The sequence below is a fragment of the Phaseolus vulgaris genome, chromosome 3 (assembly GCF_051622355.1).
Source record: "Phaseolus vulgaris cultivar YP4 chromosome 3, ASM5162235v1, whole genome shotgun sequence".
Taxonomy (NCBI): domain Eukaryota; kingdom Viridiplantae; phylum Streptophyta; class Magnoliopsida; order Fabales; family Fabaceae; genus Phaseolus; species Phaseolus vulgaris.
In genome coordinates, this window is record NC_143500.1 from 39,452,477 (window position 1) to 39,524,565 (window position 72,089).

General features: G+C 28.9%; 4 protein-coding genes and 1 long non-coding RNA gene across 20 annotated transcripts in view; 2 read left to right on the forward strand and 3 right to left on the reverse strand.

The window, feature by feature from the left end:
* The window catches only part of LOC137807493 (SH3/FCH domain protein), a 2,720-nt gene extending 2,268 nt beyond the window's left edge, over positions 1–452 (reverse strand). Inside the window, exons 1-3 of the mRNA XM_068608157.1 lie at positions 277–452; positions 95–177; positions 1–3 (exon numbers count right to left, since the gene is read on the reverse strand). The exon at positions 1–3 is cut by the window's left edge and continues 88 nt beyond it. Of these exons, the coding sequence (XP_068464258.1) occupies positions 1–3; positions 95–177; positions 277–305 (115 nt within the window). The 5' untranslated portion in view covers positions 306–452. The remainder of the gene's footprint in view (positions 4–94; positions 178–276) is intronic.
* Positions 453–5,130: 4,678 nt separating this feature from the next.
* On the forward strand, positions 5,131–7,547 carry LOC137807494 (GTP-binding nuclear protein Ran-2). 2 transcript variants are annotated; one of them, XM_068608159.2, is made up of 8 exons: positions 5,131–5,327; positions 5,459–5,528; positions 5,656–5,712; positions 5,826–5,943; positions 6,601–6,690; positions 6,781–6,960; positions 7,042–7,119; positions 7,228–7,547. In XM_068608159.2, the coding sequence occupies exons 1-8, from the start codon at positions 5,325–5,327 to the stop codon at positions 7,295–7,297; spliced, it is 666 nt and encodes a 221-aa protein (XP_068464260.1). In that variant the 5' UTR covers positions 5,131–5,324; the 3' UTR covers positions 7,298–7,547. The 2 variants fall into 2 exon arrangements, with proteins under 2 accessions (XP_068464260.1, XP_068464259.1); XM_068608158.2 differs by having other exon boundaries at positions 5,247–5,335.
* A 22,903-nt stretch (positions 7,548–30,450) lies between these two features.
* Positions 30,451–34,023, forward strand: LOC137807495 (cytochrome P450 734A1). The gene is made up of 5 exons (XM_068608162.2): positions 30,451–31,010; positions 32,112–32,335; positions 32,462–32,703; positions 32,790–33,156; positions 33,255–34,023. The coding sequence occupies exons 1-5, from the start codon at positions 30,734–30,736 to the stop codon at positions 33,759–33,761; spliced, it is 1,617 nt and encodes a 538-aa protein (XP_068464263.1). The 5' UTR covers positions 30,451–30,733; the 3' UTR covers positions 33,762–34,023.
* A 7,789-nt stretch (positions 34,024–41,812) lies between these two features.
* Positions 41,813–47,568, reverse strand: LOC137807496 (Plant Tudor-like RNA-binding protein). 15 transcript variants are annotated; one of them, XR_016519823.1, is made up of 7 exons: positions 47,245–47,554; positions 45,899–46,338; positions 44,883–45,514; positions 43,839–44,065; positions 43,077–43,199; positions 42,688–42,893; positions 41,813–42,062 (listed from the first exon to the last, which is right to left on the reverse strand). XR_016519823.1 is itself a non-coding variant. In XM_068608164.2 (3 exons), the coding sequence occupies exons 2-3, from the start codon at positions 46,298–46,300 to the stop codon at positions 44,705–44,707; spliced, it is 1,212 nt and encodes a 403-aa protein (XP_068464265.2). In that variant the 5' UTR covers positions 46,301–46,335; positions 47,245–47,568; the 3' UTR covers positions 44,502–44,704. The 15 variants fall into 15 exon arrangements, 3 of the variants coding, with proteins under 3 accessions (XP_068464265.2, XP_068464264.2, XP_068464266.2); XR_016519831.1 differs by lacking the exon at positions 42,688–42,893 and having other exon boundaries at positions 45,899–46,335; positions 47,245–47,568; XR_016519827.1 differs by having other exon boundaries at positions 43,077–44,065; positions 45,899–46,335; positions 47,245–47,568.
* Positions 47,569–59,988: 12,420 nt separating this feature from the next.
* LOC137805909 (uncharacterized) lies at positions 59,989–60,854 on the reverse strand. Its single transcript, XR_011080275.2, has 3 exons — positions 60,790–60,854; positions 60,564–60,638; positions 59,989–60,110 (listed from the first exon to the last, which is right to left on the reverse strand). It is a non-coding gene; the product is annotated as an uncharacterized LOC137805909 (long non-coding RNA).
* Positions 60,855–72,089: the final 11,235 nt, after the last annotated feature.

Genomic DNA, 72,089 nt, shown 5'->3' on the forward strand with positions numbered 1-72,089 from the left:
GAACTGAAAATACAAAAAAGAAACCCGATAAGAAAAATCGAATAAAGAAAGTGTTTGAAGGAGAAGGGGTGAAGGGAATGTGAAAGTAACATACTTAGAGGGAGTGCAGGGGCATATATGAGAGGAATAAGGAACTTAATTGGGGGTCCGTTGTTCTTCCTTCTCATAACAGCTTCTCTGTGCAGGTTAAAGCAAAAGATGAAAAGAGAATTAAGGAGATGAAGTTGAAAGTACAATTAATGTGAGAATATGCGAGTGAAAGAGGCAGAGGCTTACTGGTTGGAAGGATCAGAGGGTGTGGCCATGGCGGAATCGAGGGATTGGAAATTGGGACGTGGGTCGTTTGATCAGAGGCCACTGCCAAAATAATTTTTCGAGTTCAAAGTAAAGTCGTATAACATAACCTAATCACAGTTTATTCTTTGGATTGGTAAGAATGGTAAAACTTAGATGCAATAAATTAGGTGATTTTAGTGATATATTTTAACTATAATTTAAAATTATAAGTATAATTTGATAATATATATAGTAAATACTTTTATATTAAAGATTAATATAAACTAGAAAATTATTAAAAGTTTTTAAAAATACATTGGTTAATTTTTATACAAAAAATAAAATAATTTTAATTCGTAAAGTAAAAATTACACTGAGCATATATTTAAGACTGGTGTATCATATATAACATGTTAAATGCAAGGCACAATTAAAATTTTATTACTCTGTTTTTACTGGTCGTTTAAATATTTTTTTTTTCATTTTTTTCTTCAAATTTCAAATATAGAAGAAATTAGTCTTTATCCTCTATCATATTCAAATTTATTTAATACATTGAAATAAAAATAATAATTTCATTATTTTGAGTGTAGTTTTTTATTTATTAAAACCTTAAAAAAAGTTAGTCTTCAAATCAAAATAAATAATAAAACAATTAATATATCTTCCAACAAGTTTCACTTCAATTACTAACTAGTAAAATTGAATAAGATATACAAATAGAAACACTCAAGAATTTCAATGATTTTTTTTTCTAAAACAACAGATATTTACCACGTTCAATTTAAAATAATCTCACATTGATCAAATTGATTTTAATATTTAAATAACTTCAAAAATATTAGCATTCCATTACCAAGATAAACATTTTTTAGACTAAACAACTATCCAACCAATTTCCAATTTTAGAAGCATGATTTCTATCCCTTAAATAATATAAAATGTATACAAAATTTCAATAATTACTTCACGGTAATTAATAATCTATTAGGCTATTACTTTAAATTTGTAAGAATGGTGTATTTCTAATACATTATTTAAATATTTTTCATCTTCATTTTAAATTTTTATCATGAATAATTATAATGTTATATAATTCTTTTGTATGTTTTGATTTATTACATTTTTATATCAATCATCGATGATAATTTATAAATAAAAAATAAAAAATTACCCAACATTGAATAATATATATTTATAATAAAAAAAATTAATTTTTAATTTTAATTAAATTTATATTTAATATCACATTTGGTCTTAATATATGAAATCAAAATCACTTTAATTTTTCAATTCTTATTTTGTTAATGATCCCAAATTTATAAAAATAACTCAATTTTATTTATTATAGAGTTTCACATATGGAATTACATTTGAAATAACTATATATAGACAAAATTGGTAGCATGATATTTGTCTCGTTTTATGTAAAACTTAAAATATGTTTTTCCCCTATTTTGATTTTGTTAGTCTTCTTGTTTGGAGTTTGAGTATATATTATTTTATAATTTTAAAAAATTTATTATATCTATCAAATCACTCACAAATTTTCATAAATTGTCTTCTTATTTTTTCATCTATTTACCCTAATCCAAAGAACCTCACTTTCCTCATAGTCTTTCTCTTTAAACCAACTTCTTCAAATTCACTCCATAATCCAAACAAAACATAAAGAGAAAATATCACCATAAAGTCCTAAATCAAACATTCACAACCACATTCAATGATTCAAAAAGTGTGATTCACATTAGAAAGTCAATTAAAAAATACAGTATCCTATCGCATGAACTAACAACAACAAAATCATGAGTTCAATCGTCATTGTTAACACCACTACAATGCCGAAAAATTACTCTTAAAGTTTCACAAACAGTTCAAACACACAAATCCCAAATTCCTTTTCTTATCAATATTCATATAATAATGTTTTTTCACATTAGAAAATGCCTGCAAATATCACATATAGCTTATTTCATCAAACTAAGCGCGTTAACAAAATGAACCAAATAAGTCATTTAAAAAAAACTAAAACCATGTTTAACAAAAGGTATAATTACCTTTTTCGTCCCTACATTTAAGGTCAATATTCAATTTACTACAGTGGTGTTTCAAAAATTCAAATTTGGTACCAAGGCTTTTAAAAAAGTATGTAATTTGGTCATTTATGTTAAATTTTTACGCGTTAACTGATGATTTTTTGACACACAATGTCATTAATATGCAAACGTGAACTATACACGTAGTCACCAACTTTTAGGGGTTTTTATTCTTCCCTCCATCCATTCTCCCTCGTCTGGACCTCCACTCCACCCTTCACCCTCATCGCTTTGATTTTGGACAGAAAGTAGTGGTGATCTAGCAGTCAAACCCCTAACTTGTTGGCTATGGGCAATGCTGGAGGAACATTCCTAGCACGAGAAATACTTTCAAAGAAAAAAGCATTCACTAATTCACATAATAATCACAATAACTTATAAACCTAAACCCGAAATTAGGGATCAAAAGTGTTTTCCCCTTCGCTGATATTAAGGTTTTCTCTCAATGATCGATCAAAGTGTTTTCCCCTTCTTCGATTTTAGAATTTTTTGATCTTCATAGCCTTCACAATGGTTTCTCCCTCACGATGGTTAGACAACTTCAATAGAGCGAAGATTACGTTCTCTTGAGTGTACTTATCGACAGATGCAGAGGCTAAAAGTTCTAGTAGAGGAGACACTATTCTCACTTCAATCAAACAAGCCCTATTGAAAATGTTGGTTCTAGTAAGCTCACGAATCTCAAATGCGACCTTCTGCTTCTGTTCCTGCATTCTGAACACCAACCTCCGTGTTAGGAACCATGCCAGGAATTGCATGACGTGCGTCGCTGTGAGACTACATGTAGCGATGTTGTGGTTACGATTAGAATGGATGGAGGAAAGAAGAAAAAATCCTAAAAGTTGGTGCCTACGTGTACCGTTCACGTTTGCATATTAATGACATTGTGTGCCAAATCATCATCAGTTAATGTCGTTTGTAAAAATTTAACAAAAAGGACCAAATTACATACTTTTTTAAAAACCATACCAAATTGATTTTTTCTAAATCACTATAGTAAATTGAATATTGATCTTAAATGTAGAGGCGAAAAAAAATAATTATACCTTAACAAAATAAAAATTAAGGATCAAATTGATTTTTTATTATTTTATACCAGACAAAAATTGTTATTAAACCTTAAATTTATTGTTTGCAAAACCAAAAGGTTAAATAATAGTAAATTTTTTATTAATTATTTTTATTTTTAGCAATCATTTAAAAATGGAATTCAAAATATAAAAAGTAAAAAATTCCAAAAAAATAGGGTCAGAAGAAACAATTTCCTAGAAGGAAGAATATAAGAAATAAACGCTATGTAGTTAAGAAATCGCTTTCCAGAAGCACGATCTCCTTTATTGAACATGTTCATTGCGTAAATAAAATAAGGGAGGTGTACCTTTTTTTGGTTTGTTCTAAAAAAAATCGACGGAAAAAGGATTAAAAAAAATTGAAGGATGGTTAAAGCTGAAAGATAGAAAAGTTTATGAATGGTCGAAATGATAATGAGTGAGATGGAAGTAATCAATTGCTGCTCTTCTTCTACGAAGACGAGGTTTAATTAATTGATTAAGAGGAACATTTGCTATAAACTTTGAATTAGAATATATATATTAATAATTTGAATCGAGCCATTATTTGTGTTATTAATTTTATAATAATTTTAATTACTATGCTTACTCTTTTATAAATAAAATAATATAAGACATATTTGGAGAGTGAAATATTTTTATATAATTTAGGTTATATTAAAGAATGATCAATATTTAGTATCATCTAACAGCTTAAATTTTAATTGGGATATTAATATTTAAAGATTATTATATTTGGAAAAAATCATGATTAATTTTGTTTGGCATAATTTAGTTATTTTAATTTGATTATTTATAATTAAACTAACAGACCAAAAGAACATATAACAAGTATGATATATTTTCTATACGAAAAAAGTGAGAAAAAAAAGTAAGAGGTAAGTTTATCACAGAAAATACATATATTTGATAAGTTTTTGCAGTAACATATTATTTTGACTAACTCATACCTAAAAGTTAAATTTTTATGTGAGAATAATGAAATTATTTAGTTTATTATATCATATGAGTATATTTGGATTATTCTATTCCCATAGAATGTGAATCTTTTCAAGATGATTGATTGTGTGAGGACATTGATTAAACCATCCCAGAGGAATTTTCGAATGGAGTATTTTTTAGAGAGAGCTTGCTCATCTGAGCAGGTTGTAAACACACATAGGTAAGCATTTTTTTAGCTTTGTATATTTCGGTAAAAATATTAAATATCATTAAGAAGCGATCAAATATTATAATGCACAAAATTTTCATATATAACCTATTAAAGATGGTTTAAATGTTAAATTTTTCTGTAATTTTAATTAAAACATAATTTTAGTAAGGAGAGATATGACTTTGAAAAGGAATAATAGGATTTCAAAATGAATTCAAACTCGTAAGTCAAACCTAAGTCATAATGACATATTTAGATTGAAAATATTGGAGGAGTCAAAAGCTTAAAATAAATTTAGGAGAGACAAAAACTTGAAATAGAATTTTGAGAGTCAAAATATAATTAATTTACATGTATTTACTTAAAAAAAATATAGAGAGAGAAAATAAAATGTTGCTCAATAGTGTTTTTTTTAATAAATATTTAATTAAAAATAGATAAATAGTTAAAAATTTAGGCTTAGAATCTAATGGAAAATATGTGAATAAAGTAAGAGAGAGTTTGAAAAAGCAAAGTAGCGCGTCAATCTTAAGCCGCGATGGAGTGGGTGCTTCCTCCACAACAATTGAATAATGCAATGGCAATGGCATGGTATGGCGTGAGATTGAAGCCAATTGTGCGTGATTTTCAAGTCCACACCCCTTCAGTAGCAAACTTTATAAGCATCAACCTTCCCCTCCTAACTCCATCCTCACACGCATCACCCTTTCCTCTCTAACATTATTCATCATGGTATGCACGTAAGCCTCTCTCTATCTCCCTCTCCATGGAGAGACTTTGCATGCTTCATTCTTATCTTCATTTTTCTTCCCATCTTCTATGTATCTTTAACCTTCTTACTTTTCTCTCCTATATATACACAGGCTTTGCCACAGCATCAGCCGGTTGACTATCCCAGTTTCAAGCTGGTCATTGTAGGCGATGGAGGAACTGGTTATATTTCCCTCTCAACCATCTCATCACTCACTCACTTTCATTTTTCTATATAACTTAGGCATTTTAAATGAAACTTATGATCATGGTTATATGCTATTACTAACTACATGGGTTGCTTCTGCAGGGAAAACCACTTTTGTGAAGAGACACATAACTGGGGAGTTTGAGAAGAAATATGAACGTAATAATAACTCCTTAACACCTTAACTTTTCATAACTATTTTTCTTTCCAGCGTCTTCTCTTACTTTTTACCATGCTTAACATTTCATTTATGGCTATTTCTTTTACAATAGCAACCATTGGTGTGGAGGTTCATCCACTAGACTTCCACACCAACTGTGGAAGAATTCGCTTTTACTGCTGGGACACTGCTGGCCAAGAAAAATTCGGTGGTCTGAGAGACGGTTACTAGTAAGTTTAAACAACGTTCCGTGGATGTGCTTCTTTTATCTTAATCTTTATTTAGTTATATTTCCAACTAATTTCAATTCGTAATTACTAATTGCTTGATTATATTTCTCATTGTTCCAACATGTTCTTGTATTTATTATAACGTTATCTTCTAACTTTAACCACCTAGTACTTTTAATATTGTCATAGGCATGTAGAAAGTAATAATAGGGATATGTGAAAATTTTGCCAGATCGCTAATAACATATATATTGTTAACTCCTGGACGGGAGGTGTGAAGATGAAATAGGCCTTTAATATTAGTCATGAATAGAGGAAAATGGAATAGCTGAAAATTGTATGACTGGTTTATGTAATTGTGTCAACTCTCTCGAGGGATTCTGTTTGTATTTATCTTGTGCGATTCGACACGACTTCTCCTTAAAAAAAAAATTTGTTCTTTCTGATATTATTAGTCGATTCCAAATTGTGTTCTTTTATTTTGTTCACCTTGTTTCCTGGCATGTAACCTTCAGCGTGTTCTAAATAGCTGCTAACCCTGTCCAATAGCTGCTAAGTTATTTGGCTTCATGGTTAACAGAAATTCCTACATTTTGTTTAAGAATTTATTGGAAGACTGTTCTGATGTCCTAATGAAAATCTCCGAATTATGTGTAGTATTCATGGCCAGTGTGCTATCATTATGTTCGATGTAACGGCTCGCTTGACATACAAGAATGTTCCGACATGGCACAGAGATCTCTGTCGGTGAGTTGAGTATATTTTTCATAAATAGCATTGGCGTTGCAATGTATTTCTATGTTGAGTATGTCATTCTTTCTTGTTAATCATACACAGGGTGTGTGAGAACATACCCATTGTTCTCTGCGGAAACAAGGTTGATGTGAAGAATAGACAGGTTAAAGCAAAGCAGGTTACATTTCACAGGAAGAAGAATCTGCAGTACTATGAGATATCTGCAAAGAGTAACTACAATTTCGAAAAACCCTTTTTATACCTCGCCAAGAAACTTGCAGGGTACGTAACAGAATGCTTCATTCTTGTTTATTTTATTGTTAATATGTCAATCTCACGAAATTATTGGGTTTGAGATTCCAGGGATTCTGGCCTTCATTTTGTGGAGATGCCTGCTCTTGCTCCCCCAGACGTGGTCATTGATCTAGTTACACAACAAATGTAAGAACAGTTAGTTATTTGTTATGTGTATGATTTATTCACATTAGGCAGTTCTGCCTCACTCTAGTTATTTTTTCTTTGGTTGATTCAATCTTGTGTACATTACAGGAATGAAGAAGAGCTAGCTAAGGCGGCTGCTCAGCCTCTTCCAGATGACGATGATGAAGCATTTGAATAAACTTTTTAGGCTTTCCAGAAAATAGCTGATGAAAAAGAATGCTATTTCCTCTGGTTTGATGCATTGTAACTTGGGGGGAGTTTCGTGAAATAGAAAGCAGGACTAAGGGTGGGGATCTGTTTAGCAGAGGCATAAATAAGCAGTATTTATTAGTTTTGTTCCCGCTTTTATGCTATGGGTAATAGTATCAATTGGCTTCTTCTGTCTTTAAAAACTTTGTAGTCATATAGATTCCCCTTCCAAATTTTTAGCTCAATGTTCCATGGATGAAAGGGATTAATGAACCACGTCAACCACCGGAACGCAACAATTGTTTACTATACAATTAAATGTTAAATTGACATGGAATATGAATCCACGAATTACCGTGCAATGATGTTTATATCTAATTTAAAGAAAATTTAATCGCCCGGTTTTAGTGCTAAACTTGGAAGTTCTACATATTCAAGGTCATAAGAACAAACGACATCAGATTTAATGATTTATCTGTGCCAATCTTTTTGTATGCATACTGTTGAGTTCCTAACATCTTCCATTTTTACTATGATTGATTCAGTATTTTCCATAATTACTGTAATTAGCCTACTTCTTATTATATCTGTAACAAATCTGTACAGTTATGTCTTAGTGTGGGTGGTATCCCAGTTCCAGAGATGCAATATATTGTAGTATAAAATTTAGAACAAAAGAAGGATAATTTAAAGATTTAACTAATCTCTTTTTCTATTATGTTTTCTTGGCTTGGATACATTCTTTATTACATTCAAGTTATCTTGTAAACTAAAAATACTCTTAAAATAGACCTTTAAATATGCATTCAATCTCTATTAAACACCTCACTCAACACATTAATTATTCAACTTTTAGAAATATTTAGTGGATGATTAGCATAAATTTAAGGCTACCAGTCTTGTAAATTTTGTGCAAATATATATTTGGTCTGTACAGCAACGAAAAGGCAAGATTTGCATTTCAAATTCTTCCGTACATATTTAACAGATATTGTGGTTCATGAAGTCATGGTTATATACTTGCAAAACATAATCACAATGAGTTTCAAAGAAACTCAATGACAAGGGAAAGAAGAAAGGAAATTTTAAAAATTTGTGTTCTTCAGATGGGTAAGACACGATGGTGATTCACTCCTTTTCAGTCCTGTTGCACACGACTTGCAGTTCTGATGTTAAGCGCACAGTTCATAGTTTTAAATGTTTTCGGGACATTTCTGATGACTTGATGCTTAGAGCATCTCCAACATGGAAATTTCAGTTTTAGCTTTCTTTTGTTGAGTCTCTAGTAGTCGCATAACCTGAATTCTAAACTTATTTTTAACACGTATATTATTTCATTTCTTCACCCACAAAAATTTAGAAAACATTTGAAGAAACCTTAGCAGTACGTAGTGACTTGTATAAGAACCTCTACGAAATTTATAAGAACTCATTTTCTCCACTGATATTCTCAAGTAGCTTAATTTTAACAACCTACCTGCGTAAGTAGCCACATTGGAGATACCCTTAGAGGGACGTGAACGTAGAGTACACAGTATTACTGTTGGTTACACGTAAAAAGAAAAAGAAAAATTTAAGAAAAATATCTCTTTAGTCTTAAGCAAACAGCGCAGAGAACAGTTTGTTATGTCTCACATAAAAGCAACAGGCGGCGCCTAACCGTTGCAGCATGTAATTTAAAACATTCCAGTTGTAGGATCTTTCACTTGGTTTGGTTGTTCAAGGAAAAAAAGGTGATGTGCTTATTTATTTTTTAATGATACGGCAGCACCTTGCATTGTGTGTTGGAAAGTGTCTTTCTGCAGACAGGTAAGTTGTAAAGAGTTGATACAAGGCAGTAAATGATGTGTTAGATTGTGGTGGCAGTGTATTGGTTGTTACTGGTAAGTGATCCTGAGTTGCTGTCCTGTCCTGAGTTGCATTGGAAAACATTTGATATTTAGGTGCGGGTTTAGGTGTTGGGCAGGTAGAGAATTGGGCTGGTCCATGTACATTGGGATGAAAAGCTACAAATCTCATAATACATTGAACCTTGAGTAGTAGCATAATGCGTGTTGATTGTGCTCCATTAGGCTAGAACTAGAACAAGAGTTCTCCTTGTTAGTTAACTAGCTACGACCGTTTAGGTTGTTTGGTGAAAAGCAGGGCTGAAGTGGCAAATCCCATTTATGAGTGTACCATATGCTATAGCACATGCTCAATAAATTTGTGGCTTATCATAGTCACGTGAATCTGAATAGCGTAACACCAATTACCACATGACCGATGACGCCACAGCACTCACACAACATAACACAGCACAGCACAGGTCACTATATGATTATTATGCAGTAGTAGTTTCATGAAGACACACACACACACACTAACTTCCCAATTGCCATGTCTCCATAACTTGTTACCTGCTGCAAGGTAGGCGTGCCCTAATGGGCCAAAGATGTTGATGGCTCCCTCCCGTCCGAAGCTGAGCCTGTTGAGCTCCATTTGCCACAGGACTTGTCCCTTTCGGTGTCGGTTCTAACCCACACCTACAGTCCCATTTTGCCATTACTACTCTACATACTGTACTCACAGTATGTGACCACTAAGCAGTGGTAGGAGCCCACCAAGGGGAAGAGTGGGGCATGTGAAAGCTGGTCTTGACCATTGCCAGCACCAGCAGCATGTCTATGAATGGGAGTGAGTGAATGGGGTCATAATAGAGAATTTTGACCATTGGCCACTAGAGCAGTACAGTGCCCAAATTTTCAGGAGCTGGTTAGTGGTTACCTCTTACAACTTATTAACTAGGCCCCATTTTTCTCATAGAGAGCACAATGTAAAATTCATCTTTAAAAGGCAGAGTCAGAAGGGTGGCTTTCAATGTTGGTTGAGTGGTCGATCTTGGGTGCTGCTTTGGGCTAGCTAGGGCCTATTTAGTTGTTATCTATCCCTCTTTCTATCTATCTCATATTCATATCACTGCCAGGCCCTTATTATTTCTCATTCCCTTTCCCTTTGGTTTGGGAAGTCATCTTCTCTTGCTGTTCCTGAACGGGGCTCACTTTGCCATGTGGCCCATCCTGTCTTGCATCCTTTTACTGAACTGCCTATTCTTTCCTTTTCTTTTTTTCCCCCTCTTTCCTCACCTGTTAATGCTGTCCATATGCACCTGTTTTCTGTGTCTCCTAGTTTTGTTCATTATCATGCATTTTCATTCCCATTAAATACTATCCCCATCACACACACATATATATACTTACAGCTAGCTACCTAGCTAGCTACTACCTTATACATACGTACATATACATATCTTAGTCTAATCCTCAAATCAATATATATATGTATGTATACACAGAATTGATTAGAAGTCATCAATGAGGATATGGATATGTTAACATGAATTAATGTAACCAACACCGAGAAAATGAGCGAGATGCAATGCTGGGCTCATGTATGTGTACCCTTTTTATAATAGCATGCATGCATATTAGACTATATATTAACATTCAACGTATCTAATATAAATGAGATCTGAATCAGTGTGCAAACTATAACAGTAGTAGGTGAGGGGTGAGGGTGAGGGATTATTTTAGGGAATAGGAACATGGTCTAAGTTTGAAAGGTAGGTGCCTAAATTGAAAGGAATGCAACATGAAAACATTTATGGGTAGTGAGAAAAGTTAAAAAAGAATTTTGTTCTCTGAATTGATTATGGATAGATAATATCCTGGTTAAGTTGGCATAAATTTGGGTGTTAATGATGTATATATAACAGCAGCAGTCCCAGGTTTACCCTAATCCCCAACATGAGAGGAAAGCTAAATGTGGGAAAACTGGAATGAGGAGCAATAGAATAGTAATAAGAATGAGACTTATGATCACATGGGCTATGAAGTGAGGATACATATTTACAACAAATATATATGGGGAGCCCCTCATGGTAGGGTAGGGTAGGGAGGATGGTAAAGGGAGAAATAAGACTGATTATAGCTTATTTTCATGTAAATTTGTAACAGGACATGTTCTGCAAAGGAAGCATGTGCTTACACATAAACGGTAGGGGCATCAATAGGAGGATAGGTAGCAAGTGTCACTGTCTATGCCATATGCACCTAGTGGTGATGGGATTTAGAGAGTAGGGGAAACCTGAATTTATTGCCAATAAGGACCGGTAGTTTCACACCTACACTTCCCATTTCATTTTTCCCTCTCACTCTCACTCTCTCTCAGCCTCGTTGTGATGATTTCGATTCTCTTGCTCTAGTACTTTTCACTTTCATATCACTTCAAAACTCATCTCTCATCTCAAATACACACTCACTGCTCTGCTTTATCATCTATCTCTATTATCCAAATATCATCAACTGCACTCTCACTTCAACGTTTCTACTAATTTAAAACTAAATTACAACTCATCTATTCTTTTCTATTTTCTATGTCCTTATCCAACCACACACTGTCATTTAAGGGAATAACAAAACCAAACCACCTATGGAGGATACTTTTCATGCCCCTTTATTAATTACATTATGCCACACAAGAATGGAAAAAAAGCTAGAAGATTCCACTGTCAAAAGTTGAGGGCTGAAAGTTAGTTGTTACAAGCTAGAATGCAATTCAAAAAGGTTAGCCCCCAAAAAATTTAATTGGAAATAAAAGTCAAATCTGCACCTCGTTTTTTTAGCATTAACATGCGTGACATTTTTTTAATATTTCAATATAAACATTTCAATTCGTCCCCATTAATATTGTTAAGACTACTTTACACTTTTAATCCTCCTACCTGATATGCTCAAATCTCATAAAGTACTTTTTGAAATTTAGTTGATAATGTTACGTCTAAAAAGGTTTAATACAACACAAAAATGAGAAACAAAACTCAATAATATTATTTTAAAATGAAAAAGGATAATGCAGAGCTCACATATATTAAGATTGCACAAGATTATACGTTCACTTTATGCATACAAATGCAGTATACACTGTTATAACTTATAAGTGTTAAGTATGGTGGTATATTTATAAATAACTGAGTATGAGTTCCATATATTTAAAACAGTAGTGTGTTTGTTTTTGCCGTTTAAAATATCTAAATATCCATTGAAGCTAATTTATCATTATAATTTCTTTTGTCTAAGTGCATTGAAAGTTTCTTTTTTTGTTTGTTAACAGTGTATTGAAAGTTATGAGACTTCAAACTAGACACGCTATCAAGAATTTAACCTTTACAATATCCAGCCATTAAACATTAATATTTTTAAAGAGTTAATATCAAATATGACTTTAATGAATTAACTCGAAGCAGTGGCAGAGTAACTTCTCAAGATTTTTTTTTCTCAAATAGTAAAGTTTACTTCGATTATTATCGAATGACATTTTTTTTTTGTTCATATATAGGTCAAATTCAAAGTCTAAATGATCAAGTCAATAAAAGAAAGAAAAAAAAATACTAATAAAAGGATCAAATTTAAGTACAGATTTTTTTTTTTTAAAAATTGCATATATTTCTAAACAATTTTTTTTTAGTTTTGTCTTGATATTTGACGGAAATTTTAATTTAACTTTCATTACGTTAGTTTTGTTGTTGTTTTTTTATTTTTTTTTACAATGTCCCCTTATTTTATTATGTATCACATGTTTTGACTTACTTCAATATAAGTAATCATATTGAAAAAACAAAAATCTGAGTTAGCAACAAGTTACTAAAAATATAAAAGCCAATTTTAAGATGAGTAGTTTGACAAGAAAATAATTTTTTTACTACTTGAAAGACTAGTGTAATGCATAAAACCAGAGAACATAATGAATATTAAATTAGTATACTTAGAAAAATCAGGAAGAGTGAGAGTTTACTCTCCAATGTATTTAGCTACTATTTAGCATGTATATTATATAGGATATAAGCTGATTTTATAAAACTAAAATTTATATTAAATAAATATTTTGAGTTTATAAATATGATGTAATTAAAATTGGGAATAATAAATATTTTTTTTACACAAAGTATATTTTAAGTTTATGATCTAAATTTATATTATGATAAAATATTACTTTTAATTATTGATAATTTTTAATATTGAAACTCATTCTAGAAATGAAAATGAAAATGACAGGTTGAAAGATATTAGAAGTTGAGAAAACTTACTAAAACGAATAATTTTTTCTTGAATAATAAATAGGACCTTAAAAGACTTTTATTTTGTATAACTATTCCAATTTATAGAGATGATTGATAGATTTTATATATCTTTCAAAAACTTAAAATAAAAAATAAATTCTTAAATTTATCTACTAATAATATTATAATCTATTAAGGAAAAATACTTCAACAAACTCTTGTTCACCTAAAAAAATATTGTTTTATTAAAATAAAAATTTATTGTATATTTTTATTTCTAATACGATTTATACCATCTACAAGAATAAAATAATTTTTTTACTAAAAAGTTTCATTTCTTCATTTTAAAATCTTCAATTTACAAAAAAAAAAAAATTCTCTATTCTCTCAAAGTAATTGAAGTTTTCTTTTTTTCACTTTGACTTTTCTACCAGATTGAAATAGGTGATAAGGAAGTGAAGAAAATTTAGTTTTGGTAAATTTATTCGATGATATCTATTTTATTCTTCTTTTCTTGATGGGTTGGTTAAAAGGAGATATTGACGGTTTAAAATATGAAAATATGAAACTTGTTTGTCATGAATTTTAGAAAAAAAAAATGAATTTTAGAGTTTTTTTGGATATCTCATAATAGTAATTTATGACTAAGTGTGAGTTATTTGCATCCATATCTATAAGACTGATGTTATATTATAATATTATGTTTTGTTTCGAATAGTTCACCCTTATTTATGTGTTGTGCTAATTGTAGTTAATATAAATGCATATATTAATACAAATGATTGAAGAAGTAAAGAAGTTTCGAGATGATTTATTTATTTTATTTTATTAGAGATCGGTGATGTAAAATGTTTTGAAAACAGGTGATTCCTTATAGTGTTGTACTTATAAACTTATAAGTGATACAATTATAATATACCTATATTATAGGTAGTGTTTATTTCACTAATATGATAGTTGTAGTAATTAATTCAGGCGTTACAGATTGTATACAATTTTAGGTCGTTGAATGATAGTGAAGTGGATCTTAAATTATAATCTTTTCATTAAATGTTGTGTTAATAATATGATAAAATTGAATAAAAAGTAATTAAGGTGGGTTTGAAGTGAAGAGAGTGTGCAGTTAATTTAAAAGGTTGAAGATTGTGGTGTTGGGGGGGCCTGATTGAGCATTGGAAATGGAGAAGTCCTGATGGATGATAGTAATTCATTGACATGGTGAGTTTTATATAAAGTGTACAATATTATTCATTCAATTCAATCATTTAATTTTTAGACTCCACTTTGTCCTTTTGCGGCATAAAGCCCTTCGTTGCATCAACTCAGGCCAGGCCTGCCCAGCCCCACACTTTGCTCATAACTTCTTTGTTTCTTTCCTCTGCATCTTTACCATTTTCACCTTTCATAAACCACAAATATCTTTCTTTCATTCTTTCTTCCACACACACACACATAGTGTTGATAAGAGCAAGAGGTTTTGTTGAAGATTTGATTTGAGATGATTGTGAGAGATATTAGGGAGTGGGTAAAAGAAAGGGTAAATATGGAAGTCACGTGGTCCCAAAATGTTATAGTATATAGTATGTTGATGGGATCCAGAGGGAGAGAGAGGATAGCAGAGGAGGGCAGAGTGAGGTTTGTTTTGGAGTGCACAAAGATAACAACCTCTGGCAGTAGAAGTGATATATGAGAATCACAGACAGAAGGCAAAAATCCGTACTATCAATGCTAGCATATTTGTGCAGATAATATAGACAGACCATTAATATAATAATAATGATATATAAAGTAGGAAAATATTGGTGTGATGTATTGTATATTTCGACTCATCTTAACCCTCGTGAATCGAGGGGCAGTGTTTGCACTTTTTCAGTTAAAAACAGTTATCTCTGGTCACCAACTTTACTTTTTCTCCACCATCCCCAAGATTTTATTTCTTCGCACCAAGCAATACACTAATTTATTCAACTTCTTCATATGCATGTCTGCTTTTATGCGCAAATGAAGAAGCTCAACACAAAGTACTACGTTTTATGCTGTGTCTTTTGTCCCATTAAAACCATCCTTGTCCAATTATGTCTCTTCCCAATGCCCACTCATTCTAAATACATCTTATGTTTAACACTTACTTTCTCACTTCTCTATTCTTTTATTTTCCTTATTCAATTAACCCCTTCATTATTTCCTTTAACTACGCTACCTAAATCTTACGGAATTCATCTCTTTGACCTATCATTTTAATACCTTTGCTTCATGATTTTGCGGATCAAGGCTTTTAACCTACATAACAAATTGTTATTAAAAATTCATTAATTCATTAACTATTAACTAATTACAAAAAATTATATTTTTTTCCCTCTCATATCCTATATATATACATGTTTAAACATGTGTTTCTATGTCGAGTTAATTCACGTTTATATATTTAAACATTTGTTTGGGTGCTCAAGCTAACAAGAGACTACATTAATTATCTAAGAATCTCTCTGAGAGTTGAAGTGAGAAAGGGGTCAAATTAATTTTCTCCTTTCCTCCAAAGATATATTGCTCAAACATTTAAATTAAGGCTCAAGTGACATATCTTATCTCTTAAGGTTAACAATTTAAGCAACGAATAACTTATGTTAATTTATCTTCTCCTGAAAAATTATATGCAAATGACACAAGCACTACATCTCCATCTAAAAAAGTTATATATGCTGAATTTAATATATATATATATATGAAACTTTATTAAGCATATGGAATTAACTAACTCAATACTTAATTGTATTGTGCCTTTGAAATGTGATATTAAATGTTTTTTTTAAGACTTCATCAATACATATATTATGGAAGGTAGTTGGAGTAAACAAAGAATGAGTGTTTGAATTTGAATGTAGTTGCCTTTTGAGTGTGCTAAAATGATATTAAAAGTTTGATACCAATTTATAATAAAGTTGGTAGTTAAAACCTTGATAGTTAATTAAATACCAATTTAGAAACTATTTATTAATAATATAAACTAATTTAGATACCAATAATTTTTTTAGTTTCTAAAATCGTATTTAATTTAATCAATATAGTAACTAATTATATTTTATCTCTAACATTAGTTTTTATTTAATTATTTTCTTGTAGTGTTAAGAGTACCGTCTAATAAATTTGAACATGTTAATATGGACATAAAAAATTAATTGTTTAGAAAAAAAAATTAAATAATGTTGACATAAGAATAGTTTAGAAAATCGTTTCTATAATATAAGAATTTGTTCTTATAAATTAAAATTAACTCATACAAGGTAAAAGTATTTTTTTTTAAAAAAAAAGATAAATTAGCTTATCTACAAACTAATTTAAATTTATATAAATTTATTATTATTTTTCTATCATCTTTTTATCTATATTTGTAAATAAATTGTTTTAATAATTTTAAAAAAGGAATTTATTAATAGTTTAAAATAATCTTAGTTCACAACTTGAAGTTTTCATTTTATATCCAAATATATTTTATATATTAAAAATATTTATTGAATATAATTTATTTATTTCTCCTACATATAATATATTTAGTTAGGGATTACCTATTATTGTAATTAAATGTACGAGAGTAATTTATATAATTCAAATTTAGTGAGGATTGCAGTTAAGATAAAATCAATATAGCACAATTCATAATTTAAATTAGTAAATTAAATATGTGTTTAGAAGGAATTATTAAAGAGGGTAAAATGTTTAAAACTTTTTATTTGTGGTGTCTATATGTGCATAATGACACACACACACACACACATATATATATATATATATATATATATATATATATATATATGATTTAATAGTTGGCATTTGCTCCATTTTTTAGTTGTTTAAAATAATGTTATGTTTAAATGATAATTTATTTATTTTATAGATTCTATTAAAAGTAAAAGTTATTTATTGTTTGGTTATAATATTTGATATATATAGTGTATAAGCAAAAACTGTTTGATTACAATTATATAAGACATTTATATTTTAAGAAATATAGGTTCTGTTTAGCAAAACTATTTCAAAGTCTAAAAAGAATATTTAGTTGAAAATTTTTAGCAAAAAATCGTATCTAAGCTTATGAAATTAGAAATGTTTAAATTAACTATTCAAATAATTGATAAGGGTAACTTAACATGGAATATATATTTATATGCTTAATTGATCTACATATTTATTAAAATATTTTAGCTAATTATATATATTTTTCATTAATTTTAAACTCTTATTGCTTTTTAAAAGATAGATATTTTGTTATTAATATCAACATTTTAACCTAATATATCAGCTCGAATAGTAGAATTAAAATTTTAAAACTTAAATTAAAGTATATTTTAAATATAAGTTTTAATATTATTATAAACATAACACTATTTCATACAAGATATAATCTATTAATGAAGATATTATTTCCGAGACACACATTTGTTGATAATGAAAACATAATCCGAACTCACATCTTAAGAAATTGCATTGGATATTTAGATTGAACAGAACGAGTCTTACTCATCTTTACTTCATATGGTAATTAAAATAATTAACTATATCCACAATTTCAACATTCTTTTTCAAAGTTGCTGTTAAATTTAAAAATAATAAAAACTTTTTTTTTTCAAATACTGATTATTTAAAAAAAACTTAGGATCGAAAGTGGGTGAATGAAGTGAAAGTAATGAAGTCGTGTTTGGTGTTGATTTCTTTTTATTTTTTAAAGCAATCTTATAATTAGACTTTTCTTTTTCTGAGGCTTCTTTCTACGTTGAAAAAATGTCAGGATCTGACAAGAGCTTAGAGAGTATTTAAAATGCTAAAAAGACATTGTATTGGTAACATCTGATTTGAGAGATATAGACTTTTCTTTATATCTATTACCAATTGCTAAGGCATGCGCAACCGCATGCCACTGATCGTGAAATACAACTTCAACCTTTTCCAAATTCACCCTTCAAATAAGTGCGCATTTTGAAGATCCATCAACAACAAATATTCTCATTCCTCTCTTACCATCATTACTTGCCAAAGTTGATGAATTTCTTAAAACCATTGAATTTGAATCCTTCATCCTTGTACTGTGTTGTTGAATGCCAAGAAAACCAAATAGAGAAAGACAAGTGGCTACACACATGCCCAATATTAAACGTATGAGGTGAGGTTGACGCAAGTAAATTTGATTAAAATCATCATAATGAAGACGTATCAAATATAATATATCCATTCACATTCGCCCTCTAATTATACCTTATTTAATTAGTCTCCTACCAACTAAATCATTTTCATCACTTTTCAAGTTTCTCCTATTTGTGCAATGAGGACATATAGCTTGGAGAAAATTACATAACTCGTGTATCGATGCCAATTATTGTCAATTATTTTCTTGGCTTTTCGTTCCAGACCATCATTCAATTCAATTATTTGTTTTGTCTAATAATTCCAAAACTTTTTTTGTCAGCGTACTCTCTTTTTGTATTTTTAATCTCAAGATCGATGCAGGCTTTATAGTGGTCAATTAATAATCATTTTCGTTGTTTATTCCTCATTGTCCTTACATATTTTCTTAGATGCTCTCAGTTACCCCATGCCATATACTAGCTATATCTATCTATACATGTAAATACCAACTTCGGAATTCATACATCTTCATATAGTTACCATTGCATAATTAAGGAGGAAAAAATGATTCTTATGATCATTAATTGATTGATGATTATTGGAGACTCAAAGAGGTAAGGTCAATTTTATATCAATTAAAAATAAAATCACTTTAATATATATATAAGAAAGTGAGATATGGAATTATGTTCTAAGTTAAATAAAAGATGAAGGATGAATTAATTTGATTTATTTTTGTTTGAAGTAATGTTGTGATTCGCTTTATAAGTGATGTCTGACCATTGAGTGGGTATGGAATGTACATGTGCATGTTTATATGCATGCGTTGTCACTTGGGTTTAATAAAGCATAAAATTTGCAAAATTTTTCTCATGAAAATTGTCTATACAAATTTAGCCATGTAAGTCGAATAAGGCAAAAGAATGATCACAGTGGAATCTTTAGACATGGTCAGGTCCAAACTTTAACAGTAAATCAGACTCTTGAATAATGAATTCCCATCCCAAGATCTACATATATATATCTCTTCATTCGCTTTGTCAAGTACTTCAGACACAAACAAAATAGTTAAGCTATGCTGGTCACACAATGTGGGATTACTCTCAATGCATATTCACAGTGTTTTATCGGACCAAAGATCATGGAATAGGAAAACCACAAAACTAAACCATGCTTACTTTCAAAACTACTTATAACCTTTATACAAATTTTTAAATATTCACCAAATTTTTTTAAACAATGTCAATCCTGGGAAAACCCATGCTTGTGAGGATCATGGTGGTGCTTTTAATTACCCATCACAATGTTAATGATGATTATGATAGTAACCCCTCTAGTTATGATGATGATGATAATATTGAAAACCATAATCTTAAAAAATGGTGGGGTATTGTGTTATTTACTTGTTAAAAGTTATGTTGTTAAACATTTTATTGATTTAATTTTTACGAATCCATTTTTTTAAGGAATATTAGACTTTATTTAATTGAGATAAAATTTTATGAAATATATATTTGGTATTGTGGTATGATTTGTAAAAAAAAAAAAAGGAATTTTTAACTTACAAGAGAAATACACTCTAAAAAATACCACATTTTATATTGGTTCATAACGACGTGTGTGTCACTTTTTAATTATGACTTTAATTTGATATAAATTTCACATTTTATATCGATAGTAACTTTAAGGAATGATGAAGAATGCACATGTTAGTCACAAAATGTTGAAATTGACTCATTCTAATTTGATTGAGTTTTGAATTAGTGTTTATGTTTATTTTCTATGTTAGTGACTTCTAACCAGTTTTTAAACCCATATTAATGTTGACTTCTTATAACTTTTTCCCATGATAAAATACTTATGAAAAGTAAATTAAAAATGTATTAACTACTACCATTAGAATAATTAATATGATTGAATAAGCTAAAAGTATTTAAAAATAACTAAAACCGTTTGTCTTTATTCCTCCACTATTATTTATACATTTAAATTGCAATATTTAAACAACTAATTTAATATTAAAAAATATAATAGTTAAAAACATAAAGTATACTAAAGTATTAATGATAAATATAGTAAAAAATAATAAACTAGTAGCTCTAAACTTAATAGTTTATAAAAATATATAAATTACTAAACACTTTAAATTACTAATAAAATGATTTGGTATATGCTACACTTAGTAAAATTTGATTACTTTCTACTATTTTCTTCCTTAATCAAAATTAATTTTTTATCATCTCAACCAGTTTTTTCAATTTGTAAAATAACTCAATTTTTAATGGTTTATTGTAAATATTTGAATCTCTTCTTCAATTGGACAATATTTCATCTCTATTTCATTCTCTTTGGCCAGATCTCAGATCTTGTAAAATACTTAGGACCATCCATGAAACACTAAATTTTTTTGCATAATGCAATTTCAAACTTGTTGTTCCAAAATATCAATGTGAGAGTATCTTGCTTGTGATGTGTTACTTTCAAAATTATTCTTAGCCACAATCTCTAGGTTGAACAATTGTTGTTACAATATGGGTTGAACAATTATTGTTGTTGCAATATATTTTGCTTTGATGGTTGATAGAGCGACAACAAGTTGTTTCTTTGAAAATTGTGATATTGCCCCATTATTAAGATAAAATGCATATATTAGTGTATTTTCCTTGTTTCTAGATCTCATATTTAATCACTATCTGTATACCTAATAAGTTTTACTTTACTATTATTAGCATAAAAAACTCCATTGGTAAAAGTACCTTTGATGTATCACATAATTCTTTTAACTCCTTGCAAATGACACATATGTGGTTCTTCATGAATCTACTATGTAATCATACTTCAAATACAATATCTGGCCTTGTTGCACTGAAGTATTCCAATCAAACTCTTGTAGTAAGTTAATTATACTTTGTTGTCATTATTTTTTTCTTGTGTATTTCATTTTTTCTTCATTTGACATGGATGCCAATTTTGAATTCTCCACATTAAACTTCTTTAGAACGTATTTAGCATATTTATTTTGAGATATGAAAAATCCATCATCCTTTTCAATGGCTTCAATACCAAGAAAATAAGACTTAGACCCAAATCTGTCATTTCAAAAATTTTCTTTCATAGTCTCCTTGAACTTTGCAACTATTTTGAGATTATAGTCAATAAAGATTATTATTAACACAAAGATATACAATAAGAGTATTGTTGGAGTTAACAAATTTAATATATAAAGCATGTTCAAATGGGCATATCTGAAAGTCATTTTATGCAAAGTATGAATCAATCTTTTTATAATAAATTCTTGGTGCCTACTTCAAATTATACAATGTTTTCTTTAATTTGTAGATTTTATCTTCCTTACATTTAATCACATAACTTACTCAACGTATAAAATAGACTTTGACTCTATATAGTTTGAGCTAAAATAGATAAACTCATATGAATTGAATCTAATATAGCAATAGGAGAAAATACCTAAAAATTATCAATATCTAGTTTATGCTTGTATTATTTTGTCATAATCTCACTTTAAAATGATCACTTTGTCTCATAAACAAATCTATCAACTCCTATATTCCATTCTTTTGTATTGCATAAATCTCAACATTTATGACTTTTCTCTAATTATGATCTTTTACAGGTTCTTCAAAAAAGTCATTAGCTCAAAATTTTAAAATAAATAATTTGTTTATCACATGGATTATTATCATTATCCATAACATAATCCTCGAGTCGTGTAGGTCGTCTTTGTTGCCTATGTGATCTTTCATAAATCATATATATATATATATATATATATATATATATATATATATATATATATATAATTAGCGGATGAGAGAGTCCATGTTGCTAAAAAAAATTTATAAAATCGATATATTATTGACCTCCATCTATTTTCAAAACTTTATTTTAAATTTCTTTTTTTCTACAAATGTCTTGAAAACGTCACACATTTCTATTTTTTACTTCAATAAATTCACTCATATTTTAAACTTACTTAAAATATAATTTCATAAAGTAATATTGTTCTAAACTCTCTTATATTTTAAAATGAATCTTCTTATTAAAGAAAATATGAGAAACAATTTCAAAATTTAAAAAAATAAAAAAAGTAAGTTTAGAGATAAGGTGATATTTATAAAATAAATTAATAAATAAAATTCTATTGCATATATTAAATAAAACTTAAAATATTTTAATCTTTATTCTTTTTAAAATTATCTCCACTTTTTTAAATATCTTACAAAGATAGAAACTAGGTCTTATTTCTTATAGTATTTATATTTATTATTTTTAAATATTCTTTTAAATGTTGATAATATATAAATATTTTGATATAATTATGTTAGTAGAATGCATTTATATTCATCTAATGAGTTAAAATAGATAGCATGATTATTGCTTATTTTTTTATAAGATTATTGCTTTTTTTTTACAAGATTATTCCTTATTTAATAATCTCGCGCGTTGTATGAAAAAAAAAATGTAGTTTATAAAATAATAGGAGGCAATTTTTTTTCTTAACTTCAAATTTATGTGTCCAAGAAATTTAACCATCTATCATCAATGAGTATGAGTTTTGTCCGTAAAGATTAGTAGATAACATATACTTTATAACAAATAATAAATAAATTAACGGGTAGCCGACGAACTTGTGGTTGATATTAGATAATGGATAATGACATTTTTTAATAAAAAGAAAGACTCCATTTCAATGTCTTGTTCAAGGAAATTAATTTCCGAACTACTCAAATAATCTATTTATTAGAACATTTCTAATTGTTGTGGAATCGATAACTACAATTTAAATTCACCTTTCTCTTATTAATCTTTCAAAATATTTTTTAAGAAAAAAAGTTATGATAGAACTCCACACTTCAAATTAAATAATATTTTAATTATAATAATTAACTCTAACAATATTTTAAACGTACTTGAAGTGGAAATACCAAAATAAAAATATAAAATTTAAAGTATAATTATTTTATAAATTTTATTAAATATATTAATATAACATAATTAAAATCTTAAAATTAAGATATAAGTGTTTAATAAGATCCTAAATCTTAAAAAATAAATATTTTTTTCAATATAAACAACACATCTTTAGAAAACTACTATGAAATTAATATTTAATTATGAAAAATAAAGCTGTAAATAAAAAATTATAAAAAGTGTTGCTTTTATTAGACATTACCATTTAAACAAAATTTGTGAGAGTTGTTTAAAATTACTTAGCATGACTGGATCGAGTATATATTCTTAGTTTTATTTGTTATTTTAAAGTTAAATGTTTTAACTTTTTGTTATTAGATCCTTTTTATAAAAGGACATTATCGTTTTCTTTAGACCAAAATATATTATTTATTATTTATTATTATAGTTAGTAAATTCATTCTTAAAATATATATATATATATGTTTTAATAACTAAAATACATATTTTTTAATGTGAAAACTTCCTTACAAATACGTATTGATGCATTTTTGTATAATTTTAATAATTCAATAACTACATATTTAATAAAAAAATACTAGTATTTACTCTATGTCGTGGAAAACTTAAACATGCAAAATAAAAAGAATAGAAAATGGGTGAATGGACGAAGAATTTAATTAAAATATTAAGGATAAACACGAGAACAAATCGTATATTGTAAGTTAATTAAACAACTTACAAAGTAGTATTTATACATTAACTTGAGGTCTAATTCAGTTTACTAGGATAAAAATTCTTAATATGCATTTAACTTCTACTAATATAAAAAAGAGTAGAATTTGTCTCTTGAAAATTTATACAAACTGTTGAAAAATAATTATAAGCTAGTGACACAAAGTTCATCAAATATTGTAGCTAAATAACTTACTTTAAGCTAGCAATTTGAACTTTTAGAACTTTTTTTTATCTTAAGTACACAAGTTAGAGATTTTTTATTTTTTCGAATCTATGTGGATCGAAAAATATTTATCATACCTTATAAAAAATTTAGACATAAATTGTGATAAATTAGACATATATTTATCATAGTTAAAAATGAATAGTATGATAAAATGTTGAGAAAAGTGATTTGGTTGAATTGTGGAGTGGAGTTATTTGCAAGTTTTTGTTAAAGGTGATGAGATATATGTTGAGGTGGCAGTTGATTTTGTGATGGAAGGTTTGTATTGAAATTATTTATGGATGATGGTATTAATGTGTAAGTGGCAATGTTAACTATTATTGGATAATTATTAATGATTGAGAGAGAGATAGAGAGAGAGTTTGGGGTAAGTTTGTGATGAAATGAAATCAGTTGACAGAATGAAGAAAATGAGAGAGGTGGGTTGTGAAAGAAAGGGTTTCCTATTTTGTCGAATCTGGCTTAGAAACATAAATTGATTGTGGAATGAAAGTCATGAGGCAGCTCTAAGCCGTTGAGTTCTGTTATAAATTTGTAGGACCCATGAGGGGCACATGGCCCCAAGATGTCTTGGGTCTATTAGGACAACATTAGGGACGGGTGCCTTTGCGTGGGCACCCCACTGTTGGGTCAACTAGAGCATATTTCCCCACCTAATGCACACAAGGATACCCTAACCTAGACACCCTTGTTCCCATGTGCACAAATTTAAGAGCAACATTCCAAAACGACAACCTCCTTTGTGCTTTGCTTTCTCTTCCCCTCACTTTCTCATAACACCCATCATCTTATTTTTCCACAATAAGGAACATGGTGAGAACAAACCTAAGTTACCATTTTCATCCAACCAACTTCTATATAAATTCTTAATTACTCACACACATCTATAATTATTACTTCTAAAACACATTTCTCTACAACACATTCGTCATTCATGTGCATATCATTTCTTGAGAATCTCATGCATAATTTCAAATTAGTTTCTTTCTCCATGTGGAATATAGGAATATAGAATGAGGTGTTGACTATTTGAACCCAAGAGGGATCACAGTGCAGATGGGTAAACTTGATTATTAGTTATCATTTTAAATGAAAATAATGAACCCATTCGCATTTGTCTTAGGACTTGCTATATTCTAATTGTGGCCATAGGGTTGGAGTGTGCCACATATCCCCTTTGTCACTTTCTCTTCCCCTACTTTCCCTATTTTATATGGAGTCCAAAAAGAAATTTTACATTTACATACAAAATTATAAAACAACATGTAGATTTTGTTGTACACAAGGTGACATATCTATAACTAAATTCCCTTTTTCTCTGTGACAGTTTACATAAACGATGCAACTGCTACTTATGTTGCTGCTTGATTGGGGGAAAAACCGTCTAGTCAGAGGCCATTGTTCAAAAAATGGGTCCCTTCCATTTTTAAGTGTGACCATTGCCAATGATTCAATTTCAGTTACCAACATAAGTTATTATTGGGGAAAAAATGACCTCTCCAACGGTATGCATGTATATATAGATCTTCATAATTAAAAAAAAAATCCATCATATATAATCTGGAACGCTAATTAATTTAATCTCTGCCATTGTTTTTATTCATTAATATTAGTTTGATGAAATAGAAATAAGGTTCCTCCGCCAAGCATGGTAGAATAATTTGAAAAACTAAGGAATTGGCATTGCAGTGAGAAAAGTGGTAGTGAAGAGACACAAAATGAGGTGAATGTTTTTATATAAAAAATGGATAGATTCAACCTTGACGGCAAACAAGGTGGTGACAAATTAGCAATGATGGTCGTGAAAAATGAGAGAATTGGAAGTTTAATAAGGAATATGATTAGATTGAGACTTGGAGGAGTTTGAAAGGGATGGATGGGATCGTGGTTTTTCAAATTTTAGTACACACTTTTCTCACTCCTTCGTATAAATATAACTCTTTTTTATTTTACAATTTTCAAAATAATTTTTTTACCTTTTTTTTTTCTTCTCAAAATTTCTCAATCATACCTTAATATCTATTAACGAGAAACATATTACTGTGGACGTAGAAGTCCAATATGGGCTCTGTAGTTTTTTAATTACAAATAATCTTTTTTTTCGAAGTACTTCAGTTATGTTATTATAGTTATTTTAGAATTGCACTGTGTTCCTTGAATAAATTACTAGTAATATCTTGCACTTTAATTTTATCTATTTTAATGTAAAATACAATTCATACAGTTTTGTTAAGAAATAAATTTTGAATTACTCAATCTTTTAAATCTATTTATAAGATACATATCCACTTATATATTATAAAATGTTTTATATTTATTCAATTTTTAATACACAATTATCAACTCATATACAAAATTTTATAATGAATAATTTAATAATAAATTATCTGATCAGTTAAAAAAACTATCATTATAATAAACTATAAATAACTTTAAATACTGGTTGTTAATATTTTTTTGGAAGGTAACTTAATTCATATTTAGTAAGAATGAAAAAGAAAAGTTGATGATTGCAGTATTTTAAATCTCATTTCATATTTTAAGTTTTAAGATGCATACAGAAAATTTCTAACACATACTGGTTGTTAAGAAATACAAAAAGGTATTTTTTTTTACGTAGGATGGTCATAATAATTTTTAAACTAAAATCTCGTATTAACTACTCAAGTTATAATGTAATATTTAATATTACTTACTAATTCTTACATGATTTTTAATGAGATCATTAACCAATATCTTAAAAATATATAGTCGATAGTAGAGTTCTTTAAAATTAAACAAAAGATAATATATTAAATGTGTTTTTTCTGGCTCAATTCCCTATCTAACACCATTTACATCTTTATTTTCCTATCTAGCACCCTTTTGTTTTTATTTCCCTATCTAGCACCCTTTTGTTTTTATTTCCCTATCTAGCACTCTTTTATTTTTTATTTCGCACCATTTTAAAAATAAATAAATAAATAATAAATTATTATTTTTTAATAATTTTAATTTTGAATGCATTAAAAATAAATATTTTTAATGTTTAAAATAATTAGAAATATAATTAATGAATAAATAAATGAATTTTTACAAAATAAAAACAAAAAAGTAATAAATTAAAAATGTTTAGTTTAAAATTATTATTTTTAAAAATGAAGAAAATAAAAAATTAAACTCTACAACAACATAAAAGTTGAATTTATAAACATACATTAGTATTTATTTTTATTATTATTGATGATGTAATCATGTTAATTTCAAGTAAAAAATACAGGACATATTTATAAAAAAAAAACAAAGTCAATTAGTATTAATTAACAGTGGACACATAAATAATATTGAAGTGTTTACCTAAATGCAAAATTCTAAAAAAAACTAATACACATGTTACACTTAATGCTTAAAAATGAGACCAAAAAAATAAGTATAGAAAATAAAAACAACAACAATAAAATAAAAACAAAAAATAGATATAAATAAAGAATGACAGAAAAAAAAATAACAACTAAAAACATAAAAGATATAAAATAAAGGCAAAACAAAATAAGATAAAGATAAAAGATATAAAAAAAATTCAAACAAGATAAAGATAAGAGATATAAAGCGATATTAAATAAGTATATGTTGATCATAAAAAGGAAAATAAATAAAAGATTATTTAAAAATGAGAAGAAAAAAATGCAAAAATAAATAAGTCTAGAAAATAAAAAAACAACAATAAAATAAAAACAAAAACCATAAATAAATAAATAAAGATTGCAGAATTAAAAATAATAACTAAAAACATAAAAGGTATAAAATAAAGGAAAAACAAAATAAGATAAAGATAAAAGATATAAAAAAAATCAAATAAATCAAAACAAGATAAATATAAGAGATATAAGACGATACTAAATAAGTATGTTTAATATGTTTCTAGTTATTATTATTTTTTCTGCAATTCTTTATTTATTTCTATTTATGTTTTTATTCATTAATTATATTTCTAACTATTTTAAATACTAAAAATATATTTTTTTAATGCATTCAAAATTAAAATTATAAAAAAAATTACTGGATTGTGCAATTCTCGTCATTAATTATGTTTCATTTTGCACAAACTATTTAATGTACCGCTGAAGAAAATATCAAATGAATGATCATCTTTTATTTATTTTCCTTTTTATGATCAACATATACTTATTTAATATCGCTTTATATCTCTTATCTTTATCTTGTTTGAATTTTTTTTATATCTTTTATCTTTATCTTATTTTGTTTTGCCTTTATTTTATATCTTTTATGTTTTTAGTTGTTATTTTTTTTCTGTCATTCTTTACTTATATCTATTTTTTGTTTTTATTTTATTGTTGTTGTTTTTATTTTCTATACTTATTTTTTTGGTCTCATTTTTAAGCATTAAGTGTAACATGTGTATTAGTTTTTTTTAGAATTTTGCATTTAGGTAAACACTTCAATATTATTTATGTGTCCACTGTTAATTAATACTAATTAACTTTATTTTTTTTTTATAAATATGTCCTGTATTTTTTACTTGAAATTAACATGATTACATCATCAATAATAATAAAAATAAATACTAATGTATGTTTATAGATTCAACTTTTATGTTGTTGTAGAGTTTAATTTTTTATTTTCTTCATTTAAAAAAAAAATTTAAACTAAACATTTTTAATTTATTACTTTTTTGTTTTTATTTTGTAAAAACTCATTTATTTATTCATTAATTATATTTCTAATTATTTTAAACATTAAAAATATTTATTTTTTAATGCATTCAAAATTAAAATTATTAAAAAATAATAATTTATTATTTATTTATTTATTTTTAAAATGGTGCTAGATAGGGAAATAAAAAATAAAAGAGTGCTAAATAGGGAAATAAAAACAAAAGGGTGCTAGATAGGGAAATAAAAACAAAAGAGTGCTAGATAGGGAAATAAAGATGTAAATGGTGCTAGATAGGGAATTGAGCCTGGTTTTGGTCCTTACACATTTTTTATTCATCTTTTAAAATTTGAAATTACTTTTTTACTTTTTAAAATAATTTTTTGATTTTCATTCCTTCACCATCTGAAATCGTTATTTCTTTTTATATTTTTATTTAAAATAAATATTATTAGTTTATAAATGCATAGCTTTTTTTTATATATATTTTGACAATTCTATCAAAAAAACATGAGCCACGTGACAATAAAGATATTTTTTAAATTTTTTTTAAAAAAGTGAAAACATTTTTTATAAAAACGTTATTCATTTTACTAGAACTAAAGGTTTAAGTTTTAAATATTTTTTGTAAAGATGGTGCATGTAATTTACTTAAATTAATCATCAGATGATAAATTAATTTTCAAGTTGACAAATTCTACATGTAGTGGAAAGCTGAAAACGTGTTTATCAAAACTACTTTTCTATTTGTGTTTGATTCATTTCATTTGAGATTAAGTTGAGCAAAATTATTAAGTGGTATAAAGTTTTTTCTTATCAAGCATATAATATCTAATAATATTTGTTTGGGTGATCAGGTTTAAAATTCTTAATTTACGTGTATATGCTTGCTGATATTTCAATTAAGTAATGTTCTATTTTTTTTTAGCGAATGAAATATTTTTATAATCAACTTTAAAAACACATAAATATTTTAAATGACATCATAATTGAAATTTATAATAATAAACATCTTCGATTGTATACAGATCATGTTTTAGAATTACAGTAAATAGTATAAATTATCATATAATGTTATTTTTAGTTTGTGAGGATTTTGTTTTAAAATATAAAGATTAAGATAAGAAAGAAGGTAAAATTGACATTAGTGAGTATGTTTTTTGTTGGTTGGGAGTGTAAAGCAGTATGATGTAGGAAGCTAAAGAGAGATTTTGAGTAAGAAAATGTGAGAAGCGTGTGTGAAGAAAATGGGAAAATGTAAGTAGTAGAAGGAAGAAGAAGTAAAATAAGAAAAAGATGTGGGTGCTAAAATCCAAAAGAGAAGAAGGGCAACATGGTCTTGTTACGTTTTAAATAAGGTTCACATTGGTTGACCCTTAGGATTGGAGTGGCGGCCCCTACGCCGTTGGCCTTGGTTAGTTCATCTTTCTCTCTCTCTCTTCATGTCCTTCACTCTAGTATTAAAAAGCCAAGCCACTAACAACCAACATAACAAAGCAGATAAGAAGCAAACCCAACCCAGACCCTGCTCTCTCTGCACCACTGTGTCTGTGTGCTGTGTGCTGTGTCCACACTAAGGAGATACAGAAACCAACCAAGCAACATTTTCCCTCTTGTCTTCTCTCATCTCATCTTAACTACAAAACCATACCATACCATATATGGACGGCCTCTTCTCCTCCCTCAAGCTTCTCTCCCTCTCCTTCATGTTCTTTTTCTTCCTCCTCAAGCTCACCGTCCTCCTCTGGTGGCGACCCAGAAAAATTCAAGGCCACTTCTCCAAGCAAGGCATCAGAGGACCCCCTTATCGTTTCTTCATTGGAAACGTTAAGGAACTTGTCGCCATGATGTTGAAGGCCTCTTCCAAACCCATGCCTTTCTCCCACAACATTCTCCCCAGAGTCCTTTCCTTCTACCATCACTGGAAGAAAATTTATGGTATACATTCTCTTCCACCTTTTTCATTTCTCAATTTCAAAACCCAACTAATGCACTTCTTCTTCCAACACCCTTTTCACTCCTCTCTCTGCCTGCTTCCAACCACCACTCCTCTTCACCATCCTTAAAGTTCGCGCTCTTCACTGCCATCATCATCATCTTTCTTTTCCTACTTCTTTCATACTTCCATCGCAATTTTATGCTTTTCAACCCTCCAAGGACCCCTTCCGGATTTAGGGTGCTTCTTTTTCGAAACTTTTCAGGCTTTTCTTTTTCTCAGTTTGTTACTTCCTTGCCGTTTGATGCATGATGTTGAAGTTCCAGGGTTGGACGGTAGCTACCTCCTCCTCCTTCTCTCCCTTTTTCCCTTCTTTCTTGATAACTACCCTCCTTCCTTGAGCAATCCTTTCTTGCCTCAAAATCCAACAAGCCTTCGGCTTGATGTGCAATGTAATCAGACATTGGTTTCCCAGTGACTGCGTGCTCTGTAAGGGTGTCAGTAATACAAATATTGTCCATATTCTAACTTCATTTCACTATTAAAAAGAAAAATACACACAGAAACATATATCTAGCTTGTTGACTAAGTGCCGTGAATGTATACAGTGATAATAATTTTTATGATGTGTAAGTGCACTCTGTTGGCATTGCGGAGTTGTCATCTGCTTTTCCATTGTCCTCTTTGTTTTGTTTTTGTATGCGAGGAATTGAAATGTGACAATGTTGTTGTATATGTTTGGTAACCGTTTTAAAATTGACTTGTCTTCTTCCTACCTCCTGTTATCTCTCTCAATGTCTCTGTGCTGTAGGGTCTACACTACACTATCCATGCCCCCTCTGAAACTAATGGCTGTCATGTTTCCTGCTTCTTCCTCTTTTGCAAACTTCACACTTACTACTTGCGGGACTGTGCTACTTCCAACTTTGTGTTAAAAATCAATCCCCATTTCACCTCACCCTTCTTTTTTAATCACACCTTTTCAAATCCTACCAACACACTAATAAACCAAAAATTAGTAACTTTAATATTATTCACTAATGAATCAGTTAGTTAATTAATTAATTAATTAATTATTAATTAATAGTACTTTTTTGATCCAGGTGCAACATTCCTAGTTTGGTTTGGACCCACCGTTCGTCTCACCGTCTCTGATCCAGACCTCATCCGGGAAATCTTCACATCCAAGTCAGAATTTTACGAGAAAAACGAAGCTCCACCCCTTGTGAAGCAGCTAGAAGGTGATGGCCTCCTTAGCCTCAAAGGAGAAAAATGGGCTCACCATCGAAGAATTATCTCTCCCACTTTTCACATGGAGAATCTCAAAGTAATTAATTAAGTCCTACCCCGCCCCATTGTTATTATTATTAAAACAAGTATATGGATACTGAATCCTTTTTTTTAAATATATAAATGAGATTTGGGTGTCTAAAGGTAGACGTTTTTTAATTAGTTGCTGATACCGGTGATGGCAACAAGCGTGGTTGAGATGTTGGAAAAGTGGTCGGCAATGGGTGAGAAGGGTGAGGTGGAAATCGAAGTTTCGGAGTGGTTTCAGAGCCTGACAGAGGATGTCATTACGAGGACGGCATTCGGAAGCAGCTACGAAGATGGAAAAGCCATTTTCCGGCTACAGGGGCAACAGATGGACTTGGCCGCCGACGCCTTCCAGAAAGTGTTCATTCCAGGTTACAGGTAAGTGATTGATATCCATTTAATTGAGTGATTAATCTGAAAATTGGAAATTAACAGGAAATTAGGGGGTGAATGTGTATGTGCAGATTTGTGCCCACAAGGAGGAATATAAAGTCATGGAAGTTGGAGAAGGAGATAAAGAAATCGCTGGTGAAGCTGATAGAGCGACGGAGGGAGAACACGGAGAGGGTGGAGAAGGGGGCAAAGGATTTGTTGGGGCTAATGATTGAGGCGTCGAACAGGAATTCGACGAATGTGACAGTGGATGACATTGTGGAAGAGTGCAAGAGCTTTTTCTTTGCAGGGAAACAGACCACATCCAACCTGCTGACGTGGACGACCATTCTCCTAGCTATGCACCCACACTGGCAGGTACGGGCACGTGAGGAGGTTCTCAAGATGTGTGGATCACGTGACCTTCCAACCAAAGACCATGTTGCAAAGCTGAGGACGGTAAGCAAGTTAATTATGGTTATTATGTGGAGACCTTCTCAAGGGAACATCTTCTCAAGCAGTGGGTGAATAATGTGTTTGGGTGTGATGTGGTGCAGGTGAGCATGATTGTGAACGAGTCGCTGAGGCTGTACCCGCCCACCATCGCCACAATCAGACGTGCCAAGACGGACGTGGAGTTGGGGGGGTACAAGATACCACGTGGGACGGAGCTGTTGATTCCAATCCTGGCCGTTCATCACGATCAGGCCATATGGGGAAACGACGCCAACGAGTTCAATCCTGGGCGTTTCAGCGAGGGGGTGGCCCGCGCCGCGAACCATCCTTTGGCCTTCATACCGTTTGGGGTGGGTGTGCGCACATGCATCGGACAAAACCTGGCAGTGCTACAAACCAAACTGGCCCTCGCAATCATACTGCAGCGTTTTAGTTTCAGGTTGGCCCCTAGTTATCAGCACGCACCAACGGTCCTCATGCTACTCTACCCTCAGTACGGCGCTCCAATCATTTTCCGACACTTGTCCACGCTGGACCATCCTCACTGCCCTCCTCCGCCGCCTCCTCCTCCTCCTCCTCCTCCTCAACCTCAACCCTCCTCCTCCTAGTTCATCTCAACTCAACTGTATAGGTGCCTTCTTCAGCTCAGGGACTCCACCATCTGTTTCTTGGCCAAGTGTCTTTTGCCAATTGCAATTTAGCTTCCTTTTCTTTCACTTATAGGACTAGAACCAGTACATGCCTAACAATTCCCTACATACCTCCTTCTTCTCTTCGCTTCTCCATCATCCTCTGTATATTTTCCTTCATTTTTTTACAGACTTTTCTAATTTTGTAATCAATTTTTGGCCCTTTTCTTTTCTCATCATCATTATTTTCTATTCTTCACTCTTCATCAAAATTTAATTAAATATTAAATATATATATATGCTCTCCGCATTTTCAAATTGCTACGCTCCATATTAAATAAAATGCATCATATCGTTTTTAAACTCTTTCTCAACCTTCACGTTATACAATTGCTCCTGAAAAGTACAGAATTGTGTACCCCGATGGAAGGGTCACGGGTAAGCAAAAAACGACCTGTTAATTCATACATTTTGTTTTTCAATTTTATTTTATTACGAGGGTTTTATTATTTCAAGTTATACGCAAGTAAGGAACCTTTTTCTCCAGAATCGGATAACTCAAAATAATGCACTAGACGCAGCACAATAAGCCAAACTTTTTCTCTAACAAGACAACTCAATCCATCATTAGTAATCATCTCCTTTCATTTTGGTGACTTGCAAATCAAGTGGAATTCGACTATTTAGATATAAGACAGACTATCTGTAACATCGAATACAATTATTTTGTAAAAGTAAAAGATATGCTACAAAATCAAACATACAACTTTTTGCTGTCCCGATTTTGTGTTGAAGAAATATTCTCCAATAAACTATTATTATTATTATAATGTTAAAAGACAGGCAACAGTAAGGTATGGTTACATAGGAGCTAGGTAGGAAGCAGACGAAGGAACATTGGAACCCGAATTTCTAAACCACTTCTACAATCTGCCACTCACTGACATCAATACCCATAAACCTTTATCACTGCTTCACCCCAAAGAAGAAGCATTGGTTTAGATTTTGTTCGTAACTTCAGCCTCCATGATGAAGAATCATGAGCTTTTCAATGCGCTCTGCACTTTTGCAATCTCCCTAGATGTAATTTCCCGACTTCTAGAACAAAACTCATGAGTGGTACTAGTAAGTAACCGGTTAGGAATTGAACTCCACTGTCCTTCGCTTTCCAAGAAAGACATGTCATAATATCCCTTTCTTAATTATATTGCATTGCATGGTATAGTTTAGTAGTGCCAAAGCAAAATTGAACCTTTCTTGATTTAAGAGTAAATGGTATACAGGTAAGATTCCGAAATCCCATGGTTGTTGGGTTTCTAAGTTCCTTCTTCAGCACCACGCAATTTCGTACATGTTTGTATTGTTATGTGTTCGCTGGCTAATACTGCCATACCAGTAGATATTCTGAAAAATAAATCCAAATTATTAATAGATTGATGGGCAAGAAGAATATACATATATATATATATATAAACACAGGCAAAAAATAAAAAGGTATATAGTTAGTTAGATAGCATGAAGTGTGTATATATATATAATGAAGAATTAGGATAAGGACGTATTTGGACAGTGTGAGTTATTTATTGTTTGTTTATTAAACGATATTGAAGGGGAAACTAGTTGGGTTGGGTCCGTGGTAGCTTCCTTGTATTTATTGCAAGTGGTGTTTGGCAGGGCCATGCAGAAGAGTAAGATTTGTGTTACCTTGAAGGATTTAAAGTAAGAAGGTAGTACTTTTAAGACATAAAATGTTCTTTTGAAGCAAAGGGGACCATAATCCAGCATGCAACACATTGTTTATTGGTTTTCTTTTATGGGATTTGCGGCATTTGAGTTGTAATTTAGTAAGAAGTAAGATTTAGAGGAACAGCTTGTGTACTGCTTTTTGGGATCTTCTCATCCCCTTCCGTGGAGTGGGGGAGAGAATTTTAGTTTATCACCCTTTGCTGGTCCCCAAAATGCATGTGGTTAGGGAGTTCTTCTTGTCCTCTTGATTTCAGTTTTCTTTTTAGCTTTTATTAAAGGAACCAAACCATGCCATGCCATGCCATGAACCACCATGTGGCCCCATTGCATAATTACCTCTCCATCTCCATCTCCATCTCCATCTCCATCTCCTCTTCATTTTTTTCTCTCTTTCAATTTCAACTGCAAATTTGCACACTCCTACTCCTGGACCTGGACGTGATTGCCACTCATTTATTCCTCTCATGTTAATCTTGAGAATTGTGTGAATGTAATTAGTACGGTACAATTAATGATAGTATTCTATTGCTATTATTATTCACACCACCACCTGCCATATATTGTTTTTTTATAATATCATGATTCGGCATTCTACCATATATATAGTATATTATGATATGTGGGTGTGGATGATAATCCAAGTACCACTAAGGTTTTGGTGAGAAATGAGAATCATGGGAATCGCAGATTACGCCTTGAGCATACCAATCTCACATAAAACAAGAAAATAATGTTTCACGTATTTTTTTTATCCCATATCTGTTGTAATTATTAGTAGTATTTGGCATCGCTCTCATAAATAGTCCTAGTAATCCGCGAAGAAATTTGATTGGTTTTGTGTTGGTGGAGGGTTGTGTTGGTTTGTGGTTTGTCTCAGCATTCTTCCGCGTTAACATCTAAGCAGTGTCCCCTGTGGTTAGCTAGATGACAAAATCTACATTCCAAATAAAATTTAGCTCTGCATGGCTTCAAATTTATGTTTCTACTTTTACTTTCGACTACTACTTTATATGTTTCGAAGTTTGCACTTAAATCAATGCCTGTGTTGAGTACCCCAGAAAATAAAAACTCCATTATTCATCAGTGTTTGTTCTTAATGGGGATACTAGTACCAGGTGGCCCTCAATAATAGAATTCTTTATTTTAGTAAATGGACAGCTCATGTTATTTTAGTAAACCTAACCTGCTGTTTCATAACTATTTTGCTTCTCTGCCAAAAATTAGACCATACTTTTAAAATCCCAAGTAAATGCTCAAGATCTATGGGCACTGCTAAGCACAGTATTTTTGCAATTATAACAAAAACTGTACTAAACTAATCTTGAATGTCCCCTAATTAGGCTCTAATGCCAATGCATTTGAGCTGGCTAATGTCTGCCCTTGTTTAATTACACCTTGTCGGTCTGTCACGTAATACCAATATCAAATGCACTACCATTTTCATCATCATTGCCCGAATTTTATCTCTCCATTCACCCTTAGGATCAATATCTCTTACATGCTCCATTTTTTTTTACACATTTTAATCCTATAAATTACCACACTGCTCCTCTTCTGAACTCAACTATCACAAAGATACTAATATTTCATTTAAAGTAGTAACAAATAACATGATTTAATTGATGATGTAGATTCTGAATCCACAGAGGAACAGAGCAATAGATAGGCATAAATGTGATAGAGAAATTAGTACAATGAAATGCATGGCAGTGATGATTTTGTCTTTAACTTTGTTATTTATCTTTTGAGAAGCAAAAAGAAGAATGCAAAGTGGAAGGGCAAGATGGTATATGTGGTGAGAAGTTGATGAAGCTGAACAGCACCTCATGTTTGAAATGGGGGTGTATATTGGGGCCAATATATGAAAGGACCTGTCCCATATAATTTGTCACAATTAACTTTGGTGTTGAGAAAATACATTTTCATGTGATGTGCAGATGTTGAGAGTGAGAGTGACCCTAAAATGCATACTCAAAACTTGTAGGCTTCATTCTCTTTCTCTCTTAACCAGAGAGAGAGGCAGCATCACATGGGAATAGCAATGATGAAGGAAGCAAATGAGACAATGGTAGAGGATTTGGTGGAGCCACATTAATGCACAACTCATTTGTAGCTTTCCTATCCGTCAACTCTTTCTATAAGGGTCTTACAAGAAATGTGGAACTCATTCCCTTTTCTTTCTTTTCGTCTCTCAACCTTCTTCCACATTTAATTCACAACATTCAATACCCCTTTACTTTACTCCCTGTAAAAAATAATCATACTCTTAACAAATTTTTAGTAATATTACAAATCACACCAAAAAAAATTCTTAAAGACTATTGTTAGCCTTTTCCAAAAGAAGATCTTAAAATGGCCCAACCTAAGGAATGGCAGTTACACAGTTCACATTAAACTTTGTTGGTCATACTGGTGACAAGCCCACTTGTGATGTCCTGTGCTCATAAAATGTGCAGGGATCACCATTTTTAATTACGTCAAATCTTAAAACAAAATATATAAGAGATTTTACTTTCCTGAAAATAATTCACGTTTTTTTAACTCTTCTAAGTTAAAAGCTATTCTCTTTAAACACTCGCATCTAATTAAATAAATGTCATCTTTCAAACAAAGGATTTCAAAAGATAAACGTATTTCTTTGTAGCAGTTAATTATAAAGTATGAGATGAGATGTGGAGAGAGGAAAGGTTGGGTTTTAGTCATTTAACCAAACATTTATGCCAATCTCATCAAAGCATCCTTTTTATCTCCGTCTTCTAGGCCGAACAATGTCGTGTCCGTTATCATTGATAATCGGGTAAAGTTCGTGTCAAACGTTAAATCACTTCGGTAAGTACAATTCAATTTTATTTTTCAATTTTAGTACACTTCAAATCAAATTATGAAACACTTCAAATCAATGACTTAAACAAAGGGCATAACATTTTCTTCTCTATATAAATTCTGGGGTTAATGAGGTGAAGAAACCACTCAAAAACTGACCAACTACGTTTTTTTTTCTTCTCTCTCTTTTCTACAAATAAGAACATGCTGAACTATAGTTCTTCAATTTAAGATAAACCTAGTTTTGTTTTCTCAATTTAAAAAAAAATATTTTAATCTCTCAAATTTTTAAAATTTACACTAAAAAAAATTGTAATTAGCTGAAAAAAAAAAGTAAGGACTAAGTAAGAGACATTATTAGTATCTCCAAATCTTACATAGAGACACAAAATTAAATATTAATTATAGTATGAATAAAAAGGTTTTAAACGGACACTCAAATCATAAAAAAAAAAATAGTTGTGTTCCTCGTAGTCTCCATTATTCATTAGCAACCTTTGGATTAGTGCCAACTTAATGAGACAGTAAACTCACTCTAAGTATTATTTAATGTCTTCCTTTTACTTTTTGTGTGAGTTTTTTTTGCAGAAGCTAATATTATTATTTCTTGTAGTGTTATTTTTTAGTCTTTCAAATTTTATATTTACAATTAAAATTCATATTTTTCAAGTTTCAAGAATTAAAATACTTTTTTTTTTAATTCGAATAACTAAAACTAGATTTAGATGAAATTTAATGAACTAAAGACACAATTGACCTGTATAATAAATTTGAAACCTTTTTATTTTTTTAGATAATTTTCTCATTGGAAAAAAATGGAATTTAATTTGGGGGGAACATACTGCCATATTGAAAAATCATACTTTCATCATTCATCGCTTAACATTTTATATCAATGTTAAAATAAGGTTTTCATAACACTTGTTTATTTGACTAATGGAAAAACTTCTACGAATAAAGTATTATATTTAAATATAGTAAATGGAAAAGGTGATACATAGTAAATGGAACATGTGATATTAGAAAATAAAAAGTTCTATTTTGATAAATAAAGACGTGACCTCGTTATAAAAATATTGTCCAAATGTGTTTTTCAAATGTTAACGATTTGTTTAGTTTTGAGGATATAATAGATATGAAAATAATGAGAAAAATATAATATAATAAAAATAAGATATACATTAATTGTATAAATATAGAATTTATAAAATATATTGTAATAAGATTTCATCTCTTCACTTCAAACTTAACTATCTTTGATTCAATATTATTATTATTTTTTATTTCACGTAATAATATTAGAAATAATAAAGTATCATCTTTACAAATCAACCTATAAGGATTGTCTTTATTTATACACTCTAAAATATCTAGTGCATGAGTTTAGATATTTGCGTGTTTCATAACAAACTAATAACGGGTAACACAATAGATCCATCAAATTTTGCTAGAATACATATGATATCATATTAAAAAGTGAATTTAAGTCTAACACTTCCTCACAAAACTGACTTGTAAGATCAAAATTATCTCATTTACATCCTCTAAATTGGTCTTATCTGTAGTCTATGTGAAATTTATGTGATGTGTCATATTTTGGTGAGTTAGGTTAGTAATTTTAACCCATTAGTCTACGCTTTCACAACCTCGACAAATCAAAAGTGAAAAATGGTACATTATAATTTATATTCTACCAATTCTTTTTAAATAAAAATAAAAAATAATTTAGAAGATTAATTTTTTTATTGTATTATTTAAATGATATAAATATCCAATAATGTAACTTAAGTCATTAAAATTTATAAATTAAATTTTAAAATCATTAATTATAATTGAGTAATTTAACATGTAAAATAATAATGGTTTTAAGTTATTCAGTTAAATATATAAATTAATTATTAAAAACTAAAAAGTATTATTTATATTATTATGTGTGTTAAAACAAACTTACGCCACAAGCTAAGATTTTTAACCCATCTAATCAGAGTGGGTTTATCCCGTCCTAATTTCAGTGAACCAGACTCAAACTACTTCTAAACAATATATTTTAAGTTATTGTCGTTGGGTTTAGATGCCAATTTTAACGTGAAAAAGAAAATTCTTTTTAACATTTTATCAATGCAAAGTTCGATCCAAAACTATAGTAAATTTTAGATCATACGTGTGACAATGCACTTGGAGTTATTGAATAACTTTATTTGTAACCGATGCTCCAGACTCTCTTTGGGCACATTTATGAAGATTATATGACACATTTACGGAATTCGAAAGTCACGTTATGCACTATTTAACTATTTAACACTGAAGATGCATATAATTTTTAAAATGTAGATACATAGACACAAATTTATATATTATATAATTAAGAATTACATAAATTGATAATAAAGATTTATGTACACATGTAAGTATGTTTTAATTTTTTTAATATAAAAATGTCTTTCATAAATAGTTCAAAATAAATTGTTTCTTACTTTTATAATCATAATAAAAAAATTATACAATAAATTTGAGTCTTTTTTAAAATTGTGTTAGAACCGTACTATAATGGTAAAAAATTTAACAAATATTTTTTGAATTGGACAATTTCCCGATACATATCCTATGAGGTGTCCGATACGTGTATCCGACACAGACACGCCATTTAAGAGAAGTGTCCAAGTATACATTATAGGTATATTCTATGACCATATTATGGGATCACTATAATTTTACCAAAAGAAAAAGTAATCTACATTTAATTAATTATTTTGCACATTTCATTTGGAGATAGTCACTCGGTTACTTTTGATACCCAAAACAAATCTTGGGGTTTAATTAAACATTTAAACACCAAAATAATTTTGGAGGTTCAAATTAATTTTAACATGCGAATGTAATACTATGGTACTGGATGAACTGTCTAAAACGTACTTTGTTTTTGTAGTGCCCCTTTTAAAACTATTAGTATATATTTGAAGAAAACAATAGTGTTGAAGCATGAGGAAAGAGGAATAGGCCAAGTAACTGTGCAAATGGAAGAATAAATATCAAGAACTCCAAATAAAAAATATCTCTTTTAAATATGAAATTATTTATTTTATCACACTAAAAATAAAAGGACAACTTTGTTTTCTTATGGAACATATTTATTTGGGGTCCATGAGACAGTTTCATTTAAAACCTAATTAATGCCAGGTCCAAGACTTTGGGTCAGAAGGTCCACCAGAGGTCCACGGCAATTTGGCTTGGCTGAAACCCACTATTGCTTTTTCTTTGGAAATTGGTCCAATGAAAAAGTTGTTGGAACAAGGTTGCGATTGGCTCACTTCTCTTCAGATAAACTTTGGAGGAAGATCACCAAAACAGTAATAATTAAAAACAAATAAACATACAACAGATCATAGAACAAGGTTTGGATGATGCGACCAGTTTGTTTAAGAAAAGTAGTTTATCTATAAATAGCTTTTACTAATGTTTGGTTACAATTATAAAAAAATGTTTTTTAATTAACAGTGCCAGAACGTTTAATTGTAATATATTATAGGTATAAAGATCTTATTTTTAAAAATGTTGGACATTGCAAAATACAAATTGTAGAAGTATTGGGAGTAGCCTTTTCCTTTTCTCCTTAGGCGACGCTTAGGAAAAGCTGTGTTGTTGTTCTCCCACCATTTGGATGCCATTTCTTTCCTCATAAGCAAACCCCCCACCATATGTTGTCCTATTTTCCTTTAAGAAAAACAAAAGAAAAGAATGTGTGAAAGTACAGGTGATAGTGTGAAAAAAAAACTCTATATTATCATTGATTCACAAACATATTGAATGTTAAATTTATTAAGATTTATAATCATTTGTAGAAAACTATTAAATTAGCACGTTACTGTTAAATTCAAATAACTTAGATTGTCTGATTTTTTTTTTTATTTTAAAAACGAAAAAGATATTTTAGTTCTAAAAATAGGAAACCTAATTTCATCAAACCAGTTTTTCTCTCCTAAAAAACAGAAAACGGTTTTTAAAATAGGAAACAATATGATTCAATATTTGATATTCTTTCATACAGGATATAATAATGCCGGAACAGGTTACAACATGTTTAGAGTTAGGAAAAGTAGCAGTTTGCTTCAGTCAACGGCATTGTGTTTGCATAAGCAGCCAACAGACACATACACCAACCAACACAAGAAGAAAAAAAACCATTTACACAACCTTTCACGTATTGCACCAGATAATAAAAAGATTTTGACAAAATAAAGCGAGTGAAATCAAACAAAGTAGTCAGAGGTTTGGAGGTAGTAAATGTCAAATTAAACACTCAGTAATAATGGAAGGAAAAAAAAATATAAAAAATTACGTTAAGCAAGCTATTCAGCTTTTCAAAATCCAGGCTTTGACAAGCAAGGAACATGCTTCAAAGGGCACCGGATTCCACTTTGATGAAACTTCAGATTGAAGCCAAAAGTTTCACAAAGAACACGCAGATATCGTTTCCCAACTGAAAGATATTAGGCCAACCAAAATGAAATCCAAGATCTTGTTGGAAATCTGGAACATAGAGCTCTACAGATAGTGATGTAGAGGACACCGATAAGAGTTTGAAATAAGGATAAATTAGATTCTCAAATAGAAAACAAGTCTAACATGCCGATGAAGTGCATAAAATCTATTTATTTACTATGTATGGATCATAGATCGGAATTGAGGAATGTATGCATAAAATGAATATTCCGTTGATAGTCATACCTCATGTCATGCCGGCTTTATTGTGGCTATGTTCTTCCAAGAGCCATTTGGACCTTGTGCTAATTGATCATTGCTGAGCATTGATGCACTAGCCACAAAGTAATGACAACTTCCTTGTGTAAGCTTACAACCATAAAAGGAAAAAAAAAACATGTTTACGTAACTTGTAAAGTAGTTGAAGCACAAGTACTAGAACAGCATTGTTCAAAGCAGTCATGTCAGGTATCAGATGAACTGAAAGGATAATCCAATCCATAGATAAATAACACAAATTACAAACTAGAATAAGGTGTTGCTAATAGTTTGGAAGAAAGTGAATACTTTCCATAGGTATCCACACCAGAAACTAAAAAGCCTTTTTCAGCAATGTCTATACAGCATTGGGTCCTGAGATTTTGTCAAAATTTTCTTTATCTAAAAAATTGGTGCTTCTTCAAACATTAGACATCTTAATTATGTTGCTATTAATTAATATATGTAATTATCAGTTGTTTAGTTATAACAAAACAAAATGCCCATTATAACCATGCATAGAGCACCCTTCTTCTACCTTCTAGTTATAATTAAATTAACACTACAAAGCTTGACATTCAAAATTTTAACCATTAACTAGGAATTGACATGTAAACATCCTCTGCATGTTATGCACGCGAAGAAAATGACAGTGATAATTTCATTAGTAACACATTGATAGTGAATCATGCATCGGCATGCAAAAGATATCACAATTGAATAAGCTAAGGTGAAAGTTTTCAATTGTACAATCACATATCAGATCACCCCATTGTAGACACAAGACTCTGAGCATGCATCCTCCGCAAAACATATATATGAGGCTCACAGGTGGCCTGAAATGGAAGAATGCGAGAACTCCACAAGCCAATGGAAGTGTTGGCTTATCAAGAGCCATACTAGAAAAGCCATCCCTTGTCTAGAGCAAGAGAAAATCTGTAGACATCTGGAAGCAACACCTACATGCCTCATCAGCCCTGGAAAATGCAGGGGAAGCATTACTAGTATCTGCAAATGACTTTGTACTTCCAAATTATGGAGAACAGAGACAAGTATTACACATTGTATGTCCCCTACATGACATTGCTTGTAACAAATTTAGAAAGGAAACAAAAGTTTCTCAGTTCGTTCTAATTTAAGAGCACTGATATGAATGCAAAACAATCTTCTAAAATCAGCATAAAATATAAAAATTTATGCAAAACACAAGTCCTATAAAGCATGTTATTCATTGAGCCTCAGTATATACCAGCATTTTAGTATGCCACTTAATTCTAAATCTCAGTGGTCAGATTCTGTCTTCCAAGTGTGCAAAATCTAGAATGTAACAAAGGTTCCAGGAATATCCTGGTGTAGTGTCTCTACCAGAAGAAGTCCAAAGGAAATTAAGAGGATATATCATAGAAGAACAGATTGACAAGAGTTCAGAAATTATTACTTATTCACGAAGTTTAGCATATACATCCACATGAAACTATACCACTAAGTCATAAAACATAAATGAAGGACTGAAATATTTCATCTTTCTTCTTACAGTTGAATGAGGCTGAGATCAAACTGTCATGAAACTCTATCCTAGGGAAAAAGTATTAAATTGAAGATGAAAAAATTTCCTGTCATCTGAAAGGAATGCTATTTTCAGATGAAATCAAATTTCTTAGCTCCGTTAAATGTTCATCGTTTGATATGTGGAGCGAAAGACGTAGATTTGTCATTAATGCTTCCTGTTCCCAACTTAATGGTCCTGATGCATGCAATGCCTCAATTGTACAACGATAGGCATGCAACTCTAACCTATGAATTTCTGCTGCCAATTCCTCTTGTGTAGGAGGACAACAATTTCCTTCCTCATAACCCCTCTGGCAGACAGACTCGGCATCACTAAAGGGACCGTCTACATCTTCAAAAGGACCTGCAGATACAGGAAATTGCAATTTATAGGAATTCCTGCTGGTGATACTACAACTACCAACCGAGCACGTAACACTATCAGCATGATTTGATTCTAAGTTTTCTCCAAATGAACAACCCACAGCGCCAGTTTGCTTCCTCCTTCCTATGTCCACCATATTAGGAATCCCAGTTTTTCTGTTGTCTATAGAAGCAGGTAAACATTCTTCAGCAAGCATGTCTCTTGGAAAACCGACACCCTGTACCTGTTTGAATGGTGTGGGTGAATTTCTAACTCTTATTCTGTGACATCCACCTTCATTTTCAAGCGCTCTAAACTTTGGGGGATGTTTAGCATATGCCTCAACTTGTGAATGGCTTCCTCTTTTCAATGTTTTAAAAGAGACTAGTCGAGATTCCAGAATACTCATTTTTTTCTTTTCAGGATGGTAGTAAGTGGAACCTGACATTTTTGTATTTGTAGCCACCTTCTTCTGTTGGCTAGAACGTTTCCGATTCCCACAGCTGGCAGAACCCTGAAGATGGGAGAAGGATAAATAATTGTTCATCCATAAAACAGCAAGGAGGCACCAGAAGAAAAATAGTACAAAGAAAAACTTGTGAAAGCTAAGTGAAACAAAAAGAAAACTGGAAAACTGAAGAAAACGTGAAAATAAGACAGGCAATATTGAAAGTATAACAAGAAAAACAACCTAAGAAAATTCCCTTTTTTTTTTTTTAATTTTGATTAGTTAGCTTTAGCACAGAAGATATGCTGAATAAATGAAATTTGAAAAATTCAATCAAAAGTTAAAACCAACACAACAGATGATATGTTACTATATTCACATCAGTACAGCCAACAGCACTAGGAAATTACTAAGAGGGGAAAAAATATTCAAAAGGTAAAATGAAGGTACCTTTCCGACTATAATCCACTTGTCATCTTGCCAAGACTGTCTCACCCGAATATCAAATTTGCTCACTTGAAATTCCAAAGAAGATCCAAGTAGCCTGACCAAAATGTAGTTTTTCCCCAAAACCTTCAAAACTGTAGCCATCTTCCACGAGAAGTTCTGGAAGACCTCTACAACATCACCTGGACTCCAATTCTCCATGAATTCAGGTACGGGCGGACATGGCCTTATGTCTTTCCTGGATACCCCCTCCACAATTGCCTCACCAGCATCATCTTGATAACCGTCATATTTCACAGTATAGTGGTGGCCATTACCACAAATGATCTCTGCAGATAGCCAGGAGCCACAAGGCACCTCAACTTTGCTCAACACTTCCACCTTATTCCCTTTCTTGAATCTCATAATTGCTAATTTACTGCTCTAAAATTTCAACCTACCTGCTGTTCGATAACAAAAATCAAAGTAAGAAACAGAACAAAAATAAAAAATAACACACTTGTCAGCAGCTCAGAACAGAAAAAAAAAAAGGGAAAAAGATTAAAACAACCCATCATCAACATGTAGAAACCACGGAATCGATGGTGAAGGCAATCAATAAATAAAAATAAAAATACAAACAAAAGAGAAGCCAAATAACAGGTTACGAAAAAAAGTCCGAAACTCTTACATTTAATTAATTTAGATCTTGACTTTTAAAACCGGAAAAACAACTAATCATAAAGTATAAAATTTTGATCAGAAAAAAAAAACAGAGTCCACAGAAAGCTAAATACAGAACTCGTTGCAAGTTTATGTTCAAAATAGACAACGATACATAACAGTAAAATTTAAAATAAAAACGCAAAGATAAAAAAACAGGGAGAGAAACAGACCAATCAGTGACGACAAAGTCCAATTGATCAAAGTAGAACAAATGCCATTAAACCGATTTCACCTCATTTGAATGCTAAAGCCGATCGACTGTGCTTTACGCCAGTGATTTGCTGAGTTTCAATGTTCTTTCTTTTTGTTATTCTGGCTCTCTTTTTTTCTCTCTAAATTTTATTTATTTTGTGAAATATTAGAAGGCAAAAAATAAAAAATAAAAAACTAAATAATACTAAATCAGGTAACAACAGAACCTGAGCGGAGAATTGTGATTCTATCTCCTTTTCTCAGCAACAAAAAGAAGAGCAAAAGAAACAACAACAAGAAGAAGAAGAACAAATCGTGCAGAAAATGGAAATTGAAAGCTCATTGATAAAATCATAAACAAAAATAATAATCCAATAATTATGCAGAGAAAGTGAATTAGTAGATGGAAGGGGAGGAAATTGTAAGAAGGGAGGAGAAGAAAATTCACTGACCTTGTTCCGATTCAGAAGACGATCTTTTCGTCTCTGTGATTTTCACTCTCTCCTCCTTGTTATTGTGATTGCGGTTGTTGTAGAATTTTTCCCTTTTGTTTTTATTTGTAAAATTATCATATTCATTGTGTGTTTGTTTCCTATAAATTTATTTTAAATTAAATGGTTTTAATTAATTAATTAATTAATTTTTTAAAATAAGCTGAATTTTCATTGCCAACTGCCAAGAATAGCTTGTTGAGTTGGGAATTAACTGTTTCATCTTATTGTAAACATTCCTTGTGTCAACCATCCTCCTTCCTCTTTCTTCTTTCCTTTCTCTGTGTTCATCAAATTCATAAATATATATATATATATATATATATATATATATATTTAATAATATTATAAACAAAATTACTATCCCCTTTTTTTATCTTTTATTTCAAATTCTTAATTTACAACAATACCAAACTCACTCTATCTTTATCTTCTTTTATTTTATACTGACATCCTTCACAAGTGCAGAAGATTATTTAGTATCGTTTTCCCATCTTCAAAAAATTTCAAAACATTGTAACAGAAATGTTTGTGAAAGAAATTAGAGGGTACTAACTGCTATATGCCAATATCTTTTTAACATTTGATAAAAATAGATATAATATTTGTTGCTTTTGAATAAATAAATATATATATATATATATAATATTTTTTGCCAGCAGTGAAAAGATTCCTATCATGAAAAATCTACCCCTTCAACACAAATTAGTTATTGTTCATATATAATCTTAGTTTTAACTTGTTTTGATAAATTTATTATATAATAAACTATAGAGATAGGCGCATATAAATAGACCTATTATGAGAATCGTGCTTATTTTAAGAATGTGGAAACCACACTATCTATAAAAAGATAAGAAAATCAAGTCTTATAATTTGATTAGATAACTACTTAAAAACTTGCGTTGATTTATCTTTAAACTTTAACTAAATATATTCTAGCACATTTTGTCAACTATAACAATTTTAGAATCATTTGGTTGTAGTTCAATTTATCACTCCGTTATTATCTGCTAGAAACCAAAATATTTTTTCAACAAAAAAACATTTTTAATATAAGAAATATAAAACCAACTTTTAAATAAATTAATTTTTAACTTATTTTAATAACCTTAATTTAAGTAAAATCGATCAATGAGATATGCACTCATTTGGCGTGATAATGAATACATTTATTGAGTTATTAACAAAAACAAATCATGTCTATTACTTATTGATTGAAACAAAATTATGAGTAATGCTATTAAATATAACACAAAATTAATTCTTTAATTTTAGGAGTACGTTAAAATATAATTTAATACTATAGTAATAATTAAATTAACTAACTTAATTATTTTTTATAAGTTAGACATTTGTCTCTTATATACGATAATATTAAAACTTAAGCATTAGTTAAGTAATTTTCTTTTATACATATTTTATTAGTTAGTATAAAGGGCGACACAAACATTATTATGTGTTTTGTGCCCCAGTAAAATAAATTAATGAATTTATTATAAAAATATAAAAAATAATCCAATCAATTCTATCCATTTAATTTTATAGAAATATTTATTTATTTATTATTTCTCAAAATTTATCCTATCAACATCAATAGAAACTCTAAATCCTAAACAAAATTAATCCAATCAACCTTTTTACAATTTTTTTTCTTAAAATTTACATTATTTTTAAGTTTTCAGAAATATATTTTAAAATTTGTCTCACACTCTTAATTATAATTTGTATTTTTTTTTTAATTTCTAAAGAATGCTATTTGTATGGATGGATTGAATATCCATCAATATACGATTGCTAATAAATGGATTAAATTGTATTTTTATTACATGGGTCAATTTTTAATTAACTTTTTAATTAATCAAATTTATTTTATCATTTCCTTTATCAGGTTGGGTTATAACCACATGTTAGTTGATATGATATCCTGGTCTTGCTACTTGTGGAGGTATTTTTCGTGGGAGTATGAGAGAATTTATTGGAGCTTTTTATGCATTTATTGAAGTTCAGACTGCTTTAGTTGCTGAATTTTATGCAGTTATACATGCTATGGAGATGAAGATCAAAAGATGGGGCTTACTAATGTCAGGCTGGAGTGTGATTCTGCTTTGGTTTGTGCTGCGTTTACTGCTAGGACAAATGTTCCTTATATGTTTCGTAATCAATGAAATACTTGTCTTAATTGCCGTGGGAAAATTAGGTTTATGGTTACTCATGTTTTTCATGAATGGAATGCGTGTGCTGATAAGTTGGCTAATTTAGGATTTATTTGTAAAGAATTTTTTCATTGGTATAATAGGCTTCTATCTTGTATGTTCTTAGAATTCTTTATGAATAAGTATAGTTGATAGCTGTCGTTTTGCTGTCAAATTAATCTGACTCTAGCGTAGACTTGTCTAACACTACAATATAATTGTGGACAAATGTCCCCAAGTCGTCTCCCAACGAATCCAATAGTAAAATCAGTTGATCAGGGTTTAAAATCTATCTGCAAGCAATAAAAGTTAGCAATAACAATAAAGATAAAAATGGGGTTTGAGATAGTTGTGCAGAAAATATAAAAGAGATTAAAATAGCAAATAAAAAACGGTTGATCTCAAGTTCTTCCACCATTGAATTCTTCACAGGTTGTCTAAAGATTAATTTTTTCTCAATCCTCCAACAGAGCTAAACCAGATTGAACATGCGCCAATCTAATTCAGCTGAAACTCACCAATAAAACATGCATCTACTAGTTTAATCAATACCCACTTTGTTCCATGCGTATACTCCATGGGAATGCTTACCTCCTCTCTCTTGAATCATGCGCCCAAGAAATTAATTAGAACAATGCGAACTAACTAAGAAACCAAAGTTTAAGATAAGGAAGACTCTCAATCATATGTTCAAGTACAACCTTTCACAAAAACTAGTTTTCCAAAAGATTAGACAATAGAAACAACTGCTATAGAGAATTAAAAATCGAAACTTTTATTGAACAAAACCTCAGAACTCAATGGGAAATTACAAAGGAATCACCCAAAAAGGTTTAGCCTTCCATGCGGAGGCAAAATAAAAGAATTACTAAGAAGAAAATAAACTAAGAAAACCCTATGAAACTCTCTTCTCTCCTTGATGCTTGTGTCCTTTTATAGGCTTTTCTGTTTCAAGGATCTTGGGAAAATATTGCAGTTTAGATTTTATAAACAGTTTCCACTTTCCATAATTCTTTTTATTTTGCAGAAGATTTGCTTCCAATTCTGTTTCTGGAATCTTTTAGCTTTTATTTTCTCTTTCTTCTCCTCAGAATATTTTTTCTGTTTTGGTTCAAGAAGCAACTTGGACTTTTGCATATTTGGCCATTCACAAAGGTAGATGCTTTCTCCAGATAATTTACTCTAAAAACACAAAATTAACAATAATAATAGTTAAGGCCCAAATAAACCCAATTATAAGAATATTAATTAAAACAATGGATTTATTTATTATTATAGTCCAATAATCTATGATTAAGGTTATTGTGTGTGAATAAATATATGCTCATCAATAGTCTACCTATGTATTGTTTTTGTTAACATATGAGTTTTGATCTAGTCCCCCTGTATTTTTGTATTTTCTTTCTTTTTCTTTTTTTTAATAATATTTTTTTTCTTGTGATGGCAAATGATTGTTGTTACTTAAGGTGTCATCCTAGTTGAAATCTTAAGTTGCATAATAATGCTTAACATGAAAGCTTTTATTTTAAAAAAATTATTTTATCCATCTAGTTTGTCAACACCTAGTTAGTGCTGCAACGATTATCATATCAACTAACACGTGTTTATATTTAAGTTTGTCAATTTACATTAGCATTCAAATTAAATTTATAAACTGAGTTAGAAAAAAGCAACTCAATGATGGGAAAAACTGCACGGGGAAGCAACACACATAATCACGAATCAACTGCAGAAAATAAACAACACAAGATTTAACGTGGTTCGGTCGCCAACTGCAACCTACATCCACACGGGCAACTATTAGGTTTTATTTTTGTCTTGTTGTGCACTAATTACAAGTACAATGATCTCTTTAAATAGAAATTATAAAGGGGACACAATGATTAAGCTCACTCACTAAACATGTTGTTTAGTTAGCCCAACCCAATTGGTCCTGACTTCATACCCAACAATCTCGCACTTGAAGTCACAAAACAATGTTCACCTGCGTTTCAACTGTGTACATGTACTTCTGTAAACTGTCAACAGAACTCAATGTTCCACCACTAGTTGTCATCAACCTTCTTAATCATTTTGAAGACTTTGTTGAAACTTCCCTGAGTTTCAACATGTTAGTCATGACTGTCACTGATCCGTTCTCTGTTCCTACCGGCTCCTACTTGCACGAACTTCCGGATCCTGGAATAGCCTGAGAACAAACATACTCCATACTCAACAAGAAATTTTTTGGAGATGTTTCAACAATTGGAATACTAGTTCTCCTAACCTACTGTCGTCTAGGAACCTCAACTGAAGCACGACCCGTGCTCCCACTGCCATAATTACCTCTGACTGGTCTACCTTAACCTTTCCATGCTCGTTCATCCAGAATCTGACATGTGGCTTTGAGTTTCTATCTTGTAAAGAAAACCCTCTTCTGCCCATGAGATTCTGTGAACCGGACTTTCTTTATCTTCCGAACTGGGACGGTCATTCTGTCAGATGGTAATCCGACTATATACAACAAACCTCTCTTTCTTTCGCGGGCCATGACAAGATTTCCATTGACGACCTTTCACTGCTAATTTCCGTACTTCACATCATGTTCCTGTTCGTCCAACTACCTAACATAAATCACACTTTTCATTATGCTTGGAACAACTCTGATATCTTTCAAAGTCCAGAAATCGACTGACGTCTTCAACACTATGTCACTATGCCCGTAACATCAAAAGTTTTGTTGTTCGCTAGTCTTACATTTCCAAAGTCCCCAATAACTAGATTCTGCAATGTTTCACTGTTGTGGGTAGCATGAAATGAAACACCAAAATCCATGACCCAGGAATCCACAATACTATCCGCGCAACAGACTAAGAGGTTCTCGTCTGCGAAATCTTCTGCAATGTTGACTTATTTATCATTTGGGCATTGATTCCTGAAATGTCTCACCTCCTTGCAGTTCCAACATATTACACTTGAGCAATCATGAGTCTTTGACTGACTCCTTCTTCTGATCTTGCTCCCACTACCTCTGATATTTCTTTTACCTCTGATGACATTTAACGATTCACTAGATAATTCCCCAAAACTCCTTCTTCTGGCATCCTCGCCAAGAACGAGATCACGAATCTTATCAAAATCGGGTCCCGCTAAACTAGTAACTGTTGTCTGTAACCGTTATGGACCAATCGTCAGGTAATGACGATATCAGTAGTAAAGTTTGAACTTCATCATCGAACTTAATGCCCACTGACGTAAGTTTGGCTAAGATCGAATTCATTTTATTGATGTGCTTTGTAACTGAACTAGCAAATCCTCAATTTGCATTTTCCACCAATTGAAATTTGTACCATCGAATTTTTCAATTCGGAACTTCCCATATTCTGCCATCTTGTCGATTAATTTCTGTTGATCGAATCTCTAGTGTGTAAATGAACCAAACTCTCATGCTACTTGATTGGAAAAAACGCACGAGGAAGCAACACACATAATCACGAATCAACTGCAGAAAATAAACAACACAATATTTAATGTGGTTCGTCGCCAACTGCAACCTACATCCACACGGGCAACTATTAGGTTTTATTTCTGTCCTATTGCGCACTAATTACAAGCACAATAATCTTTTCAAAATAGAAATTATAAAAGAGACACAATGATTAAGTCCATCTACTAAACATAGTGTCTAGTCAGCCCAACCCAATTGAAGATACTCAACTAAATTATTGGACTTTCATATTAAAAGAAAAATAGAAGTGGTTATAATCATTGATATCCATAGTAAAAGAAAATAATTTTTAAAATACTTTTAATAAGCATGATAATGTACAAGATATTTGTTAGTTTCTATATATTTTTTTACATATATAATATTCTCCTAGTCACTAGAGAATAAATTGACATTGTAGGAAAGAAACCAAGATTTAAATTAAAAATAATCTATGGTTACATTAAATAAATTTTGAAATAATGAATATGAAATATTTTACTCGTTACTAATACGCTACACAATCCAATTCCATTGATTAATCCATGAAATAACTTTGCAATGAATATGACTAATGATATATCACTTTATTAAAATAATATGAAATATATACTTAACTTTTTTTATCAGCAATCAAGTATATATATACACAAGAACCACTTCAGGGGTGATTCAACCCTTATATAAAAAGGTATGAACTTGAACCATCTAAAAAACAGAGCAACTCCTGACATAACTTGATAAAACCTGACAAAAACTTCCTCCGACATCCCACTAAAGCGAATACAAACAAACCAAAGGGATAAGACACCAATCAGAAAACGAAAAACTAACTGAGAGAAATTTAGATGTGAGACAAGCTCAAACCTTCAACTGAGCCAGAAACAAAATTTCAAACAAGTCTAGAACTATCTCGTTAAAAACTATCTTATTTCTTAAGTGAGAAAAAAATTTATTGAAATAAATTGACGTATATTTTTGTATGAAAAAGTTTAGATGAAAACAATTTAGTGGGGTCGTAATAATGCCAATAATTAAATTTTTTTATAGTTTAGATGAAAATGTTTAAATTTAATCTAAAATGAATATTTTATCATTTAAAACTTATAAAGGTTATATAAAATATTTTATTTTTTAAAATAGAAAGCATTTTATTTTTTTTTAGATTTGTTATATTTTTTTTATCTTTTATTCGATCGGAGTATACGAATTAAAAGGTAATGGAGTAGATCAAACGTTTTGGTCAAATTTTTATTTTAACTAGGCTTTTGTTTTTCTTCATATCCTTGGTTTATTGTTCTTTTAATAACATGGAGGTGAGGTTTTATGAGGTGTATGGATGATTTAATTAGGAAAGATATATATGTCTTTGGTTAGATCTGCATTGCTATGTTTGGTTTATAAATAAATTAAACTTCCAGGAAAATATTGTGACTACCCTAACTTTTCTAAGTCTTGGATCAATTTCTTTAAGATTATAATGAAAATTAAGGTATCAGAAGTTATCTCAATTTAATTTATTGGAAGAGAAATATAATTTTTTAAAATATATAATTATCTATATTAAAAAACCCTATGATAGATCCATGTGAGTTTTAATTTGAATTTAAAAGAACATGATTAGGTTTTGAGTGAAAATATTGAGTTTTGTATGCATAATTTTTGCATAAACTACAAAGTAGATTTAAATCTATCCATAGGATTATAGATAGTGTAGTTATGAGAGTATCTAATCAATTTCTTTGAGCGAAAATAAATTTCTCTCATTCATTTTCAAAGTGAAAGATTGAAAGTTTCACTCAAAAAGAATTTTCTTTGAGTAGATTTTGATTTCACTTAGTTACAAAAAAAAAAAACTTAACTTTTATGTATTACTCCTATGGTTTAAATAGTACTATTATGTATAGTTTTTATTAATTTTAAAATATTTATAAATATGTTTATGGGTGCTATATGTGTGCATTATATATGAATGTAATTGATTTAATGAAATAGAAGTGAAATGAAATCATATTAAGTGACGAATGAAGAGATAAATATAAAATAATAAAGTTATATGTTGAATGATAAGATGAATGTGAAATGAAAAAGGTCGTGTAATGAGTAATGATACTTATGTAATAAGATAAAGTTGTGTGTGGGATAATAACAATAATTTTTTATATTTGTAACTATAAGAATATATATTGTAAATATTGAATTATGGAAGTGTGTTTATAATATATCCAAACTTTTAATGGTAACGCTTTTATTATATAAATAAGAGCATCTCACTGTGAACAGTCGATAGATGTTCCTACCATTTATGTTTAGATGAAGAGTTATCAGTATTTGATAAGTCTAACATTTTTTATTTTTTTTCAGAAAAATAAATAAAAAATTAAATTAAAAGGAACACAGTAACTGAGTTCATAGTAGTGAGGAACCCAGTGACTAAGTAATATTTTAAATGTTATACATATTATAATGTTAAATGTTCAAATTCATTGTTGGTTGAATTTTGGAATGATTAATTATTATTTTTACATTTAATTTATTTGAGTTATTTTATATTGCGTGTTATTTCTCTTATATTTTTTATTCAATGTGATCATGAGTAGAAGATGTTATTAATCAAGAAACAGGTAGAATACTTGTCGATGTATTTATGTAATTTTGTTTGTTATTTTAAATATAACATATTTGAATGATTATATAAATAATAACATTTTTTATATTTTTTCTTTAATAATAGTGTTTTTAAGAATTTTTCTTAACATTTTATGTCTTTTAGTCTATCCCTTTATAACATTTTTTAACATGCAAATCATATTTTAGATCAATTATAATGAATAACTTATATTGTGATATAAAATTATTTATAAAATAAATTTAAATTGATGAAATTGATTTTTTTAAAAAAATGAAAAAGACATATTAAAGGAAGGTGGTTAAGAAAATTGAGAAAATGTATAAGTTTAATAAACTACCATTTAAGAAAAAAATATTAAAAGTGTGATCATTAATCTTAGAAGCGTTTGACCATATAATGACCATATAATGAGTAGAATTATGAAATAGAAATTCATTTGAATGAAAAGATTGCAAATTATTGCATATATTTCAAAACACTGTTACACTGAAACTACGAATTTTTCCTCGTACACTAGTTACCCACCCTCCACAAGCCAGATTGAAACACTTTTCTGCCGCATATTTTGTTTTCCTTCCCTGCCTTTTTCTGTCCATGCATTTGAAACTACATACATCTATATCCACCAATCCGTCTAAACTATTTTAAGAATAACTATTTTCATGGAACACTGAGTGTAAAATTTAAATTTTTTTACAAAACGAGTAATATTAAAACATAAAAGTTATGAAAACTTTTAACTAATATAAATTTATTTATGCTAATGTTTGCTCATATATATAATATATTTAACTTTATAGTTATTTTTTTATTCTTATATAAAATATTATTATATTTTATTTACATATTGTACCCACTTGATTTTATAAGTTTTATGTAAAAAATTCAAGTAAGTGGAGTTGAGTGTTCTATATTAGGTAGAAATATTGAAATAAATAATATATAACAAAAAAAATGCACACACAAACTTTTTATTTTTATTTTATTGTTTTAGGTTGAGAGTGATATCATATCTTTAATATAAATTAATTTATTGGATTCAAATATTTTTTGTTACATATTAACTTCCTATATCAACTCCAAAAATCCAACATTTTTTAAATAGAGAATTTTAAATAAAATAAAAAGCAAATTATCTTAATAAGAAAGGATGATATATATATATATATATATATATATATATATATATATATATATAATCTAAATTAATTATTACCTTCAATAAAGCTAAGTTTGTAGATATAATATAAAAAATCAATTACTTAAAAGATAAGTATAATATTCTATACTTATATTAGTAATGATAATCAAATAGATAAAGTTATCAAATGATTGATGAAAAATATAAGATTCAATATTTGTACTAATAATCATTTAAAGTTATCAAATAATAAAAATATTGATAGTTATATTCCCAATCATAATCATATATATATAAGTTATCAAATTATCAAATGATTATAAATTTTATGAAAGCTTTTATTCACAAGTATCATCTAGATAAATTTATTATTATTTAAAATAAAATTATTATTTTAATAATAGTAATTTTAAAATTACTCTAATATGTGCTAAACTTTAATTGACAGTCTGTTTATCTTATTTTACATACGAATTTCATATTCACTATTTTATTTTACTTGATTTAATATGTTAATTCACTTCGACATTAAAAAAAATATTAAATAAAAATTAATTATGGAGAAAATATTAATTAGTTACGTATAAGCTAAAAAAATATTAATATATAAAATAGTTTATATTATTAATATAAATTTATGAAATAATTTTTAAATTAATATCTAATATTAATTATTTTAAATTTTAAAACTAATTTAAATTGAATAGTGTATGAGTTTTGTATATGAATGTCTAATTTACATGATAAATAAAAAATGACATATTTGCTTACTAAAATAATAGAATTTTTTTTGCTAACCATGTTGGTTATGTTGCGGTTGGCCTAAATCACAATCAACAACGAACTTGTAAACGAAGAAAACCAAAAATCCGTTGAGGTTGCTTATGTTGTACACCTGTTTCAATCCAACTCCACCACCAACGCATTTCTTCTTCCGGAATCCACCTTCAGACCTCATTTCTTTTCATCACTATATTTATAAGGAAAGAACAATTTTAACGCTAATTAAGCCTACTCATCAAGCTACATCCAACCAAGCATTTCTTTCCCACCCAAATTTCATTTTTTGGTTTATATATGAAATATAAGGTTTAGCAAGAAGCATATGTTGCTGTCTTCTTTTCTTTTAAAGTGAAGTGCATGTTTAACAAACGTGTACTTTGGAAAAAGAAACTAAAAAATATATAAATAGAATAAGGCCCCTCTTGTTGTATGAATACTATGGTTGTGGTTCGACTTCAACTACAGTTATGATCTTGCGACCAGTGTTCGTAAAAGATGCACAAACAACTTCACAGAGCTTCCATCTATGTGTTTTTAACTCTAAACATTAGTCGCTTCAACAAATGCCGCGTAAATTTTGAGTTTACTTAAAAACAATTGTATTTTAGCCAACACCAAAATCATAATACATTTTTATTATTATATCTTTAACTTTCACAATAAACTTTAAATAATTTAAATATGTATTTATGGTATTAGATGAGAAAACAAAGATAAAATTAGAAATCGTAGAACTACTTTATTACAATCCAGAAAAAAGTTATATTTCTTTATTTTTGCAAGATAATCTTAAAAGGCATGTAACATATAATTAGATTATATAACTGTTTAATTTTACATATTTAAATTTACAATACATTAATATTTTTAATACTTGAATTACATTACATTAATTTGATTTTTTTTATCAAACTAATACAATTTAATAGATTAATTATTGAAATGGATAAAATTTTTAAAAATTTATCAAAATGGATCGTCAAGTTAGTACAACTTCATAAAAATTCACGTTATAATGACACGATAACATGACTTTAATTATTTATTTCAATAGTTTTTTAAAATTTTATTATTTTAATAATTAAACTATCAAATTACACTAGTTTACTAAAAATAATATTTATATATAATTTTTGACCCAACGCATTACTCATTTGAGGACTCCCTCTCACCTTATAAATGTATTTTATTAAAATGCTATTTGACGGGTATGAAACTATTGCACAAATATCAATTTAGAATATCTTAAATCATATAAATATCGGTTTCAAAATATTACAATATGACATAAACCTTTAGTTTGAATGTTATTTTGATAGATGTGTCAGTTTATAATTGTGATATAATATAATATAATTTAAAATTATTCAATTTCTTTATGTAGAATCCACGTTTCAATAGAGAATCATTTATCTTTTCACTCTTTAGTGTAGTTTTTATGAAAAGAGTTTTCTAATAAATATTGTCATTGTTATATAAGATCATATAATTGATAGAACCTTGAAATCCAAATAGTGTAATTATTAGTGTCTCAATTATATATTAGCTACCACATACTTAAATCAATAATTTTATTAAAAAATAATTAAACTAAAATTAAAAAGATATAAGTTATTCTTCAAAATATAACGATATTTACTATATATTTATTATCTACTAATAGAAGTGTGAGAATGTTTCTAGCTACTCATTCCCTTATCATAAATTAGAAGAAGAAAAAAACCTGTAAATCAATAAAATTTAAGGAGAACGTAAAGTTATAAGATAGAAACAGTATAATCTTATAAAAATAATATCAGTTTTCTAAAAAAAAATTAATGAAAAAAAAAGAAAAAAAAGTAGGCAATCATAAAAAACAGTGAACAACCGTCCCTTGATTTTCCAATATACCGGAACTGAAAATCAATTATGAAAAACAACAACTAATTATTCTTGCATCATCAAAACATTCACTTTTATTTTATATAAAATTCATAGTAAGCATAAGTTCTCATCACATAAAAAATAACATAAAGAAATAGGAAAGTCTATTTGAACAAAAAATATTCCAAGAATAGTAAAAAAAATAAGAATTGAATAAAGACAAATAAAATAAATTTTTTAATGTATAAGTTCTTATAAAGACAACAAAGAGAAACTATTGAATCTCAAAAATCCAATTAAATTAATTTTTGTTTGCATTCAACATGATAATAAAATTATATTACATTGATGCACGCCATTACTATTATTATTTTGCGGATTCACCTGTTTTGGAGGTCATCTTATATTAACTTCTTCTAAGAAGATAAGAGTTGGTAATCTTTCTTCTCTCTCCATCTCTCCAACTCTCTTCCTTTTCTCTTAATATCCTTTTCCAATTTTCATCTATTTTAGAATCTGATCGGATCACATTGTAGTTGAAGAGTTAAAGAACATTTCTACTGTAACACCCCATAATTTACATATAACTATTACAATACCGGTTCTACATATTTCCGTACAAGCTTACCGTTTTTCAAAACATTCCTAATACGTGATTAGGACATATGGAAATACAAATATTTACAATATAAGTTTCAAAATCAACACCTTAAAACTCTTCTGATCCTCAGACACCTGTAAGATCATCTGCTTGTGTACGTAGTACAGTCATCGCAGTTCAAACACAGCAAGAAAAGCAAGGGTAAGCTAGTGAAAATAGAATTTTATAATATACGCAATTAAATCAAAAGAGAAAACCAAGTTACATGATCAATTTCTCAAATTATACAATCTTCTTCAAATCCCAACATTAAAACAATCACATAGGTCTCACATGGATCTACACATTAATCCACAATATCATTCAAAAAGTTATCTACAATATTCAAAAGTTTATTTGACATAAAAAAAATACACTTTAATACTAAATCATCAAAACCCAATATTTCCACAAATTTAAATAATATATAAACAAACAACCCAATATAAATAAACACACAACATCCCTGCAAGAGAAATTGAATATTGGGACCACGTCCCTTTCGCATTCAGATCTTCTATCCTAGGGTGCTATTAAAAATTAAATTTAGCTTCCCTTACCTCAATTGCTTGCTTTCCAAGCAACTTTTAGAATTTTATTCCCCACCGTTTGGATAAGCTTCAAGATTTACGGGCCTAATGTAAATTATCCAAACAGAACAAAATTTCAATATATAATAGAATAAGTTGAGAAGATTAAACTTCTCAACTGACCCCACCAAGATTGATGACTAAATCCTAAGGAAAAACAGAAAACAAAGGATATTTAGAGTAAAAATGAACTTACTCTGTTTGAAAATCTGATCGGGTAGAAATGTTCCTGAACTCCTCAGCTACAGCGTGGTATGATCAGATTCTAAATAGATGAAGATTGGAAGAAAAATTAAGAGAGAGGGAGAGAAGAGAATTGGAGAGAGAGAGAAATGGAGATAAGGAAGAAAAAGAAGAAGAAAGAAACAGTGCGTGGGGGGGGGGGGGGGGTCTCTGTTTCTGCTTTTTAAAAAAAAAAAAAAAAAAGGTGTTGTTACATCTACCTGATCAGATTTTTAAACACAACAAGTTCATTTTTGCTCTAAAGATCTTTTATTCTCTTTTTCCTTAGGATTTAGTCATCAATCTTGGTAGGGTCAGTTGAGAAGAGTAATCCTCTCAACTTATTCTATTATATACTGAATTTTTGTTCTGTTTGGATAACTTGTACTTGTATTAGACCCTTAAATCTTGAAGCTTATCTAGATTGAGAGGATAAAATTATAGAAGTTGCTTGGAAAGTAAACAATTAAGGTAAGAGAAACTAACTTTAATTTTTAATAGCACCCTAGGTTAGAAGATTTGGATATGGAGGAAACATGGCCCCAATATTCAATTTCTCTTGCAAGGATGTTGTTTGTTTATATATTGTGTTGTTTGTTTATATATTATTTAAACTTGTAGAAATATTAGATTTTGATGGTTTAATATTAAGTGTTGTTTTATTATGTTAGTCTTTGGTAGGACTTACCTAATATGGGTTTTCCAGAAGGCGTCAGTTGTTATTATGTTTGTTAAATATTCTAGGCGTGTAGATCCATGTGAGATCTATGTGATTGTTTTATGTTGGGGTTTCAAGAAGATTGAATAATTGAGAATTTGATAATGTAATTTGGTTTTCTCTTTTGCTTTAATTGTGTATATTATAAAATTTTATTTTGACTGTATTATGTAAATGAGTAGATGATGATACAAGTGTTGGGGGTTCTGAAAGGCTTTAAAATGTTATTTTGAACCTTATTATATTGTAAATATTTGTATTTCTATAAGTTCTAATAATGTATTAGGAATGTTTTGAAAAACTCTAAGCTTATATATAAATATGTAGGATTTGTATTGTAATAGTTAGATGCATTTCTAGAGTATTACAATATCCATTGCCAATATGACTTGACATGACTCTTGAATCTCTTATTCATCACTTGAAAGATATTCAAAACAATTTTTTGCAAAACTAAATACTAAGAAACATATTTATAACTAACTTGTTTGGTAGTAACTAATTTAAGACTTGTTACATTTAGGTGCATAGATGAGAGAATACCATAATTTTTAGAGGCAATGAGTCCTTTTTGTAATAAATCATCTTATTCATGGACATCCTCCAAAGAGGGCATATCAGCAAAAACATCATCCTAAGATCCTAAACCAGTCCCTATATCTTCAATAGATTTCTTAAACTTTTGACTAATAAGAGATCTACCCTCCACTTGGTCAACAACAACTTTAACAAGGATATCAAAATCAATAACAACTCCCTCAACTTCCACCATCCTTGCATTACGAAGAGATACATTATATAATTATTGCAAAATTTTGTTTCTCTATGACATTAACCACTTTCTTGTAAGGGACGTCATTAATTTCTTTGATCTAGATAGTCTCACAAGTTTATATTAACAACAAGTTTGGACAAAACAGTAAGTGGTTTGACTGTGTTATTCATGAAGTCATCTGAAATAACCCTATCTTTTTTGCATGAAGAGTAAAATAGAGACAATTTTTCAAATTCAATATTTGTAATAAAAACAAAATAAAATATTTTCACCAAAATTTGATTAAACAAAGTAGATAGTATATCAATATCAACCAACACTTCAGAAAAGAACACTATAAATTTAATTATGTTGGAGTCATCTAGAAAAAAAAAAGTATAACTACATATAAAATTATTTTTAGTTTTCAATATTTCATAGATTATGGATCTCATTATATATTTTTTTTCTTAATGGACTATTATAAAAGAATAGATTATCTTTCAATTATTTATCTTAAATAAAAAATCACTAAATTCATCCACTTTTTTGCATATACATATTTATGAAACAATCTATGTTTAAAAATAAAATAAAATATAAAACTCTAAAACGTTCAAAAATATGAAAAATAAAATAAATTTTACGTATTAAAACATAATTAATTATGTTGTATTATGAAATAATCAATTATATTAAAAAAACATAATCAATTATATAATCTTTTAATATAATTAATATTCTCATTTTTATCATAATAAAATAATAATTAAGATAAAATATTCAAATAAATAAACTTAAATTTATTGTTTAAAATGTAATTTTTTTATTTTTAAATTTTTTATAATATTTTAATTTATATTTATATTTTAAATATATTAATTTTAGAAAAGTATATATATTAACCAAATCATACATAATTTTTTTCACTTAATTTTCTTTGATTCAAACAACCTTATTTTTTTTTCTATCCATCATTAATCCTAACAAATCATTGTATGCTATATCCCCACTTATCCTTGTAAGTAGAAAGGGGTTTGCCAATGAAAAACTAGCTTATTTTACTTCTGCCTTTTATTTTCAGATGTATAAAAAAAAAACTTTTTTTTCCTTATTTTTATTAATTTTATTTCTCACCTATATTTGTTATTTATTCTACTGAAACACAACTTAAATTTTACTATATAGCTGGAAGAGTGCAAAGGAAAAATTAAATGTAAAAGCTTTCTCATTATTTGAAACTTTGTTTTGCTGATTGTGATAAATCAGGGGAAAGAAGAAACGTAACAAATTTTAATTTACAATTTAAAGAAGAAACATAGAAATTGATGAAGCATAGCTGTAAGTGGACGATGCCTTATTCAGACAAAAGAAACCGTCACAAATTGGGTTGGAGTTGAAAACAAATTGTTTGCTCTCTGCCATGTCGTTTCAAAGATAATGAGTGACACTACTTCTCAAATTCATCATCAACTGCAGGCTCAAATTCCTATGTTTGAGTCTTCTTTTCTATGCAAACTAGACAAGAAAATCTAATTATCAAAAGAATAAATTTTGTTTTCCACACTTTTTTTTCTCATTTCCACTTTACAACTTCATTTAATAATAAAATATTATTATCCAATAAAAATATAATTTTGAAACAAAATAAGAATATATATTTATTGTGACAGCGTTAAAATAAAGAAACGCACAGAATCTACCTTCCACCACCGTTTTTTTTTTCTCTCTCCATCTCGTCCTTCTATTTTTTTCTTTAATTTTTTATTCATATCTCATCTATTTTGATTGGACGTTGTAACACAAAAGTTAAAAAACATTTTTACTCGATCAGATTTTTAAATAGAATAAATTCAATTTTACTCTAAAAATTATTTGTTCTTTATTTTTCTTTAGTATTTAGTCATCAATTTTGGTAGGGTCGGTTGAGAAGAGTAATCCTCTCAACTTATTCTACTATATACTTTGGATAACTTGCACTAGGCTCGTAAATCTTGAGGAATAAAATTCTAGAAGGTACTTGGAAAGCAAACAATTAAGCGGGAAACTAACTTAATTTTTTTTAGTACCTTAGGCTAGATGATCTGGACGTGATCCCAATATTCAATTTTTCTTGCAGTGATGTTGTGTGTTTATATATTGGGTTGTTTGTTTATATAATATTTAAATTTGTGAAAATATTAGGTTTTGATGATTTAGTATTAAAGTGTTATTTTTTTATGTCAAATAAACTTTTGAATGTTGTGGATCACTTTTTTGAATGATATTGTATGATGGAATGATATGGAATTGAATTCATACATTTGGGATAATGTATGGACTGATGTTTGTTGAGTATTAAGTATTGATGCCTATGTGTTAACATAGATCTCCTAGCTTCACTGATGATCTAAGTCACATAGACTAAGATATCAGATGGTGAGAAGCTGATGAGGAAGTTCATACGCCTGTGACATGTGAGATGCACAGTTTGGGTTGTATTGAACTTACTCTAATCCTTTCTGTTAGATTTACTGGTAATCTTTGGATCAAGTGTTAGTCTCTGGTAAGACTTACTGGTCTTCTAAAAGACGTTGTTTGTTGAATATTTTGGATGTGTAGATACATGTGAGATTTATGTGATTGTTTTATGTTGAAATTTGAAGAAGGATGAATGATTGAGAAATTGACAATGTAATTTGATTTTCTCTTTTAATTTAATTGTGTATATTATAAAACTTTATTTTCAGTAGCTTAACCTTGCATTTTTTTTGCTGTGTTGTACTATGTACATGAACAGATGATGGTACAAGTGTCGAAGATTCTGGAAGACTTCATAATGTAGTTTTGAACCTTATATTGTTAATACTTGTATTTTTATAAACTAAAATCTTATAATAAAAATATTTTGAAAAACTTAAAATTTATAAAAAAATCGATTAAACTTATATTTTGATAATTAGATATATTTTATGAGTGTTATATTTTATTTAAGATTTAGGGTTTAATTTCTCAATACACACATAACAATTAAAGTACAACCCATGTAAAACTATTATACGTATAACTCAATGTAAGTTTAAAATATCACAAACCAAATTAACACAAAAAGTACACCTGTAAAAGAGATACCTGAATTTTGTTCTTAAAAAAGTGTACTTTCAATTTTTTGTCCTAAAATATTTATGTAACATATTTTAATAAAAATCACTAATAAAATTTATTACTATTTTTTTCGCTTTTATTTTTGTATCGATCTTCTCGCTAAACTAATTCTGAGTGATAAATTTTTCTCTTAATTCCTCAATCTTTAAATTCTCAATACTTTTTTCCTAAATAGGGACATTCACTAATTTAGTTAAATGATAGAAACAATGAAAATGAAAAATATTTATTGGAACTGGATCTAATTTCGATCCATTTTTTAAGTCAATATAATTAATCCAATCTAAATTTTAAAAAATGAGTATTAATCTATTTACACACACACACACATATATATATATATAAAAGTCTGACTATTTTTTAAAATAGATTATTCATACTGTATAAATATATGTATTAATGAAATCGCTATATCAAGATTTTCTCCTGATGATAATTTGTGTTTTATATTAAAAGTTAAGTTTCAATAAAAAGGTAAAATAATAAATTTTATTTTTTAATTACATTTTATCTATAAAAAAACTAAAATCGGTGAAATATAAATTACTTTAGGTTAGATTTAATATAATAAGATTAATTTATCAGTTAGAAATACGAATCATCTTTGGAATAAATTTGATTAATCAATAATGAAGATAATGCGTATAAGACAAGGTTAGCTTGTCAAAATCAATCCAATCAATTAGCATTCTATCAAAAATTCCAATAATTAGATGTTCATGGTAAAAAAGAGAGAGTGAACAGCTGTTATGAGAATTTTAATATGGAACTATAACTAGGTTGGATTGCTAAACAAGATCCATTTGCCATAATCATGCCTATCAAATGACCATGATTTTATCCGTAAACAACAAATTTCGGTTAAGAGAGATAGAATTGAGCAGTGTTCATAATTCTCTTATTTTCTCTTTCAACGCATGTCACTAATGTGAGAAAATCCAAAGAATAAAACCACAAAAGAAGAGCACAAGAGGTATGAGATGAACAGCTTTCTGTGCAGGTGGCTTACCATGGAGTGCCATTTCCTTCTTGTTAACAACATCGAACACAGAATGATGAATTGGCAAGCCCTGTGAATCTGTCATTTTAAGAGCAGTGTGTGAAATGTCAACCAAGAACTCACCAGACGCTGCTGAGATACTTGAAGATCTATGCATTTTTCAGAACAAAGAATTATATATAAACCGAATTCAAGTGTTGTCTTCCATATATGTGTATACTATATACTATGTTAAGGATGCCTCTAACTCCAAGATCAAGACGTTTAACCAACCCTTTGCTTTGCTTTCAGAGCTGAAAAGGTTTTGTTTTAATCGAGGTGGCCATTTACACGCCACTTAGCTGTGCTTGCAATTAACAAAAATGAAATCATATTAAAGTCAAACGAAGGAGGTAAAACGGATTTGATTTTATAAGAACAATGTAGGGGTTTAAAGCTTGGCTTAAAATGCAGCTTGTAGAGTAATTAAAGGCATGGCATGTGCATGCACTTGGTTGGAACTTGGAAGAACCAAACCCCTTTCACAGGTCAGGCAAATTTTAAATCAAAAGATGCCAATATTGGAGTGCATTGGAATAAATAAGGTGTTGTGTAACTTACTCCTAAAATAATTGGAGTTAAACAACTTCATCATATGTCATTTATAAATTGAATTTTCCATATAGTATCAAATTTCACTTTAATAGTTATTTAAAATTACTTTTTAATATTAATTTTTATATATTTATCTATTTTTAACTCCATCTTCTTATTTCTATTTTTCTTATGAATTTCGTTAAGATTATTTTTGTAATATCTTTTTTTTAAAGAAAAAGTGTATACTATGTAACCGTTTATAAATTAATTATCCAACCAACATTTTAGTCGTGCATAAGAGAATTGCATTAGTTATTAATGATATGGAAAGGTTGAAAACAATAAAAGATTAAAATAAAATATTTAAATTTATAATATAAAGAAAAATTTATATTCGTTTTTAGATGTTATAAGTTAAAATGTATTAAAAAAATATGATAAAGTTAAAAAAAGAAAAAAAAAATCTTGATAATATAGTCTTTGAAAATAATAAAATATAAATACTTTATAAAATTTAGACTAAGATATCATGTGGTGAGAAGCTGATGAAGGAGTTCATGCACACCGTGACATATGAGATACACGACTTAGATTATATTGAACTTACTCTAATAATTTCTCTTGAATTCGTTGGTAATCTTTGGATTAAGGGTTGGTCTTTGATAAGACTTACTTAATAGGTATTCCAGAAAACATCAATTGTTATTATATTTGTTGGATATCCTGGATTTGGAGATCTATGTGATTGTTTTATGTTGGAATTTGAAGAAGATTGAATAATTAAGAAATTGATCAATGTAATTTAATTTTCTCTTTTGATTTAATTGTGTATATTATAAAATTTTATTTTCACTAGCTTACCCTTTCTTTTCTGGTTGTGTTGTGAACTGCGATGGTATTATGTACACGAGCAGATGATCATACATGTGTCGGAGAGTCGAAAAGGCTTTAGAATATTGTTTTGAAACTTATATTTTATAAATATTTGTATTTTTATAAACTTTAATCATGTATTTTAGAAATGTTTTTAAAAACTCTAAACTTGTATAGAAATATGTAGAATTTGTATCGTAATAATGAGATGTATTTTTGGGTTTTACAATTTTAGTGCAGTTCTGGTTTAAACACATGATTTGAAGTAAAGTGAGGATTAACCAAAAACATATTTGCTCACTTAAAGCAAATTTTTAATTGATTTTTTTTTAACATTTTGACATTTAATTTTGTATCAGTTGATATTTTAATAATTCAAAAATATTATTATTTTTAAATACGGATGATTGAAGTGAGTCAGATTAACTGAAACATATTGTTCGTTTTAAAGCAATCTTTTAATTGTTTTTTTAACACTTTTGAAATTTAATTTTGTATGCGTTGCTATTTTAATAATTCGAAAATTTAATTTTCAAATATATTAAAATTTTAATTAACATTTCCGAAATTCAAGTTTTAGGAATGTATTCGCAACAACTAAAAATACGATTAGAAAAAATAATTCCTAAAACAAAGTAACTAAAATGTATAAATTAAAAAGAGACAATTCCTACTATGACTATTATTTATTTCTAAATTCTGACTTCTTTTCTTCTTTAAACTTAAACTTGGATTTAAAATTTTGGCATTTTACTTTAAGTTTAACCACTCGTTTAATAAGTACTTTTTATTTTAGAAATTGTTAGCAATCAATAGTATATAAGAAAATAATTTAATAACAATTAATTTAGATAAAAAAATAATTAATTATTATATTAACTAAATTGGATACTATTTTATAAATTAAAAAATATAATAATATTTAAAATATAAAATTTATATATTAAAAATTTAATAGCTAGTATTTAAATATCAATTTAAAAACTTTTTTTTTATTTTTTTATTAATAATAAAAATTAATTTAAATACTACTAATTTTTTTAATTTATAAAATTTATCTAATTTAATAAATATAATAATGAAAATTTTTTATCTTTAAAATTAATTATTATTTGATAATTTTATTATAATGATAATTAACCTTCCTAACATTTACGAATGACATCTTTAATAAGTATTATATTAGAGTTACATCATAAGAAAAATGATACGAAGTCAGGTGATTAAAACAATTACAAACCTAAAGTAAAAAAGTATTTATATAAATAAAAAATACTAGACGAAAAAAATATTTAAGTTTATTGAATATCAATATAAAAAAATGTTTAAATATGGAATAAACCTATATAAAAACCTTTTATTATAGAAGTTGAATCTAACGTGGTTTATAATTATAAAACCTTACAAGCATATTTTAAAACTTAGTCCAACCTATTTTAAGTTTATTAAGGTTGTGTCTGCCTTCAACTACATATTTCATATTCAAGTTAATATATATATATATATATATATATGTATATGTATATATATAGTATGTATTTAAATATTTTTTTTAATTTTCATTAAATATTTAACTTTTTTTTGGTCTTAAATATTTCTATTTTTACTTTTGAGTTTCTATGTATTTTATAGTTGCTAGTTTTTCTTAGCTCCTACTAACTATTTGTTTTACGTTACACTAACTAACATCAGTAACGTTAGTCACATCAACTGAAGTTGAAAATATTTAATAAGAAGAACTTAAATAAATAAATATTAAAATCATTTTAAAAAATAATAATGAAAGTAAAAAACGATTAAATTGTAAAGATAATAATAATATATTTCACCCTTATTTTATAATTATTTTTTGTTGCTTTGACTACTAAATTGAATTGGGTTCACTATGTTCAAAAGTTTGGATCTTTGTATTTGCTGTTGCATTCTACAAATCCCATAAATAAGCATCAACTCCATGGAGACTTCATCCATCCACTTTCTTTAATTAATATAAAATGTTGTTCTCCTTATATTTAGATCAATTTTACAAGTATTTTAAATAATAATAATATAATTTAAAATTAGTTTATAAATAAATTTAAAAAAATAATTTATTCAATAGTTCAAAAAAAAATTTATAACCTAATTTATGCATAAATTTGGTGAATTCTAAGATGAATTATTCTCTTAAATTCTTTGCTTTACTTCCAAGAGGTAGATCAAATTGATGCGTAAAATCTTATAAAAAAATTATTTTATCAAATCAATTTGTTTGTTATTTTTCTTTTCTTATTTGTTAGAGATCTTCCGTTCATTAGGAATAAAGTTAAATTATAATATATAAATAAATATAATCCTTCTCTACAAGAAGGTTTTATAAGATTGATTTAAACTTAAACTCATTTTTAAGACTTTTTATTTATTTATCTCTAAATAGCTAACAATATATTTATATACAAGTGTTCAATGATAATAAAGAGAAAAATTTTAAAAATATTTTTGAATGCTTGATGAAGAAGAGCTTTATTGAGTAGATTTGCATCTTAACCAAAATAAGAGACAAGTAGGAAGTGTATGGTATAATATTAAAGTTTGTCTTTCATTAAATGACAACAATCAACTTCAATATGCTTTATACGCTCATAAAAAACATAAGATTTTTCACAGTGTTTATAGTTGCTCTATTATCACATAAAACAAGTAGGAATCAAAAAATTCAAGTCACTACACAAATAATACAACCATGAAGTTCACTAGTGAGTGCGACTAATGCTCTATATTCTTTTTAATAAAACGATTTAAAGACATTTGTGTGTTTCTTGTACTTCCAAGAAAGGAAAGCATAAAAAAAAAATACAACATCCTATGATAGAAATGTTAGTACAATGAGCCCGATCAAAATTTGAAAAAAATTGGATACTACAACTATTTTGTAAAGAAAAAAAAAGTCAATATCTATAAATTCCTTTAAATATTTGAGAACACAACATTCAACTTGAGTGTGAGGGTTCCATGGTTGATAAACATATTGACAACAAAACATATGTCTGGATGAATATTAGTTAAATAAAACAAACATCTATTAGTCTTTGATATACGAAGGAGATATTCAACAATTATCTTTCATCAATGGCGAATACGTAAGATGTATCCATAGGATATGATACAAGTTTGTCATCTAAAATGTCACCGTCATAACCACAGACCCAATCAAAATCCTAAAATCTCAAATACTACAACTATTTTGTGAAGAAAAAAATAGACCAATATCTTGATATCTCTTTAAACATTTGAGAACATGTTGTTCAACGAGGTTGCTTTAGTTTGAGAAACATATTAACTTAATTATGAAAAACAAAAACAAATGTCTGGATAAGTGTTAGTTAAATAAAACAAACATCCTTTAAGTCTTGGATATTAAGAGGAGTTCTCTAACAATTCTTCTTCATTGATGCATGTTTGCAAGTTAACATGAGAGAATCAGTCAAGACAATACTTTCTTTAGATAAATACCACATGCATAACTTCAATCCTTAAAAAAAAAAAAAAAAAATTATTTAAAGTACACAACAATAAAAAATAAAGAAAAATCCTTAATTTTTTTTTAAATAGAGAGTAATAAGAAATACTTAAAACAAAACTCAAAGATATAAAAATGAAAATAAATTTAGAAATTCATTCTCTATTAACTTGTTTTAACTCATAAATAGACTTTTACAATTTCCAAAGTTGTTGTGAATAAGTAGAATGTAAACATAACAGTAAAATTATATATAACTCTTCTTACATGTTATCAGCATGAATAAAAATATTATTAATATTAAATTGTTGATTTCCTCTATGTTTGAAGCTTTCCACAAAACCTTCAAAGCCTTTGAACACCATCCACCACCTCTCCAACAAGATTCCCTCTTGATTCTTCCTTCATTTATTTTTTGTGCGTTGTTAACAACCAATTTAAACCTTTGGGCTCTGTCACAAGATGAAAGTTCCCAGGTGCCTTTGGATTCCTTCTACCAACAAGTAACTGTAGAGTCCTTCTCAAGATTGACGCACCCATCCAGAATGCAAGATCACCCTATAAATCAAAACTCACAGTTCATTGGTTTTGTCAAAGTCACAAAAAAGTTTGAACTAATTCAAAACCATTCCATAGGCAAGCAAAATGACACTATAATTAACTCTCAATCAAGTCATGAACAGCACTTCACAACATCAATTGGAAGAATC

Excerpts from the sequence above, each read along its gene's own strand:
- LOC137807494 (XM_068608158.2), top strand. Across the intron at positions 5,529-5,655 it reads TGTAGGCGATGGAGGAACTG|GGAAAACCACTTTTGTGAAG; the intron begins GTTATATTTCCC and ends TTGCTTCTGCAG. Across the intron at positions 5,713-5,825 it reads GTTTGAGAAGAAATATGAAC|CAACCATTGGTGTGGAGGTT; the intron begins GTAATAATAACT and ends CTTTTACAATAG.
- LOC137807495 (XM_068608162.2), top strand. The coding sequence starts at position 30,734 with ATGGACGGCCTCTTCTCCTCCCTCAAGCTTCTCTCCCTCTCCTTCATG. Across the intron at positions 32,704-32,789 it reads GTGTTCATTCCAGGTTACAG|ATTTGTGCCCACAAGGAGGA; the intron begins GTAAGTGATTGA and ends GTGTATGTGCAG. Across the intron at positions 33,157-33,254 it reads ATGTTGCAAAGCTGAGGACG|GTGAGCATGATTGTGAACGA; the intron begins GTAAGCAAGTTA and ends GATGTGGTGCAG.
- LOC137807496 (XM_068608164.2), bottom strand. The coding sequence starts at position 46,300 with ATGAGATTCAAGAAAGGGAATAAGGTGGAAGTGTTGAGCAAAGTTGAG. Across the intron at positions 45,515-45,898 it reads AGTGGATTATAGTCGGAAAG|GGTTCTGCCAGCTGTGGGAA; the intron begins GTACCTTCATTT and ends TCCCATCTTCAG.